Source organism: Poecile atricapillus, chromosome Z, assembly GCF_030490865.1.
Source record: "Poecile atricapillus isolate bPoeAtr1 chromosome Z, bPoeAtr1.hap1, whole genome shotgun sequence".
Taxonomy (NCBI): Eukaryota; Metazoa; Chordata; class Aves; order Passeriformes; family Paridae; genus Poecile; species Poecile atricapillus.
The window spans coordinates 34,957,735-35,029,823 of NC_081289.1; the positions used below are offsets into that span (position 1 = coordinate 34,957,735).

General features: G+C 36.7%; 1 protein-coding gene across 2 annotated transcripts; it reads left to right on the plus strand.

Annotated features, from left to right (window-relative positions):
• The first annotated feature begins 2,581 nt into the window (after positions 1-2,581).
• On the plus strand, positions 2,582-27,315 carry LOC131573467 (ras association domain-containing protein 9-like). 2 transcript variants are annotated; one of them, XM_058827451.1, is made up of 2 exons: positions 2,582-2,812; positions 25,437-27,315. In XM_058827451.1, the coding sequence occupies exons 1-2, from the start codon at positions 2,766-2,768 to the stop codon at positions 26,710-26,712; spliced, it is 1,323 nt and encodes a 440-aa protein (XP_058683434.1). In that variant the 5' UTR covers positions 2,582-2,765; the 3' UTR covers positions 26,713-27,315. The 2 variants fall into 2 exon arrangements, with proteins under 2 accessions (XP_058683434.1, XP_058683435.1); XM_058827452.1 differs by lacking the exon at positions 2,582-2,812 and adding an exon at positions 3,111-3,378.
• Positions 27,316-72,089: the final 44,774 nt, after the last annotated feature.

Below are 72,089 nucleotides of genomic sequence, written 5' to 3' on the forward strand. Positions count from 1 at the left end.
TTGGTCAGCTTGTGAGTGAAAAATGTGATGTTGGCAGCTAGTCACCTTCTAGATTTTTGAATGCAGAAAGTATGATTAGAAGGTGATCATACTCAAAACTTGAGTGGTTGTTGCTTTTAATGTCAGTGTGGCAAGCTGGGAAGTGCCAGGGCCCTGGTCTGGAATGTTAGCACAATATTCCTGGAAGATCAGAGCTGCAGTTTAAAGAAAACTACGGACGTGTACATACAAATACAGATAATTTGAGGCACTTTGGAAGTTTAAGGACAAGCTAACTGAACTGTTGTGTCAACACTGCCTGCAAAATTAACCTGTCTGTCTACAAAGTTTTGCTACTATCCCTACACTATCCACAAACTAGCTTTTGTGCTGGTGAATGGAAATTCAAGTCCCTTCTTTTAATAAGAGCAATATCCATGCATTTTTTGTGGTTTTGTATGGTTTTTTTAAAACTAAGTTGGTCTTTTTGCCCCCTATGTTTCTTTTCTTTGGGTTCTACAGATTAATTGAATATTGGAAGAATCTGCATGTAGTCACTCCTTTATGGTATACTAAAAATCCTTTGCTCTTGTTTTTAGGAAAGATATATGTTCCTCATTCTTAAGATTCTCTCCTTTATTACTCTGTAAGACTTTATCATACACTCACGTACTTTCTTCCTGGTTTTGGCTAGCCTAATTGTGAAAGTACATAGACTGAAAGGCCTCTCTTTTCCCTCAGTTGTGGGGAATATGTCTGCTTATTATGCTGGAGTCATTTCTACAACTCTTTGCATAGCTACATGAATGTAACAAACATTTTGATTTACTTGTGTAGAGGGACCCATATTACATATATTTGGTTGAAATTTATTTTGCATTTGCTAGGGGAAGAGGAACAATTTACATGATATTTTAATTTCTGAATAAATTAAAATTGTGAGATGACTATTCAGAAGTAATAAACCGAGCTACAAATATCTTTGAGTTCCCATTTATTTTCATAATTAAAAGTGAACATTATTTTGTAGATAAAGCCATTTCATTTTAACTTCCCAATATAAATAGTCATTTGAATATTAATTATTCTCTAGGAAGTTCTACACTGGTTTGATTTTTTATGCCAAATATGCCTTGAACATCTCTTAGAGACTGAAAAATTTTCCCACTCCTTTAGATATAAGAATATCCCCTCTTTGTGCTGTATATAACCTGATTAAAGCAAAAATAAAGACTTCTATGGACTTAATGTGTGCTTATATTCATAATGCTGAAACAAGACTATTTCAAACCTACCCTGGCAGTAGGATAAGAAATCTGAGTTATTTCATTTCAGGTTCCCTATTTTTTGTGTTATTTGAATGAATACACAAACAAAGCTTTTAAGAGGCTCCGGTCCCTCTCTTTGTAGTTACAGTTCAGAGAATTCAGAGGCGTGGGACTGAACTGAAAATATGTGGGGTATTCCTAGAGCTGCCAGTAATAGGTAAACCATGAAATGGGCCTTTGCTTTGTTTCCTTCAGGAAAATTGAATTCTTGAACAAGGGAGGAAAGCGGAAATTTAGAAAAAGACTTTTTTCAGATAAGCCCTTACTTTGCTCGGCTCCTATGTAATCATTGCAGCTAGTTGATAAAACAATTCCCTATTGTGCTGTACTTTTGGGCAGCCACATAAAGAATCGTCCCTGTGAGGGAAAAAAGAAAAAAAAAAAGTAATTACTTACATCTAATATGTACCTGTTAAATTACTGCAGAAAGGAGAGGGCTACGGTGTGGTAGGGCTGTGCACGGGACTTCCCACCTGCCCTGGCACCTTCACCCACTGGCATCAGCCTTTTGGGCACAATGGGTTCTCTTTCCCTTGCTCTGCTCTGAAATGGAGGAGGGAAAAAAAAAAAATAAAAATAGCTTTTTCCTTCTGAAGCTCTGCTCCAAATCTCTCATTCCCAGAGGGTTGCAGTGAACAGGAACCATGGTGTGTGTTCACTTCCCTTCTGGCAAAGCCAGTTTAAAATAATAACAAGAAAGGTCGTGGAACAGCTTAGTACGAATCCAGTCTTTCGTGTTGCTGCCTCACTTGTTCTCTGCTAGGCCACATTTTCGAAGGTGCATTTAGCCTGCCAAGGCTTCCATGCAAATAGCTCTTTTACTTAAAATCCAGGGAGAGCAGAGGGGCCACAGCGGTCTTTTTCCCTTCATCTTCCCCTTACTCGTTCAACACCTTGTAAAGCAGCACCGAGGTACTGAAAAGGCAGGTTACTATGCATTGAGAACTGGTGTGGCAGCTGTAGCTTGCCCTGCATTAATGCGTGTGTTTAACCTGAAGTGGCTGGAGCCTCCCGGGGCAAGTTTTCAATGCTTTTGTGTGTGTGTGTGTGTGTGTGTGTTTGTGTGTGTGTGAGTGTGTGTTCGCCTTTACAGAGTTCCACACGGGAGCAAAACCCCCGCTTTCCCATTTGCTGCCTGCTGCCCTGAGGGAGACAAGGCTGAAAGTTTAGCGAGTTCTGTGCATAACTTCACATCACAGGAGCAAGTGCGTATTCCCCCCTCCCCTTTCTTTTTCCTGCTTCTAAACACCTCCTTCAAGTTCGCAGTTGGGCAGGACTCCAAAGGTGCAGCAGCAGCAACAAGCTGGAGTTCAAAGTTAGCAGTAAATTGCACAACTTCCAGCTCATCGCTACGCTCGGTGACTATTAACAAGCTGGAAGGCGCTCAGGCAAAAAAATAGGGGAGAAGGGAACACCCTCGAATTGTTTGGGGATCGCTGATGTTATGCCGCTGGGATCATGGCTCCTTTTGGAAGGAATTTACTAAAAACCCGGCATAAAAACAGGTAAAGTGCGTGGGTATGTGGAGAAAAAGGCAGGGCGCTATGGGATGAATTATTTTTTATACTTTTTGTTCGGCTCTGGGGGCAGGATGTGTTATCCGGACCCTGCCGTTCCCGGCAGCCGAACTCCGGGGCTCACCTGCGAGCGGGAGCCGGGCCGGCGTGTGCCGAGGGAAGGGGCTTTTCCCTCGCTCCCTTCCCCCGGACCTGTCGTGCCCCTCTTCGCTCTGGCTCTTCTGAGTCCTGGGCAGTATTTTCCGTGAGCGGGAGGTACTCTTCCGGACTCGGAACCTTCCCCGGCTAAAGCCAGGCGTGCCCCGCGCTCGGAAGGTGAGGCTGGCCGGGGCCGGGACAGCCGGCTGAGCTCCGACGTTCGCGTCCCGTCGGCGGCCAGGGGGAAGCCGGAGCTCTTCCCCCGCCCCGGGACAAAAGTCCCCGAGTTTCTCACGGGACGGCCGGGCTCCGGGCCCCGCGCCTTAGCCTCGTTGCCCTGGGAGGTTGACCGGCAGCCTGCAAGCCCTTCGGATCAAACCCGTCCCTTATCTTGTCCGCTGCTGTCAGCCTGGGAGGTAGGACAGCATCGTGCTCCCACCGTGGGGGGGTGGGATGGTTTTCCTTGTTTAGCCTTTAGCGCGGGATGGACTTGTACTGTATATACTTTTTTTTTTTTTCGTATAAAATTCCTCAGAGGGACTGCTGTGGTCCTTGAGTCTGCTGCTGCGAAGTTTCTTTATGGGGACTTTGCCCCTTACTCTGCACATGCTTCCACATGCCCCACACACGGGCTGCAAAAAGGAGAAGGAGGGTTATGTAATCATGTTAGGTGCTAGGGTGGTACTAGGTTTTTTAAGAGTAAATTTTCTTGGACCCTATGGAATGTACAGTGGTTGAGCCCATCTAGCTAAAGCTGAACAGAAGCAGATCACTGAAATTTTGCCTCAGTAAGAAACTAAAATCACTTGTACTCTCATCCCCATTTTACCTAGTGCTCTTCACTGAAATTTAGTTTGTATTTAAAAGAATGGAAAGGATGATCTTTTCTATGGGGAATATAATTCAGCATACTCTAAGGAGTCTTGTAAAAATATCCAATTTCTTTTCCATGTTTGGCTTTTGGTTTTCACATTTGATTTACTGAAAATTATTTTGTATTTGTTGGGATTCTGTAAAAATATTAAGTTAGCATATTATGTGGAATATAAATTAGAAAGATTGTAACAGTTCATTATTTAAAAATTGGATACTATTTTAGAATTATTAATATTGTAGTTTACCAATTAAACAGCGTATTTTGCTAGTGTGTCTGAACACAGCAAAATTTCAATACAATTCTCATGTTCCCATTTTTTGTTTAGAAAATCTAAAAAGGTGGACATGAATTTTTCTATGAAATTGCTTTCACACAGAGCTGGAAATTTATTACTCTTAAAGTAGAAGTTTTGTTCCTGCTACCACTTACCTGAATAAGGATTAAATAACAAAGCACAGTTCCACTGTGTTCAACGGTGAAACTGTTTCTCTTTTGGGTATTTACAATATCTTCACAGTAATTGCGTCAATCTCACTATGTTTGCTGATGTGCCATTTTATTCCTCAGGAAAAGAAAGTCATAATCCAACGCTTTAAATAGGCAATAAAAATTAAAATACCAAAGGAACCATTACTGTGAACATCTAGGACTTTCTATTCATTTTATCCTCATATCCCCCAAAATAAATTAATGCCTCTAATGGCTGAGAGGGTTTGTGGCAATAAGAAGGGGCTGTGTGACCACAGAAATGTCGGGGGAGGGGGGTGAAGAACAAAGTAAACTACATACTTCTTAAGATGTGTTATTATCTATTCAGATATCTAAATTTCTGCATATTTAATGTTAGCTTTGATACTGAATTTTGAGAATTAAACTTTGCTTATGCAGTTAGTAAAATGGTTTTGCAGTATGACTGAAGAGCTACATAATAATTATTTCTCATTTTCTTTGTATCTTGGTGAACTTGTTTGAAACCTTGAGAAGTGAGTTTAAAATCCTTCACTATGTTTAGGCCAGTAGTTGGAGTCAGAACTTGTGGCTCACTATTTTGTGTAACTACCTGTAAAGAAGGCTCAAAAAGGGACATACAGAAATGTGTATCTTTAACCTGCTGCTGCTTTTTACAATAGGCCTAGTGCTCAGCCACATTTATGGGAAACACAGCTTTTTCCTTTTTCTCTGGAAGTTCTTAATGACCATTTGCTACATGCAAATATAACTCCTGAAAGTCATAAGATAAGCAAATGAGGAATAAAATCTATGTTTACATGAGGACATAAAGCTAAGTTGATGCAACAAAGGTAGGTGGAAGAAGAGCCAGAAGGAAAATGAAGGCGTTACAGTCATTTGCTCAGATAACAAGATGACACCACTGTAATTAGTGCTTGTCTTGCAGCATTGCCCAGAGGTTCCAGATCAGGGCCCTATTTAATAGTAGGCTCTTCACATCCAGATTGTAAATTGTCAGCCTCTGCCCCTTAGACCTCAGAGTTTAAACAAAGAGGTTACTCCAACTGAGTCTGTGCCTGAGCAAGAGGCGATGGATGTTGTCCATTATGCCACGAGTCTTTAGAGAAAGAAACTGAGATTAAACCTCAGGAAAACAAAACCTGTCCTGAACTACTGTTAGTATTTGAAAGACTCCAGTGAATATTACTCTCTTGGGCTCCTGAAGTGTCACTCCCACAGAGACAGCACAAAGCGCATGTAGCCAATGGATCACTTCAGCCCTGGTTTGATTTCAGGGGAGTGGCCTCTAGGATTGTGGCTCCAAAATAGGTTTCTTGGCAAGAAAGATGGTAGTGATATTTTGATATCTTTTTCAAGAGCTATAAGTAGTTTTTACACAATTCTTTGTCCTTCTGTGACAACCAGAAGTAATCACAGTCCCCAGAATGTGCATGTGCTTGTCGCTATGTCCCCAGGAGAACAATACTTCCAAGATGCCCCACCCACTTACAAACCCAAATGTGCACAGCAGGGACAGGTTGTACCCTCTAAGGCAACAAAGGAAAAATGAAAGTTTCCTGCAGGACTAAGGCTCTGCAACATGAATAAACCCAAAGGGATTTTCTTTTTTTTTTTTTTTTTTTAATGCAAATCTCTTGATGCTTACTTTGAGAGTGAGAGGAACGTTCAGCTCACATCACACTTCAGAAGTGTAGTGAGAGCAGGAAATGCTTAGCTGAAGGTGGAGGAAAAGAAAAGGCTCTGAGTTCTTTGCTCATAAGGTCTAGTATTGATCTAGCACATTGCTCTGCATGGAGTCAAAACATCTCCCTATCCAGATATGAGAAATACAGGACATATATACTTGCAGTGTTTAGGTACCAGGGATTCATATTGTATTCAGTTTCCTGGTTGCTAAGCAGAACAGGAATTTATACTACACTGATTTTCAGTAGGATTAAAACTTCTCTGCTCTTGGGCACTAGATTTGATCACTTTTGAAAATGGGTCTTTAGGTTTGTTTAAATACTACAAGGATATCTGGATCTGTGTCAGAGTGATAAAACTGACCTCACTGCTATTTATTTGAGACCATTTCCTTGGGTTTTGCACATAAGCCTTAGACAAAATTGTTGAATCTCTACTGTTTCATTTGTGTTGTCGCTGGGATACTGAAAGGGAGAGGGTACAGATAATCCATCTTGATGCTGTAGGGCTGTCCTGTTACACTCAGCACCTTGAAAAATACTTTTTGCCAATATACTTCATACTGGTCCTATGTTTACTACAAAAGTTTGTACATTCTGTTGGCATGTAACAATTCTGAACCCAGAGTAGTATTTCAGGATTAAACAATTGTGTTACAAATCTGTTAATATTTAAATGTGTTTATTGGTTTTGCTTTTCCTTCCCGTATTTTTTTCTACCTTTTACTGTTTACTATTTTCCACTGTTTTCCACTTTTACTCACTGCCACAAGAGTTAGTGTTTCTCTGTAGGAGGAAAAGACTTACTTTGCCTGCTCCTTAATTCTGCCTTTCTTTAATCAGCTCATCTCTGGTCCAGAGGTAGAAAGAAAGACCATGTATCTCCATTAAATGTTACGGATATAAGAGAGAGTTCTTCCTGTCCTGACAGTCAGAGATCCCTCCCCACTGAGAGACACACTCACGTATTCTTTCAGTTTATATATTACAGTGCAGGGTAGTGAATTAGAGACTTCATCTATCTGATACTGACCTAGCATTTCCATGATCCCTCCCTTTCTCCCTCCCTCCAGTAGTTTCTCATTGCATCTAGTTAGCACAGTGATTTGTGTATTACTCTGAACATCTCTCCTGTTCTACCTACGGTTGAGTACACCACTGCACATTTTAAACCTTGATGTAGTAAAACTGAAAATGCTCAGCATTGAGGTTTGGACTGGTAAAGCTCTTGGAGATCAGCTGCTTGTCTGAATGAACTGTGTATGACCCACACTGTAAGTCTCACGGGATCATGTGAGATGTCTAATACTTCTCTTGGATGAGCACACCCGGATAAAAGTCTGTATGAAGCTATAAAGGTGCTTTTTGATACAAGACTACGAGTTATTTGGTATGTATATTGGAGGGGGTAGGTAAAAGTTTTAGAATCAGTGGTGCTACCTGTGTTAAATTTTTAGGTTGAAAAGATGGTGCTTGTTTGGTAATGGTAGAACTCATTCTCTTTACATATTTTTTTTTAACTTTTCCCTGAGTTTGAGATGTATTAGTGAACTTTCAAAGAAGTTGTTCCTTTCTGAGCCAGACTTCATACATTACAATTTATTTTCTGGTCTGCCTTGGAAGCTTTGTCTCAGGGGTCAAAATGGTTGCATACATTTTTTAATAATCTTTGTACATATTTGTTCACTTCACTTTCAGGAAGAGCTTTTCGTCTAGCAAAACACTAACCTTATTTCTAAAGAGTTAATTATCTACTATTCCAGGAGGGCAGGCAGCAATTTCATCCTGAAGGAGTAAATAAAATGAGTAATAGAAGTGTAATACTACACCATCTAAGAGCATGACTTAGGTTAAACTGAAGTTAATCTGAAACACTAACATAGTGTAGAGTCAGGCTGAGAGATACATTTCAGACGTAACTCCCATTTGTTTAGTAAATATTAAAAAGAGGAAAAATCTTGCTAGTCAATGGTCATTTCCTATTTTACTGTTGAAAATCTAGTATTGTGCATGAAGAAAGACACATTGCTAAATATGTAATTAATTCAGTAGACAGAAGTAAGTTTTCAGAGCTGGGCATTTTTTAGAATTCTATTAACTTTTATAAAAGTCAGTGATAATCACAGAGTAATACCTCCTGATTTACCTATGCTCAGAAAAAAAGGTTTTTTGTTTGTTTTGTATGATTAATAATAACAATTTAAAACTCTGGTCTGAAAGACTATTATTTGAAAACATTAACATCTCATATGCTGTACAAGCCTTAATTAGTTCATCCAGCTTCTATATTTAGTATGTTGGTAAATCCTTATTAATAGTGACAGAAAGGATGATGCAATATAAAAATGTTAAGACCACGCATTAAGTGAAGCCTAGAACTGAATGTTGCACATGGTGGTACCCAGTCATGTGCACAGGTAACTGGCTATAATTGTCACTTCTGTTGTTTCCCTTGTGTGTTATGATACTCTCAAGATGATGACTCTCTCTCTTCTTCTGCAGAGTGTTTCTGTCCTGGCAGTCCCTCAGTTATCACACAGGACAAAACAGATAAGAGAGTTTCAGGAAGCTTTGTCCAAAAGAATGGGTTTTTTTGAGCACGTTTCTGGAACTTGATTCAAATGAGCTCCTGGATTCACCACATTGCCTTTCCCTGGTTTGACCTAGCCAGAAATACACTCAGGGTGCAGGTGTTGCAACAGTGATAACGATACCGATTTCTTTGTGACCTCAAACAACCGATAAGCTTACTTAGTTTTCCTTAGCTGTAATTTGGGTGTTAATATTTACATGCCTCAGGAAAATAAGTAGGACATGACTAGACGGTGTAGAATGTGTAGCAGTGCAGAATGTGAAAGCCAGTTTGTGAGAGAGGCATGAATTAAATCTGTGTGCTATTTTTTTCTAGTCCTCATACAGTCCACTAAACCTTGATGCTGTGCAAGAAAATGAGAATACACTGCAGTTTGTTTAGACTTGATTTTGTGTGATTTTTCTGAGGAATTTTTCAATAATGTTAAAATTTTCCATAATGTTATAAATGTCTTGTAAGAAGGGTTTTAATGTCCCAGAAAGAGAAATAAAGAAATGCCATGAGCATCTTAATCTATTTTGAGGTGGTTTTGTGAAGTGAGCAAAAGAAAAGAAAATTAATTGCAGAAACTAAAAAAAAACAGAAAGGAAGGTTCTCATTGATAATGATAAAAAAGCTGTCATGTAATTACATATTTAATGCTATGAAACCCAAGTCCTGATGCTATGTGGAAATGAGAAAAATATATCAAACTTGAAATAAAAAATTCTAGTGCATATTTGGCACATCTCTCATGCACTTTATTTATACCCTTTATGTAAAGATGTGCTTCTCTCACCAACTTTATTGTTTCATTCTCACTCCTGTCTGCCTGAGTGCATTTTTGCCTCTGTCAGTTTGAGAGGTTTAAATTGTAGTTTAGATGGTTCTAGACATGCATTTTTGAGCATCAGCATTATAAGATGCCAGAGTATCTTGTAATCTTGGAGGTGATGTAAACCTCTGTTTTTCTGGGTTGTGGTTGTTTTTTTATGATTTTTTTCCACATTAATTAGTAAGTTGCAGAATAATCATAGGAGAAAAACATGTTTATAGAGACAGTAAGTGTTTGCTGTGAATATAATATATTGTTTATATCAAGGGTCAAAATCATGAATCTGATTAAGTTTCTTTATTCTTCACTCCTATTTGCTCTCTTTCATTGATGTAAAGAGTTCTGAGTTACAAATTTCCCATCATAATGGTAAATATAATCATCTCTACTGAAAAACAGAAAATTTTATTTTTTCCTTATTTTAATAACACAAAAATATTGAAGCTTAAAATAAATATGCAAAAGCATAATATTCTCATGCTCATGGACATAATCAAATTTATGAAAATTTAATAATCTATTAGACCTTTGTTTTGGTCAGGTATAAATATGTTTACCTTACTTTAGCTTGTAAGGGTGTATGACCTCACTGGAATAATGCAGTTGAGTGAAGCCTACTAATTTTTAAGAGAGTCTGCCCTTGGGTCTTGAACATGCAATTTGCTTTGTGTTAATAGATTCCATCATCCATACAGAACATCTTACTTTGCTTTCCCCAACCTCCTTCAATTCAAAGGAATTGTTTCTACAGAGGTTATTTTCCACTGTGAAAGCACTTTTAACCTACAACATTTGTCAGAGCAACAAAGTTTTGATGACCTAAAGTATACCTCATTTGCCATAGGAAATGATCAGATTTTGCTCACTGATCAAAGAGTCATTTATAAATGTGAGATCTTGTGCTGATCTTGTTCAGCTGCTAGTGTTTTGGTTGGTAAACTGATGTTCTGAACCAGTTTTGTTTGGACATCAGCTGTTGACAGACTTCCTCTGGACTGATTGTTAAGGCACTGCGTATACTTTTTAAACTTGATTCTTGTCTGTATCTCTCTCAGGGCCGCTTCATTGTTAATATCCTGCTTTACTGAAAAGCCCTACACAAATTCAGTTTTCTAACAGCAATTTAGGATGGGTATTGACTTTACTGCACTTTCCCAAACTCCTGGTACTTTAAGGATTAGGTAGATAACTAATAATGTTTGTTTATCTATAGAGGTCCCCACAGGTGTCACAGATCTAAGTTATTTTTGGAACTGCAGTTGTGGATGGTCGCAGTACTTTTCCTGACACTCATATTGCTCCTGAGATTCAAGTATACAGTAAAACACAAATGTCAAGCTCCATCTCACTCTACTTGAGCCACTGAAATTTAGGTATCTAGTCATCTAGGTACTCTTTGTAGTTAATGGATACATCTAAACACTTCCAGAGGGCAATTCATTCAGTCTTAGACAGGCTGTCAGTATGGGATTAGTCACCCTTTTGGAGGTGCCTATTTTATGCCACTGATTACAAGGAAGGTCAGAAAATTATCTTTGACTGCACATCTACATTTTTAAATAGCTTAAGGTAGATGATATGAGCTCCACCCAATCACTTTTCATGGAGCATGCTCAGATTTGTTGGACAGGTTATTAACCATCTTTTGCACCACTCATTTTGGAAATTAAAAAGGGAAACATGAATGGAGGGGTGAATTACAGGTAGATAATGTATGATTAAGGGAGAACCATCCTAATAGCATGGATGTCTTCCATGACCCTGCCACAAAATTCCTACCTAGTTTTGGGCAAGACACATAAACCACAGTTTACAGAACTGGTTATTCACTCTGTATTCCTCATTTGCTAATTCAGTGTCCTGTAAACTCTTTTACATAAGGGCTCTCAGCAAAGGAAGTTTATGGATGTCTTACCTTGCACACGGATATCAATCCAGTTAGGCAGAGTGAGAATTTAAATGAGTGAATAGCTTTGGTTTATAAAAAGGAGTTCTTTCCCTACAAGAGTATGTGAAGATAAATTCAGTAATGTCAGCCTGAAAAGCAATTGAACATCTGATGGTAAAGGACATATATTTAAAGTTTAAATTTTGAAAAGTGTCCTCTAACAGGGTTGGTTGTACCATACCTAGGAGAAAAGATACAAATAAAAACACACACATATTGAACAAAAGTAAGTAATAAGAGCTAATTTTATGGAGGTGCCTAAGTGTAATTCTAGTCAACTAAGATAATTTTTAATAATTTTGGATATTTAAATTCTGACTGGTAGCACTCCCCAGCCACCTGTACTCCTATCATGTCTTACACTGGTCCTGAACACTGTGCAATTTGTACTTCCCTCATTATTCATTTTCCAGGAAAGTCTTGTGAAGTTATTCTAAACTGAAATTCTCTCAGTATTTCATGTTGAAGCTGCTTCATTTTGTGCTGGCCTAAGTTACAGTAAGGCAGACAAAGACAAAGGTTAGTGTTGAAAGCTTCAGTGAAAGAAGGGAATCAGGTTTTGGGCTGCTGTTCTAATTAAGATTTCTCTTTTTTTTAATGCAATGAACATTTGGACATGATCTAACAGCATCTAAGTCCTTCCCTTTTGTTCATGTTTCTGATTGCTTCAGGTCAGCTCCTGCTGAACTTGCTGGTGTCAGCAAACCCCATTGCTGGGAGTTCAGCTCTTCTGTAGTACTTTCTGTGGAAGTTGAGATTTCCAAGTGAGCATTATGAATTTCAGCAGGAAGGAAAATACTTGAAAGTTGTAACATTCAGTGTCTGCAATGCCTCAGTACCTTTTATGTTTCTGACAAAACTGAGTACCATCTCTTATATTCTTTTAAGTGAGGAAAGTGACCAGTGTAGCAGAGAATGAATCTTTCTATGGATACATTGAAAATTAATTAAAATTAATTTTTGTTGACCTAAGTAGCATGGAAATCTTTAACAATGTCTGAAATTTCTAAGTACTTTGCTGCATGTTAAACATATTTCTTTGTGCTAAAGCATTTGTGCCTGTTAGGCATATATTCATTATAAAAATGCATTTATGACAGCTTGTGTTGGATGTGATCACTGAATGCATATGTATAGCTCATAAGATATACTGTCACATATGTACAATAAAATATCTTACAACCCCCAAATCATTGTATATATAAACAATACATGCAGAAACAGCCACTTCCGTAGATTGCATATTTATGCATCTACATATTACAAACCTGAGTACACACCAGCCTGTCAGAAGTGACAAACAGAATGTGCACATATCACGGAAGAAAGCTAAATATGTGTATTTCTCCCACCGTGACAGAGCTGCTCACATGGCAGAGGGAAGCATGCCTTCACCCAGCTGTCACTGTGGTAACCACTCAGCTTATGAAGTACCTTGTTAAAAGGCCTTTTTATCCTTCCTGAGCTAGGAAGCCATCTGAATGGCTCATATGTTGAAAGGATCCCCACCTGCAAAGACATTTGGATATGTGAAATAAAGAAACACAGGATTAATTTGAATGTTGACTCAGTCTGACTTTCTGTGAGCTAAAGAAAACAAGTAGTTTGCAATGTCTTTCTGGTGTCACAGTCTGCTTGGGATAATCACTATCCTGCCATAGATGTGTCTCACAAAACTAGCACCATTATTTCACAGGCCTGCCTTGGTCTTGGTCACAGTCACGCAGCCATGCTTAGCTTCAGCTATGCCCATTGCAGAACTTTGGCCTATACCTGCTCTCCCTGTTCATCACAATTCTTTTGCCAGGAGTTACCACCTTTTCAGCTGCATTATATTTTTGAAGTTTCTTTCTAAACTGTTCAGTCACATTTGGATGGCTATCTTAGATGGTTTAACAAGGCTTTTATCTTTATGGCTTAATTCATCATGACTCATTAGAGATCAGACAAGAAGAACAGCTCCAGTGGGAGGGTTGTGATGGACAACTGATGCAGTTATGAGCCTTTTCATATGGACCCAGCTGGAAAACAGTATCTGAGCCATAATATCTGTTATAGAACAGGTTTGGGCTTAAGCCACAATTGTTCAAATATTTTAGTATTCACATGGCCTTTTTATCTGAGTCACATGGAATGTATTCCCTCTGCAGTTGGCTTTCCTCATCTTCTTACAGCTAAAAACGGGGGTGGAGGCAGGGGGGCTACTGGACACCATTCTCTGTATCTCTTGTCTTTCACCATTCTTCTTTGCATCAGTCTCATACATTTCCCATTACTCTTGGTAATCTTTATGATCCAGCTTTAAATTTGCTTCCAGACAGAAATTCATCCCTTTTTGCCTTTCCTATCTGTATTGTTCAGCTGACTAGAGCTAGTTTTGCAGTCTCCTATGCCCTCTTTAATATCCATTGCTTGGGAAGAGCACAGTTGGTGAGGTTAATAATTTATTTAATTTGTTCAGTAGCTTCTTCAGAGAAGATGTGGTTATGTTTCAGCGACCCTATCAGCCTGTGGCTCACTAACTACATATTGAAGCATTCATTGATAGGCAATTTTAGAAAACTACTTGAAAGCGTAAGCTGCACAAATCTCTCAGTCTGATAGTGGACAGTAAAAACGCTTCAGGTTTCTTTTAAAAAAAAATATGTCCACTCTTCTCGTTAGCATAATTATCTATCTAGTACTCAATTTAGCTCTTTAGAATGAACATTTATATAAGAGTCCACTTCATTATCTCTTTTTTTCCTTTCAGCTCTTCAAATACTATAAGCAATGGAACACATTTGTCACTGAATTGTCTTTCAGAAAGTTCGAGGGAGAAATACAAAAGAAAAAAAAGAAAAGAACGAATTTATTGTAAATTAAGTCTTGATAGAACATCCTTTGAGATGATATTTTTCAAAATGATTTAATGAAAGCAAATGAAATGGGAAAGATCCCAATGTAACTTCAGAGTGAGGTAGTTCACTCTGTAAAATTTATTGCCATACATACAGGAGAATATTAAAGCCTATCCTGTCTTTCTCACTCCTAGCCAATCGTAGAGAAATACTCAGACTGGAGTTTATAATACACAAAAAATCTGTGTTGACAAATCATTAGATTTTCAGAAGTTAGGAAAGGGTAGTGATTGATTAAGTTGTTGATGAAGTTGTTGAACTGCTCTAAAGGCTTGCTGTTGCACAAAGAACAGTCCTAAGCCCCCTTTCCAGGCTCCTGGGCATTCTCTATCATTTCCCTTGCACTGCTGCTGTTCTTGCCAGACACCATAGAACCCAAATGAGTATTTTTCTTATTTCGTTTCCTGAGCCTGAGTTTAACCTTAGGCTTGGCAAAAAGAAACCAACTCCTTCTGGACATTCCATTCATTATGAAGGGGAGAGAACCTGTCTTGCATGGTGCCACCAGGAGCAGAAAAGAGGTGTAAAACATACATAGCATATAAGGGTTCATAAGAAGGTAACCATCCCAGCCTCCTTCAGATCAGGGAGCATTGGAAAAGCAGCAAGAAGTCTTATTATTTCCTTGTCTGTATTTTATTCCATTATTTAACTTGCCTTATTATCATCTGTCTACATATAGTGTGCTTTGTTCATGTTTTGGCAGCTCAGACCCAACCTCAGAATACTTTGTGTTTGTTTCTTCACTGGGCAAAATGTCAACAAAGGCAGGGGAGGGAAACAGTACACTTTTACCTTTCAACAAAAGCTGAACTGAATTTCATAGAACCACAAAAAAAAGGGAAAGAAAACCCAAAAAAACAAAAACAAACCAAAAACCAAACCAAACAAAAAACTCTTCATACTCTCAGTGCTTGGAATTCCCCTCACCTCTTTGATCTCAAAAGCTCATAAACAACCAGGGTGCTTCTAAAAGGCAGTTGCAGAAATTCTAAGGGGAGAAGTTGGATAACACAGACTTCTGTAACAGCAACTCTATCATTTAGAAGCCTGTGTTCCAAAGGAGATATAAATTATTCTGCTTCCTCTATCCTACTGAAAGTGATGGAGATTTAAAGACATTCTGTACATTATTTATAGGAGCTCCAAAAAGCTTGTACAGTGTAACCAGTGTTCAAATATGCATAGGCACTTAAATTAGACACAGGAACAATTTAAAGAATTGTATTTTTGCAGTGTAGCAAAAATCTTGTGGTAGATGAAAGTTATCAGTGGCATTTTCATTTGTTCACTAGTGACAACTACCCACTGCTCAAAATCAAAATGTAGCATTTACTGTATTGATATTTCTAAACTTCTCATGTTGCTTATTAACACAGAGGAATTTGAAAATGCCTGTTCCTATCCCCCCCATCATGATCTAAAGAATTACTGTCACTGAATGTCAGTGTTTGTTTTGGCTCTGGAGTTTTTCCTGGATCTTCCATTCCTGTATAACAGCTGCTTCCTCAGTAGCAGTTGCAATATACACATCAAAGCATGTTTTCCCAGTAATGTAAATTGTTGATGTTACTGTTGCTCATCTTGGAAAATATTTTGGTGGAGAGCTATTTCTCCTCTTCTTTTCTCAAGCCTCCACCTCCACTATGTCAGACTACTGCAAATACAGGCCTGGTATGATAAACATGTTACCTGCCATGACATTTTGTGTACACACCATGCTTGCTGGAATTCCAAACATTTTTTTGACTAATATCCACTTACCAACCTTATGACTGACTATACAATGGAGAAATGATGATTAGTCTGACAGGAAGGCAGATTTAAAGCAGATGTAATTTATTGAGAATGCGTACCCTTAGGGGCAGAGGAAAATTTCAGAGGTAGGACAGGAGGAAAGGGCAGGGGTAAATTCAGTCTCCACTGTAGACTTTGCACTTGCCCAAAGTGTAAACATGGTATAGGACAGAGCTAATAAGTGAAGGGGAGGACCTGGTAAACTTTTGTTCAGCTTTGCTGAACATCTGCACTCAGCCCTTGAAAATTAGGTTGTGCAAAATAATATTGGCCATTGTAGCAAGGACACAGAGTTCTGTCATTATTAAATAGAGCAGCAGGGGAATGTTCAGGTTAATTCATCATAACTATCACTCTTATCTAGTGAACGAGGTGTATAAGTTCTCTTACAGTATCTCTTACTTCTGTCTTTCTGTTAGTACAATATCCTGAGCTAGTGAAATTTCCTGGCTTATTTTATTTGTAGTACAAAGTCTGCAATCCATCCAATTAACATATGATAGAATTATTATTGTCAGTCCTTGTTGGTCCTTCTTGTTGTCTGCTTTCGTTTCCTTTTTATCTGTTTTAAGTACTGTCAGGACTTTTTTCCTTTTTTTATTTTTCTTAGCAATTGGTCTCTGTTCAGACACCTGTTTTCAAGCAGTACAGTTATTAGAATGAAGCACATGATTTCCCATGGGACTTTTACCAAAGTCTGACACAAGTCAGCAGCAGTCTGGTGTGAATGAGTTATTTGCAGTAAAATAATTATCAGACCATACCTTGCATGTTTTTATTCTGTAAAAAAATACTATCCCATTGCAAGTCAAAGCTATTTCACTGAAATAACTGAAATAGAGCACCAACATCATATAAAGTGTTGAAGTAAGCAGAAATTTCAACCACAGATCATTGCTGAAATAAAATGTATGCAATTTTGTACAGTAGCTAGGATGATGGCATTTCTCTGAAGAAGAGATGAAGGACCTACTTACAGTTTTAAGTACATAAATTTTAATTCATATAGAACATAATTTGCAACAGCTGTTTCTAATTAAAATGCTTCATAGAGCCTTCCTGACAGTATGGGTATCTTGTTGAATTAAAAACTTTTGCCTGAAAAATGAACATTAAATTTATACAAGAAAAAAAAAAAAAAAAAAGATGTTCTAACTAGCTAGGTATAAAAATAGTCTTTCTTTAAATTGTTTTCTTTTTTCAAATATCGGAAATATTGCAATTAGAGCATCCAAACTACTGTGTATATGTGTATGTTTGAAATATATCACATGGCTCACAAGATGCCTAATTTTCATTTCTTTTTAGTAAATGCCTATGTACATTTCCTATGTAAAGGAGGTAGTTATATCATAGAGCAAGATTAAATGGATACAGAAACAGATGGTAGAGAGAAATTTGTTTCTCTTTATAAATAATAATTATTTTGTTTTCAGAAGTTCTGTGGTGTTCTTTCCAAGTCTTCCTGCAGTGTTGAGACTACACTGATAATCTGTATCAAGAGCTTTATTCTCACAGTTAAAATACTAATTCTGCCTTGCCATGATACCTTTCAGGTGACATTTTCCCTGACTTTCATATGATGCAAAAGGCAGGAGGAATCAAGTTTCTGACGTGTCATGTATGGATTTTCTGTGTCCTACATGACAGGAATATTAACTGTGCCTGCATTAATATTGTTTTTAGGGACTTGTGAAGGGGAATGGGAAGGCAGTTAGTTAATAGGTTCACTTGAATCCCTAAGGCTTTGGAGTAATTCCAGCTTCACTGGGTAGTGAGAGAGTAGCTACTTCCTCATTGCTGCCCTTAGGAAACTCAGAAGTGAGTAATGTACTTAGGCAGGAGGCATACCAAGTATAAGATTTGGCCTTTATTGCTTTTTGAATAACTTTACAGAAGGGGACAGAAAGTTAAGAGAAAAGGTGGTTTAAATGTGGATAGCCTGAATAAATGTAATAAGGACTTTCAACATGAGCCATTTATTCCTGAAAAGTTGAAATATTTCTGACCCTCACTTTCATATGTACTGTGTATTCTGTATACCTGTAATGTTCAAACTCACTTTCAAAAATCACTTTGGATCAAATTAAGTTAGTTTCTTCCACACAAGAGCTGCAATACATGGCCCCAATAGCTTTACCTTTTTGCAAATTTCACAGATAAAAATCACAAAAAGACAAAATATGTTTTGATCTTTTTTTTCATAATGACAATCTATTGTCCCATATATATTTATATTTATATATATATATATACATATACATACATATATATGTGGTCACATGCTGAAATTTTGAAAAAGAAACAGTAAAAACAATAATACAATAAAAACAATAAAAGTAGCGTTATCTAAATGGTATGTGATAATGCATGTATTTTCTGTGCTTTGACTTCATATTTGGTTTTTGACTTCATGTTAGGTCAGAGATCTGGTAGAAAAAGCATTCCTGCACCATTTCCACAAATCATCGGACATTAGGAAAAGGTTCTTCACTGGGGGAGGGGTTGGGTAGGAGAGCAGTCTCTCCAAGGAGTTGGTCATGGCACCAACCTGTCAGAGCTCAAGGATGATGCTCTTAGTTATATGGTTTAATCTTAGGTAGTTCTGGGTGTTGGAGTCGATGATTCCTATGTGACCCTTTCAGTTTGAGATATTCTGTGATTCTGTGACTGATATTAGTCCTTACATACCCTGACATGTAAGAGTCACTGGTATCAGAAGCTATCAAATTACATGTAGCATATGCCCTATGCTACAAATGTAAGCCATTTGTATCAAGTAGGCATCCCTGTAACATTGGCTTCTTATTGTTTCCATCAAGTAAATATAATTACAAACCATCACATTTTTGTTTGATAGTCAGTCTTATCTTTGATGATAGTTATAGCTTAGGTCTAAGAGGTAAAACAGAATAATAATCTTGGCACTAAAATAACAAGGTTTTTAGAAATTGCATGAAAGCAAGGCAAGTGCTCTCTGGGCCCTTGCACATGGATAAGCATCTGTGGGTGTTGAGAGAGAAGACCATAACACAAATGCATACTTCCCAACAGGCATTTTTATGTGCCCCAGCAGCACGCTCAAAGACCAGCCCCTTGAAAACACTGGACTATTAAATGTTTAGTGTCTCTTGTTTTCCCAGGATGATACATGCCATTATGACACAACATTTTCAAAGGAAAGCAAGTGGCTCAGCCACTGAGCAGGCCTGGCTGGGAGGTTGTTCCTGCCTGTGCAGTGGGGCAGGTGGGAGATGCGGCACTGAGCTTCTTGTTGAGAGCTGGGAGCGTACAGCCTAAGGAAAAATTTAGGGACTGCTGAGCGACACGGGGAGCACAGCCCTGCCTGGGTCTCCCTGAAAGCACTATGTTCCTTAGTGGAGTCTAGGAAAGCACGTAGATGGCAAACCCTGAATCTCTTGGCAAGGACTTCACTGCAAAGATGCTGTAGGCAGCAGCGAGATTGTCTCTTAGAGCCTTTTTTTTTGCTCCATTAAAGAAAGTGAATTGTTCTGGGTGGTATCTTGGCCTAATGTAGGGATTTCCTTAGAAGTTTAGGAGCATTTTGATCCTACTTTGGGGAGATCAGGGCAGTGGCATACCTACATACCTACATATTCTGGTCAGCTGAGGACCCCACCACAGCAAACTGTCAATTATAAAACACAATTATCATCTGATATTTTGCAGATTAGGCTGAATGTGCTATTGAGGGGGCTTAGGCTGTCATAGAATTAAACATGATTTGCCCAAAAAATTGGTGAAAAATGGCTAAGATGTTTTACAGAAATAGCACTCTAGCATGAGCTCTTTGGTGGAAAATTTATAAATTATTAAAAGTTCTATTAATTTTCAAGAAAAGGTTAATGTATTGCTTGGTGTGCGATCTATTTTTGCCAACTGACATTTATTCCATATAAATTATTTCAATGACTGGGAGGAGGCAACCAATAAAATTTTTGGTCATAAACATAGTCTCGGGTTTGAATACCTTTCCTAAGTATTTTTTAGTTTATCAGTTTGATTTATCTTTGCAGAGGGTATGTCAAGAAATATGGTAATATTGAAAAAAGAGCTATTTTTTTTGAGGGGGGAGAATTCTAGAAAGAATTTATTGCAGCAAAGGGAGATAAGGTTTTTATCTATGATTTTTTTCCTCAACAAAGGCAGTTGTTGGCAGCATTCTTTTAGTGTCCATTACATTTCAGAAACACTGCATTAAGTTGCTAACAACATGATATGGAAGTGATCTAGTCCCAGCAGAAAGTTTGCAGAAATTAGTCAAGAAATAGAAGTATCTTGTTCACGTGAAGGTGAAATTCTAAAAAGTAGGGGGATATCTTAATTTGATTAGCATGATTTGTTGTAAAACTGATACATTATATAATTAGGGAGATTGTTTCAGGAAGGCAAAGAATTATGTTTAATATATATATTATTGAGCCAGACATACCTTAAAATCAGTGAATATCAAAAGTTCCCCTTCCAGCATTTAAGCTATCTCATATTTTGACTTTGTGTGACATAAGTAAATGTTTTTGTTTTGTCTATATGTTGCTGGAATGTATTACCTTCCCCTAGGCCTGAAGAATATATTAACAAATTATATATCTGACACACAACAATCAGTTTGTGCTGATGTAATTAAGACTGTGTGAGGTCTAGAACATGACTGAGATGGGGTTTTGGGTCAACTTGAAGAGAAACAAGGAGCAGAAGGCATGAAAATAGCAGTCAAACCAAGCAAACAAAAAAATTGGAAATGTACTTTTGACCATTATTAAGTTTAATTTCCCATCTATTTCTAAGTAATTAGTGTCTTTGTAAAAAAAAGATAGACTTGCATATTGTTGTCATCATCAAGACTTTATAATCTTAGATGTGTAAGAACATTTCAGTGATCAATTCAAAGAAACAGAATTCAAGCCAGAACTGAAAGCTTCAAAGCCTGTTTACTGCAGCATTATATATTTTTTAAAAATATAAGTTGCCTAAAGCCTTCTGATAATGTTTTCATAGTTTAGTTACTTTCCTATGAAAGTTCTATAAACATAAGTTGTTTATCACATTCCTTCTAAGAAATGCCTTTTGATGGATGTTTCGCATGATCAGTGTGCTTGGGAAGGTGGTAACTTAATTATCCAATCCCTGCTCATTGTCGAGAATCTCTAAATACTGGAGTCAGAGAATAAAGGTGCTTCTTTCCTGAAAGGTGAAAGGTGGAAGGTGTTCGTGTGAATCATTTTGTGTCCTTTAGCAACAGCCTAGCTAGTTTTGAAGAAGTTGTTATTGTGGTCTTCAGGAAACACTTTGGCTGTTATACTGCTATTAAATGCTAGGTTATTAAAAATGTTAGTTCTTTTGTGTCCTTCACAAAACTGCAGGGTACAAAATTCAAAGAACCTGTATATATGAGAAGATTGTCTCTGTGTTAAAATGACTGTTTAAAAGCAGATCTTGCTCCTGAAGACCATGTAATTTCTAATAACCAAAATTTATACATGACCTCTTTCTTAATATTGAAATGAATTAATGGATTTCCTTATAAATTACTTGCTAAATTGAAGAGTCAAGGTCTAAACTAAGGTAAAGTTATGATATGTAGGTCCCACATTTAGTTGTCTGTACTAAATCAACTGCTGCTGTAACCATTCTTGTTATATTTCTCTCAGATAAACCAGAATCTGGATTTATCTCACCTGAATGAATCTCATTGGATTAATCTCACCTTTTTTTACTTTTTTGAAAGTGAGCTAATTGATTGAAGGTGGCCACATAGGTCTCTTGTAGTTAATGAAAGAGAAATAGCTTCCTCTGATGATAATTCCCAATGATCAAAGATGGGCTAGGCAGTAGGGATTCTTCTTGGAGATCTTCTCTCTTCTCTTTATGAGGAGGAATTTTTGATGGTAAATTTATACTGAAATCTTAATTTTCATATTAATTCTGCTTCATAAATGCAGAATCTGCTCTTCACTTTCTATGAGGAATGCACAGTTTAACAAAAGATAATTCCTAGTACTGGCATCTTCTTGCATCCTGAAAGCAAGGTTTTATTAATTGTTATTTTGTGACTGACACAATCATGTTTCAGTTTTGTTTGGAACTACCTGAATTAACTATGAAAAAAAAGAACTGTACAATAAATTTTACTTAAAAGGTCCATGGTGAGGTTCCAGTTTACCATTTTTAGTGGAAGATAATGAAGAGCTACTTTTGATATTTTAGGATGTATTAGAATTTCATGGCAGTGGAAGACTATAAACATTCTTTTTGCTTAGATGTAAGGATCAAAAATTGAGTGAAGTGACTGAATAAAAATTAAGATCATATATGTTGGGACAAACACATAGAAAAATTAAGGAATGGATTTGTACTTTACTATGCCACTTTGATCCGAGAATTACAGAGAAGTTCAGAATTTCTTTTAATTTCTTCTCTCCTTTTCCGTAAAATGTGGCAATATAATTAAAAGATGTAGGGTACATACATTATATGCATATATATATTTCTTTCATGTGTAAGCTACTTGATTTCTTTTCATACCTGGATGTGAATACATTATCCAGTTGTTCTACTAATAGTTATATATTATAGGCAAAATAAAGAATAATCCTTCCCCAGAAAAGCTGAATGTAGAGCAGATAGGTGCATCATAATTGAAAAAGTTACAGGGGGCTATAAACAGCTAGGAAAGGGTTGAAAACAGTAATTTAAAGATGTTATTTTTGTATCCATATTGTTTTCAGGGATCCCGTAGAGATTACTTTACAATATACAGTGTGTTTCCATCAGAAGTTTGCTTAACTCCTGCTGAACTCTGTGGGAATCCCGTATAAGACAGTACAGTAAAAGTATTTATCAATACAATAATGATGAGATGTCTAGGGGTCTGCAGATTTATCTGAAGATTTGCTGGTAGCACAGAGAGAAACTGACATCATAAGAAAACTTTAAAGGAGCCCGGAACAGAAGAGACAGTGGGCTTCTGCTTAATCCACATAATCAATTACATTCTGAAAATATTGACTAGGAGAAAATATGCCAATCAAAAAAAATTCAAGGGAAAAAATATAGGAAGAGTTTTGATTTGAAAACAAATTGCATAAGACACTCAGAAGAATGCTAGAGGAGATGCCATTCATTTCCTGAAATGTATTTCTTGATTGCAAAAGAAATCAGGAAAGATACAGTCTGAATTTACTGCCTCAGGGTCCCCAATATTGTATTCTTTACATTTTTATGCCTTTTTTTTCCCGGTACTTTTATAAATTTAAATTCAATGGCTGGTAATACATTTATATTTGTAAATCATTTATTAAGCTATTGGTAGTGAACGTGGTTTGAGACACTGTATTTTTCCTTATTCATTTCATGTAATTTTATGCATAATAAATTACTTGTTTTTTTTCTTTTCATATCTATAGTGTAAAGCAAATACTGAGTTATTTTAGTCACAGCTGACTTACGTTGCAGCTGACTATTTACCTGAATTTCACTTAACTCTCAATCTGTCAACAGAAAAAAAAAAATTAGCATTCTGCATATTGTAAATCTCAGAGGACTTAGAGATATTGATTTTTTAGCATGTGATATACTTCCCAATAATGCCATTTAATCTAATATCATTCTCCATTCTTCCCCCCACCTCTTAAACTTGAAAATCACTTTTTCTTTGTGCTTTGCCATTTTCTGTGTCTGTGATATGTGCTTTCTTATTTTGGGAAGTAGTCTATGAAAACATTATTAACTTTTTGAGCATCGGTTTCAAAGAATAATTACTGTAAAACTCTGGTCTATGAGGGGGAGCTATTGGAGAGGGAAAATGATGTTATTACTCAGTCATCTACCAAAACACACATTTTACAGAGAATGTTCCAAGACCTGAAGCAATGTAGTTGGACAGAGCTCTCCTGTGCAATAATACTAATAAACTTACACTTGTCAGTTTTATTAGTATTCATTTGCAGTTTCCTTTCTTTTAAGGATTTTTGCCTCCTGGTCAGAATGGCACCTAGAGCTGAGTCAGTCATAGTTCAATTCATTGGATTGCAGTGTGTCTGTCATGTTGTGTAATAATTAAGAAAAAAGAACAAGTTGGATTGCTTTACTAATCATAGGGTATAACTGTAATTAAGCCAAATAAACCTCCATGCTTACTATAACTCAGAAGACTAAAAAAGTTCTGCGAGCAAATAGTCCTAGATAGAAACATATGCTCTATTGCACCCTTTGAATATGGTCCAAATAGTTATTTTCTTTTTCAAGCTTTCTCTGTCAGACTAGGTTAAACCTCATTCATTCAAATTAACTGCAAGGGATACCAGAAAATCCAAAGACATTTTTCCTCAGGGAATTTGCTGTTTTATCATTTCAAGCAAGAGGTCAAATCATCAGGTCTGGGCAGGAAGTGGAGTCTTTAGGACAAGACTGTCCAGGCAACTCTGCCAACACAGGCCCACAGCAGTCCAGGGACAGATGGGGGCAAACTGAAGAATTAGCTGTAAAGTTAACTTCTACCTTTGGCCAACTGCATTGCTGTCTAGGCACTAGTGACTGTTCTGGTGCTACAGGAGCCATAATGGGATCTCAGACACCTGGAGTTAGGTATCTCAGTGCATAAGGAGGTACCAGGTTAATAGCAAATTCATTATAATTCCTAAACAAGCAAGCAAATAAACAACTAAATAAAATAACTTTTTTTCTTTTCTTGCATTTCATACTATTTCAAATAACAAAATAAAATGCAGATGCATGTATGCATTCTCTTGCAGCTGGTATCCTCTCACAACTCCCCGGAATTCAGGAAGAGCAACACATTTCTTGATAATTATTAGTGAAAAAAAGAAAAAAGGAAAACAATAAAACATAATTGCTTTTATGCTTTTGTGGGTGCAGGTGTGGCAGAAGAGCTGCAGATACAGTTTCATTGGTGTTGTTCAGTCATCTTCCCTCAGTCCATATATGCTCATTCTTCCCTTCAGAAGCCATTTCTAAGAGCTTAGAAATGTCTGTGCAGTCTTTGTAATGAGAACAGATATGAAGATCTGAAAGCTGTGCTGTCCTAGGGCAGTCTGAAAGTGTAATGCAGATTTCCAAACTTTATTATTTTTTATTAATACACTCTTACTATGTATACAAAGCCAAGATTTGATAAAAGACATTTTTAGTGAGATTGTCATTCAGCTGGACTAGTAATAATATTAAAACCACTAGTCAATTAAAGCAGTTACTTAATCCAAAGACATTTCTTCATACAATTTAAACAAGTATATTTTCTTGTACAATACAGGAGTTTTTCAATGTGTTAGTCACATCAAAATTATAGTAATTACTCATACTGTCTCTGCCGTTGATATATAATTGATACTTGGTCATGTGTTTTTCAGGTCTCCCAGCAAGGACATGGCTTCAAATGAAAGAGAGATTGTGGTTTGGGTTTGCCAGGAGGAAAAGATTGTGTGTGGCCTGACAAAGCGCACAACTTGCTCAGAAGTGATTCAAGCACTGCTTGAGGAACATCAGACAACATTTGGAGAGAAAAAGGTCCTTTTTGGAAAACCTAGTGATTACTGCATTGTAGAAAAATGGAGAGGCTCGGAGCGAGTACTGCCTCCCTTGACAAAGATTCTGAGACTCTGGAAGGCCTGGGGGGAAGAGCAGGCAAATTTGCATTTTGTATTGGTAAAGTCAGATGCTTTCCTCTCGTTTCCATTGTGGAAAACGGCTGAAGCCAAGGTAGTACAAAATGTAGAAAAGCAGTGGGACCTCAGTCCAGCAAACTACATGAAGATGTTGCCAATAGACAAGCAAAAGAAAATTGTGAGGAAGACTTTCCGGAAACTAGCCAAGCTTAAGCAGGACAGTGTTCAGCAAGAGAGAGATAATATGGAGACACTGATCCATCTGATCATTTCTCAAGATCATACCATTCATCAACAAGTCCTTAGAATGAAGGAACTAGATATGGAAATTGAAAAATGTGAAGCAAAATTCCATCTAGATCGTGTGGCAAATGATGGAGAAAATTATGTGCAGGACTCCTATTTAATGATCAATACAAGTGAGGCTGAGCAGCAAGGGAGTAGGCCAGATGATCAAAAAGAGATGCATGACTATTTGAGCAAAAGCGAGGGAATTTTACAGGTTGAAGAGAGACTGAAACATCACAAACAATTAATAGAGAACCTATGTGCTGAAATTGAAAGAGAAGTACACGGTATATGCATGGAAAAAAATGGAGAGGATGTTCGCACAGAAGGAGCAGCTAATGTTGAACTGGAAACCTCAGATTTGGAAAGTGTAAAATATGAGCTGGAAAAAAGTATGAAAGATGGTCTGAGAATCAACTCATACCTGAGCTGCATCCAGAAAGAACTTACATACAGGGACTCACTGCTTCAAAAGAAGGAAAAAGAATATGAACTTCTTACAGAAGAATTTAACTTACTACATGTTAAAGACAACATTGAAACTAGGCTTCAACCAAATGAAGAGCCATCCAAGGGCAGTGGCATCTCCAGTAACAGCATTGCTGCTCCTGACTTTGTTCATAGAGTGACTAATCTGGACATAAACGATACAGACTCTGACACTGGAATCAGCTCTACACACAGTCAGGACTCTGAAATAACTGCAGGGGACATGGTACTGCTGTCAACATAGTTTAAAACAGTTACGCATTTTTAAAATTTTTATTTTGGAGGATATTTATAAGAAGTAGTAAATCTGATGTCTTGAAAGTTAAGCTCTTCAAGGTATTAAAGCTGTGGCATTGCTTCAGCAAAGTAAAGAGTGTCTATTTATGACCTTAATAGTATACTTGTGCTCGAATGCTACATGCTAAAATGGATTAACTGGTAATAGGTGCAAAGCTGTTGGCTGTGCTGCATCAGGACAGACTGTTTAGACTTCATAATGTTGACACTCAGTGAAATGGGAGCATTCTGACTGGCTTGGACCAAATGTTTGGAGATTTCATATCCTTTGGTCTTTGGGTCCACTCCTGCATCTCCCTAACTTTTTAGGAACGAGAAGTAGAGACTAGAGAAAGCTAGACCAAGAGCTTGATTTTCTGCTCTGTTACATTAGCTTTATGCAGACAGAGTTTACTTGCTATGAAGCTGCTGTAAAAGATGATATAATTGAGCATTTAAGCTGTTAAAAAATAGTTTTTTATGATAATGTAGAACAGAAGAAATGTAATTGCATTTATGCTGTATTTTTAAATTTAGTTTATACATATCAAGATTATATTTTTAAAAACTCCTGAGTCCCACTTTAAAAATTACCTTCCACACATAGGTTTTTAATTTTGATGCTCTTTCAGCAGCTTTTGTCTGTGTTTAAGAGACTTAAACCCCCTACTTATCTGCTGTTACCCTGTAGTTGCCCCAGTGATGTTTCAGTCCACAGAGTTCGTGCCAGCAGGCATGTCAGAACTGCTTACGTCCTGCTGGTGCGAGACGCTCAAATCCCAGGCTCACACCCAGCCTGAGGGGCATTTTCAGCAAGACTTTCTCCTGCCTATCTCACTGGCTGCATCCAGTGTCTTAAGCCTCCTGAAATCATCACTACCAAAAAAAGCATAGCAGATGCAACAGGTAGGAGCCAGACATTTTAGTCTCTGGCTAGACACTGTTTCCCAACAGCCATATAGCAAATAGGTTTTCAAATCCCATCTCATACTGTTTTGGAGCAGGAACCTGTAAATCCTGCTTCCTCAGTGAGGACTTTGGGATACAGCTAAAAACTGATCCACTTTCTATAGCTAATAAAATATTGGGCTCTAGGTAAAACTAAAAAAAAAATTTAAAAAAATTAAAAAAAGGAATTCAAAACGTGAGTTTTACAACTATGTGGTTAAGTCAAATTTTTTCATTTTTTCATTTAGGATGTTTATCTCAAACCCTTCTCCAGTATATTTCTGTAAGTCAAAAACGAAGCTGTAGATTGAATTGTTTCAATTACCAAACAAGGCTTCAAACTGCACTAGAGGCTCTGCTAACAGAAAGCACGTACATAATTTCTGGGTTGCCATGTTCATATTTTGCAGATCAATATGTTTAGTACTTCTGATTAAAAGAATTGAATGGACAAATAATTAAAACATTTCTGAATAAAGTTTAGTTCTGCAAAATTCAAAGCAATCCTGGAATTAACAGCCTACAGAGTAAACAAATGGACAGTACCTAGAAGGTATAAATGTAAAATTCTTTCAGATACACTGCTTTGTTTTTCTATAATTTTCTTCTCCTAAGTGTCTGTCAACCATATGTTTTCTAAAATGACCAAAGTGCTAGGACTGCTGAGTAGCACATATTTAATGCAGAAAAACAAAACAAACAAAAAAAAAAAGAAAAAAAAAACTTTTTTAAAAATAATTTTTTGTGGTTTACTTGTAATGGGTTTTTCCCCTAATGCTGGATATTATAAATAGTTTCTGTTTCAGCAAAATGTGTTAGTTGCCTTAATATATTTTATGTTGTATTTTTTTTTCATACAATGTTATTTTAATGCTTCAACAATAATGTGTAATATTTAGACTCATCAGCTTCTGATGGAATCACATGTATGAAATATATTATCTTATCTTTGTAATAATTTATTAACGCAACTCTGCATCTTTTGACCTCTGTGGTATCACTCTTACAAGTAGTTAAACCCAGAGCTCTGAATGCTGAGAGTAGACTAATGTGTTCTATGAGTTTAGTTACCAATAGCTGCAATTTCTATTGAGTCATTTTTTTATATATGAATATTTAGAGGCTAGAGAATTGAAACAGAGTAATATACACAGCTGTGCAGGCTAGTACAAGAACTGTCGGGGGGAAAATTAATTTCCACTCATACGCTACCAGGTTTATTTTACTCATAGGAATTTGTGTGGGTTCTGTCAACTGATCTTTATCCACACTTGGTGGTTGTACCTCCCCTGTGACTGGTAGGTCTTAAGGGTATTACTGTGTTTTAAGAAAAAAATAGGAAAAATAGGTTGCGAGAGAGTATTTCTTTAAAAATAAAACAATATTAAAAATCCAGTGTTTTGAAGCATTTATTTGAAGTTTGTACTACAATATCTCAAATAAAATTCTTTTCTTTCAGAATTTAGAATGTACAAGGTGATTAAAGACTGTGTGTATTCTTTGCTGTTTATCTGCCTCTAGACTTCCCATATATTTGTTTGACCTGGTTTTAGGATGCTAAAAATATTCTTTATGAACCTTTATGCTCCTTAATTCCTCCTTTTTCACAGCTGTCTATATTTTATTTAAATTTAAAATGTCCATAATTTAAAATTCACAATGAAAGTCTTTGTATCGTTTCCTGTCATTCCATTAAGCCAGTTACATATCCATCTTCAAATCTGGGTTTTTTTAATAACATTTTCCTTGGACTATGGAACACTTACTGACAAAAGGCAGATCAAGTAAGTCCTGCATAAGAGAAGAGACAAATTCTACTCAGGAGTGGAAATGTGACATTTCAAAGTAAAGTGAAAATCAGAAGGGCAATTATTTCATATAATCATAAAATTATTTGGGTGTGAAGGGGCCTTAAATCTTGTTCAACCCCCAGCCAGTAGGGATGCCTTTCATTACACGAGGTAGCACAAAGGTTGCATGCAGCTTGGCCTTGACCATTTCCAGGGATGGGGTATCCACAGATTCTCTAGGAAACCTATTCCAGTGTCTCACCACTATCACAGTAAAGAATTTTTTCCTAATATCTAATGGAAGCCTACCTTCTTACAGTTTCAACACATGCCTCCTTATCCAGCCACTACATGCCTTTGTAAAAAGTCCCTCCACAGTGCTCTGTAGGCTCCCATTAGATCCTGGATGCTATAGAGTCTCCCCAGAACCTTCTCTTCCCCAGGATGAACAACTCCAACTCTTAGCCTGTCTTCAGCCCAGAGCTGGATGCAGCGCACCAAGTGGGGTCTCACAAGAGCAGAGGAGAAAGAGCCTCTCCCTTTACCTGCTGGTCACCTCTTTTTTGATGCAGCCCAGGATGTGGTTGGCTTTCTGGGCTATGATTGCTCATGGCCAGGTCAAGTTGAGCTTCTCATCCACCACCCTCACCAAGTCCTTCTTTCCATGGCTAGTCTTGATCCATTCTCTGCCTGGCCTGTATTTGTGCTTGGGATTGACCCAGCTTAGATGCAGGACCTTGCAGTCTTGGCTTTGTTCAACTTGATGAGATTTACATGGGCCCAGCTTTCCAGTCTGTCAAGGCCCCTCTGGATGTCATTCCTTCCCTCCAGCATGAGCACTGCACCACAGAGCTCGGTGTCTCTTGGTCAACTTCTCATCTGTCCCCAGGCAGTCAGAGCTCTGTGCACCCCAGCTGGTCACTGACAGAGCACAGCATCCCCTCCCCTGCCAGTCCTTCCTAAAGAGCCTGTATCATTCCATTCCAATGGTCCAGTCATAAAAGCCATCCCACCACATCTTTGTGATGCCAATAAGATCATCGCACACATCTCTAGTTCTTCTTATTTCTCACACTACATGCACTTGCATATAGGCCTTTAAACTGAGCTTTAGATGAAGACTATTTTCTGACTGAAGAGGCCGGAATTCCTTTGTGCTGCTCTCCTTCCTGACCTGTGATTGCTTTCCAGGCTCTGGGCATCTCTTGCTGGCACTGGCATCAAACTGGTAAGAGTGGGGTGAATGGAGGTTCCTCTCCCTCAGCAACTTTAAAATAAAGCCCTTTTCACCAGCTTGGCAAGCCTATGACCAAGGGTGATCTCCCACTTCTCTGGAAAATGTTCCCTGTCAGCCATCAGCAGTTTTCTCAAAGCTGGTCCCATGGTATAAGTTGCTGAGCCCTGGCTCACCACATTTGACCGTCTCTTTCAGATCCTTGCCCTCTGAGTGGGAGGACTCATGAGAAAAGTGCCTGTTCTCCAGATTCCCTTATCACCACTCCCAGAGCTCCGTAATGCTTCTTGACTGATACTCAGGCTGCTCCAGGCTGCATCACTGGTGAAACATTCCCCCACCTGAGCACAGCTTTTGCAGGCAGTTCTGTTGCCAGTCCTCAACCCAGCAGAAGGGTTGAGGCACTTAAAGTCTGAGGTCTGCAATGCAGCCTCTCCTTCCAGTAGCTCTGTCCCAGGGCAGGCGTTGGCCAGCACCAGGTAGGTGGTGCAGCCCTTCCAGCCAGGGCACAGCCTTTAGTGCCCTTGGCCTGTGCAGATGGTTACAGAAGGGTGCCATTGGCTGGGTTATGCAGACATCAAGTCTCTCTACGCAGCCAGTGGAATGCAACTCCTTCAAAGAAATGTCCTTCCACACACACCACCGTGCTAAGCACCCTGTTTGTCTGCCCTGGTCACAGTGTTTCTGCTTTTCTTCAGCATTAGAGAGGTAGTGAAAGGTGCCAGACTCAGCCAGACTCCGAGGGATAGGCTAGTCCCTCATATAAACCTAGGCAGAGACTTTCAATGACTGTCATCTGGGCTAACATTGCTGAAATTAATGAGTTCTCTGGATTCTACATACATCAATAGTCTCACATGTATATTTATAAACAACATAATTTAAGCAATTTCCAGGGAACAGTATACCCCAAATTACCCCAAATTCATGTTTCTGATAGACTTTATTATGTACCTTTACAAATTTGCTTCAGTTCCTTGATGACTATTTCAAATATAAAATAAAATTATCATTTGGTCATATAGTAATTTGCAGTATTTACTATCCTTTTATGTTCATAAAAATTACAATATAATTAGAAAACTTATATTTCTTTTCCTGCAAAAGTGAGCACTCCCTAAGAGTTGCTATCACTTCAAACTTATAGACTATATATTTGTCTTCAGACTGTGCATTCAGCAGTTGTTCTACTGGCTGGTTTGTGTTCTATACATACATACGTGCTTATGAATTACTGACACAGATTCAATTGTATGATACTGGCAGATTGAAATTCACAGTTTAGAGCTTCAAGTTACAACTTTAGACTGCTAAGATAGGCTCCTATCTTATATTCCTCTACATGGGCAGAATCATTATTTTACGACTATTTCCAATGGTGTAAAGATATAAGTAAATGCAATTTAACAAATCAGTATTTCAAAGTCATATAATTTCTATTTCTGATAATCTTTGCTTTGAAGAGAGGTTCAGATCCGTGCACCTAATCCAGCAAAGTGCTGCTGTATCTAGTGTTAAGCAAATAGTGATTTGAATGATTTTGTGTGATTTCATTAAATTTGTGTGCCAAAACTTTGGCTATGGTGGGACTACAAGGGTGGCTTCTGTGACAAGCTGGGAAAAGCTTCCCTCATGTTCAACAAAGCCTATTCCAGCTGTTCCCAAGACTGCTACAAGGCCATGGCTGGCCAAGAAAAACAGCTAGGCAGCAGTGACTGGAGAGAGGAATGAGAGCACATGAGAGAAACAGCTCTGCAGACACCAAGGTCTGGGTAGAAAGAGGGGAAGGGGGTGCTCCATGTGCTGGAGCACAGATTCACCTGCAGCCCATGGGAGGGTCCATAGTGGAGAAGATACTCCCCTGCAGCCCATGGAGGACCCTGCTAGAGAGTAAGTGGATGCATCCAAAGAAGTCAGTGTCTCCTTGGGATGCCTGGATCAGGCATCTGGCAGGACCTGTGGCCCTGTGGAGAGAGGAACCTATGCTTTTGGACTACGGACCCCCTGGGGGACCCATGCTGCAGCAGGCTGTTTCTGAATGACTGCAACCTATGGAAGATTGCAACCAAAATGGAGAAGTTTGTGGAGGAGTCTCCCATGGTGAAGCAGGGGAAGAGTGAAAGAAGGAAGGACAAGCAGAAACAATGTATGATAAACTGCCTGCAATCCCCCATTCCCTGACCCCTTGCACTTCATGGAGAAGAGGCAGAGCCAAATCAGGAGTGATGTTGGCCTGGGAAGAAAGGAGGGTGGAAGGAAGGTGTTTAAAGGTTTAGGTTTTACTTCTTATTAACTAACTAGGATTTGATTAATATACAAATATTATGCTTAATAAATTAAATTAATTTCCATGAGTTGAGTCTGTTTTGTCCACAACAGAAAGCTCTTCTTGTCCTTCACCCAACCCAAGAGCCTTTGGCTGTTTTCTCTCCCCAGCTCAGCTGAGAAGGGATAGAGGAACCTTGGGCAGATAGTGTCCAGCCAAGATCAACACAACACAGTGTGCCATATATTTTCTTTTACCTTGTCTGAGCATTTCTTGTTAAATTTCTAGCATTCTTGTGACTGTTCATTTTGCTAGAAAAAGGAAAACAAACAAACAAAGCAACCCCAGGGAAAAAACAAACAAACAAACAAACAAAAAACCCCAAACAACCAAACCAAAGTGTATTAATTTCAATTTTCATCCCATTAAACTCTGGTTTTGTAATAAAAGATCTTTGGTAATGATAAGCATTTTCATTTACACTGCAAGTGAAATATACATTTCAGAACAGAAGTCTCTAATCCAAAGGACTTTTTCTTTAAATTTACTTTAGACCATCTCTTTCTGTCTTACCAGTTTAATTACCTTGAACATAAATGACTACTTTTCAACAGTGGCATGCTCAAAATTATTACACACAGAGTATTTTTCTTTTCCTAGAGCTCTGGTGTTTATCCTTCTGGGTATTTTACTATGTCATTTAAAAGACATCTACACTATTTTGCCTTTTATAACTTCCAAAAAAAAATTGCTACTTGCTATCTTTCTCAGGGCTCTATCTGACAACATAAACACAGTTCAAAACAAACATTACTAAATTTTCAATGTCTGTAACAGAAGGTTTTTTCCATATATTAAACCCATTAATTTTTCCTGAAAGGATTTGAAATGAGTATAAGGGCGCGTATAATATTATACTGCCTTTGTGATATAGCATTTTGTAAAATGTAATAGTCTCATCCTGAAGGTTGCTGTTGTTGTTTGCTTCTTAAAAAAAAAAAAAAATTAATTAATAAGCAACACAGAATATATTATGCTATGTCAAAATCTCAAACAAAACTGTCTATGACTGAAATTATTGTCTTCCGAAGAGAGGACTGTCAGTGTTTAAAGTACAAGCACCAAAATATTCTTCCTAATACTTAACAGATTCTAATATACCTTACATCAAATATAGCATTTCAGACAGATGATTACAGACTGATTTTCTGAAATTAGATTTGTAGCTGCTTTGCATTGCTGGCAGATCAAGCCTGACTGGAATCCAGTCACTAATTTCAATGGGAGCTGTGCATATGTTTTACAGACCTCCAGGTTTTGTTCAAGAAAGCTTCACAAGAACTTCTAGCTACTTATGTCTGGGTAGTGTATTGCTTTTTTTGAATTATGAATTATATGCTTACATTTTTTACTACGTATATTTTTCAGGTTAAAAAAATCTGACTAGTATTCTAGCCAGTTTTCTATGATTCATCTGGAATTTCAGGGGATTTGCATTAATTATTTGTTTAAAAAGCATATGATCATTAAATCTTCAAAAATATTTACAGCAAGAATTTTGAATTTGCTGTTCTTGTCAGCTGAATGCCACATAAGGGTGGGAAAATATAATCTTTGTGCATGCAAATGGAGGTTGTTGCTTATGCAATGACTATATACATTTTGCTCTACTAGCTTGTTGGTTGAAATTTTAAAATATTTAAAAGTTGCCATGTTCAATCCACTCCTCAATATCCATTTTTCAGGAGATAATAATTCTGGGTAGAGAGGAATTATTTTGTTGAGAACAAAATAGTGATTATTTTGTTATGATACAGTTAAAATAAAAAAGTTTAGCTGGTACAAGAAGTTCAGTTCAATAACTGAATGTAATCCTAAGAAGTATTGAGGCTGGATAAATAACATAATATTAACTATGGAGAAAGTCACACAGTCACTTGCTATGATTATTCCACAGTGTGAAAATGTTCCACAATGCAAAAAATTAGAGTATATGAGATCCAAAAGTAATTGAGCCCTTTACCTGTGCATTCCTAGGAATAATACCTGCCTGCAACTCTGTTACAGATTATAGGGGAACAGAGTTATTTAGGAAGTTATTTACTATGAGGAAGTAACTGTTAATACCTTTCTATCTGTATTCAGAAGTTTTTCTAGGCACAGAGAGGGACCTTCTGATTTAGAGATCTTTTTTTATTCATGACCTAGAAGTAATGTGGACTCCTTTTGTATTAGACTATAGTGACAGAAAAATACACATGGTAATTTTAATTCTTTTGCAAATTGCCACTGATTGCATGAATGTAAACCTTATTTGCCCTTTTTTCCCCATTCTGATTCGACTTTTCTCCATAAATTACCTTAAATAACTGCCTATCTTAAGTATTTTCAGCTCCACACAACATTTCATTATGTTCCTGTCTGCAATTTTTTGAGTTATTCAGTGGTCAGATCAGATTTTATTAATAATGTCTTCCAATATCAAATATCATGCTCTTTTCTGTTATGTCCATTCTTATTTTGTTTCAGAACAGCTATGTTTCAAGTTCTTCCTTCTGAGATTATGCTTTTTCTTTAAACTGTAGATTAAACAATATTTTGCTCAAGTGGCAACAAAATAGATACATGTACTATCTTGGAGAAGGAGGTTACTACTTAAATCTCAGTTCACCAAGGTGAACTGACTTTTAATAGTTTGTATATAGTAAATTGCCTTAACTCTTGCTCATCTTTATGTATGAAAAAATAATGTGAATCAGAAGATGATTTTATGTAACATAGGAATGTCTTCATTAAAATATTTCCAACATTATCTATATTTATAAAATAATGAATTCTAAAAGCAGAGGAGTTACATGAAAAAAAAAAAAATGAACTGCTATTTCTTGTCTGGTATTTTCATGTCAAACAGGGCCAGGTCAATCATAAACACAGGACTGTATTGCAGTCACACATTTCTAGAATAATGGATTAGGAATACAGTTTGGCTAAAGTTCACTAAACTGTTTTGGTATCCTTACAGCTGAGAGCTTGTAAGAGTTGCTATGAAACTGTTACTGATGATGACCTCAAGAAACATAGCCCTCATCTTAACATTTACTATTTTCAGGGTGGGTTGTTTTTGCCATCTGGATGATTATTTTACTATGCAAAAAAAATTGGTTCCCCCTTTCTTTGGGAAGGACTTAGCATTAACAAGCAGATCTTGAGTTGCTTTTCATTTCTCTTTTTTTTTTGAAAAAGAAAAATTATATAAAAGATTTTTCGTTCAACTGTTCTTTAAAAATATTATTATTCCTTTCTGTACAGAATAGTCACTTATGCACTATTGCTGCTTTCAGTGTTTTTTCCCCAAGACATATTTCATGTATTTGGTTTTGATGTCTAAAATTACAGGCTGAGGGTGTTTGTAGTTAAATCAATATTTGAGCTATGCAACTTTGGCATTTAGAGAAAGGCCAAGTCCTGTTCTTGTGTAACTGTTTCATTGCTGTAAATTCCTCAGTAAGTGTTGCACCCCATATATTGAAACAGTGTTACAGCAATTCACATATGTGCTATAAGAAAATTTGGTGAACTAAAAGAGAGAAAGAATATTTTCATCTGTGTTCTAAGAGTAGATTAATATCCCGATATTTGTGCATAAAAGCACAATAGTTGGTTGTGATTCCCTGCTAATTTTCCACAATTTCATAGTATTAACTACCTCAAATCCATTTTCTTATTTTAAACATAATATGGGGTTTTATACACTACATATTAACTAATGTTTATGTTGCTAATAATCTTATCATTTGCTTCAATATGTACTTTATTAATTAACATTTGTTTTTTCTTCTGTTTAGACTAACTCTCCAAAAATAGCATTTTGACCCTTATCAGTGCACACTGATTTAGACACCTTGGTTTGTTAATGCAGCTACTACACTACTGAGATAGACTTTGTAGCAATACTTTAAAACATCTTTTTCTAAGGCAAATACATGATTTTGCCAATTACAGATAAATAATGAAAATGGAAAGTCACCAACTCATAAAGAGAATAAAGAAACCCTATCTGTAGGATTTCATTGGGAGAGAGTTTAGGGGATTTGTTCCTTTCTTTTTTAAGACAGAAAAGAATATGGAAATAGATTGGGAATGGATTTGTTATGACTGTTGCATTTGGATGTATCTTTTTCAATTTGAAGTTTCCCTGTTGCAACACTAATAATTCTGGAATCCACCGTGTTGAGACAGTGCTGCTCCGTGACCCCCTGTGTCTGATTCAGTCTGGCAGGCTCAGAAATCACCAGTTTTGGTAGTTGGAGTCCCAGCATGATTACGCAGAAGTCAGAAAATTTATGTCTGGCAGATGCTTGGCTCACAAGGCAGATAGCTGCCTTGTGCTACCATAGTTTTTCTCCTAACACATAATCTTCTATGAGTAAAAAGTACCATCATCACACAGTGCACTGCCTGTTACATCCCATGACATACCTACCAGATAATTCCTGCCTTCTCTTTCCTGTGATCTGGGACCACTTTTGTGAGGCCTGAGAAAGGAATGAGTTTAAGTTTGGTTTAGCATTAAACAGGATAAAAGTAAAGTAAGGGTTGAACTGGAGCCAACCATAGCATAAACCCCTTAAAACATAGTTATAAAAGGCCAGCAGACAAAGGACATTTGCAGAGATAGAAAGCAGAATATTTTGTTCCTTTTTGTGGGTGTGACAAACTCTCAGGCCATATTCACCAGTATCATATGGAAGCCTTGTATTTGGTTTTGGTTCAAGACAATAATTAGAAACAACTGGTTTGCAGTGACAGTAATCATCCCTTGCCAAGGAAGAAGGAAATCCATCATCTCCAGGATTCCTTAAATTGAGACAGGATGTTTTTATGTTCTAGTAAACCACAAGTTATTGGGCTTGACAGTATTCACTTACAATCTAAGTGAAGATGATATGTTCCACTACAGGAATTATTGGTGAAATTTTATGGCCTGTGTTAGGCAAAGATCAAACCAGATGATCCTTATGTCTTATAATCTGTCCTTAAAATTTACAGCTGCTCAAAAAACCCCTTGTAAGCAAAATGATGAAGGGAAAGAGGAGGACTGAAATACCAATCTGAAATGTTTTCCTTATAATAAAGCACCATTGTTTCCAATAACATAGGGCATTTCTGTCTGTTTGGAACTATTACGTCCCCAGACTTGTTCACAGACAGGGCCTAACTGAAAATTTCATAAACACAAAAAAGCAAACTGTGAGTTCTCTGCTACTTTCTCTTCTGGCAGTTGAAAGAAATATTGCCTACACCTCCGCAGTGTGCATCACTCATGTCAAGCCATGTAGAGATTTACCTGCCTGTGCAATGACTATCTATGCAGACAAAGAAATAGTGTCTGCTTACATATAAGAAACTAAGTTCAGGATGACTGAGTCACTCAAAGTTGTGAAGTTTCTGGCAGAGCCAGGGGATAAATAAAAATAGGCATGACTCTATCATGCTACTAGTGTTAAGGCATTCCCTCTCATCCAGTCCTTGCCATTCTGTCTCATGTCTTGGAGCATTCTAAGAGAGGAAGAGAAGAAAAAGGGTCCTAGGGTACTGGACTATCGAAGTCCTGGCACACAGTAAATCTTTTCTGCTTCCTCTTGCTGAAACTGTGGTGCTACACAGTCATCAGAGAGTGGGAGTATGCTGTGTGCAACACTAAGACTGCTGGAAAGAAGATGAGGACAATGGATGAATGCAAAGGGAATTTACAGGGAACATGAAACAAGAGAAGGGATGCAATTCCTGCCTCTTTTCTGAACCAGTGAAAAAGATAGAGAAGGCAAATACCAAAGCCAAAGGCCATTAATTCTATCTTCTGCTTTAGCTTCTAGCTGTACTCCTCATCCTTTTTAGAATTCATTTTAAATTTTCAAACTGGTGCACCTTTAATTCTCCATTCACTATTTCTGTTTAGGTGTGGGACAATTCTGATGCATGAAAATGTAGTACATAAAATTCTAAAAGTAAATCTTAGTTTTATTTTATTAGGGTTAAAATCTGAACTGATTCAGTCTATTTAAACTTTCTTTCATGTAATCATGGTCAAGTTGCTTTAACTTATTCCTATAAAACTGTAGCTGCAAAAATGGCTTTGCATTTTTTCCTTTATACATTCACTTTAAGTCATGAAGCACACAAACAGAAATACTGCAATTATGTTTTGGCTTGCACTTCTGGTTAGCATAGCTTAGTAAATTCTCAGAAGTCGTTTGTAAGATTATGGAGTAAGAGGTACATTACATGTACTTGGAGCAAATGTCAAAAACATGAGGACACACTGTCACAGTATTGACATATACCCTTTTATACCCTTTTATATCACAAAGTATTGATCTGCTCTCTCGAGTTTGCACAGAAAAAAAACCCCTTGTGTAGGTAAGGGAAAATGAGTTTTGAATCTTTTTCAAAATGTTTCCAGAAGTGTATACACAATGGATCCTCCAGATGACTGCACCCCAGAAAACTCTAGGAGGAACATCCTTCTGTCCCTTCTTTCTTTCAACTCTCTCTACATCACACACTGGTCATGACTGGAAAAGGATCTAAGGTATTTCTCAGAAGAACAGTGTGTGAAAACTTCTCCCTAAATAAGAAAAGTGGCAGATCAGAGCACGTAAAAGATAGTATATCTGACCTAATACGTGGCTATGGCAAAAAAACTTGAAAAACTAAAACAGGATGAGAAATCTGGGGTGTTTGATAATCTCTAGTCACCAAAGCATGAAGTTTTAACAACCCTAAAATCAAACTTCAAGATGCTTGATGGGACTGTGGACAATGCACATTAGCCAATGAAAAGATTGAGAAGAATTGATCTCTCATAATTTATTTAAACAGAAATACTCCCTCCTACATGACATTCCTCACTCATAGTTTGCCTAGCATTTTGTGAAAATTATTTCATCTGTAGTTACTGAACTGAAACTCATTTAGCATCAGTACCAGATCTCACTTTCTTTGTCTTATCTGCTGATATTTCTTATATCTGTCATGGAAGGAAAGAACATTTAGTTAAAAGATTCAAACTGAAGCAAAAGAAAGCAAAAGCTTTTCCACAAAAGCATCACTTTTTTGAGCTCAAAAAACAGGTGTTACCAGAGCCTATCCATCTTTAAATTATCCACAGAACTTCACTGGGACAGCAGGTTCAGGTTCACTGAGTTGCAATTCATCATGAATTGTTCAGGTTATAACACATGAAGGTCTCGATACAATGACAGTTCAGTCTCAGAAAGTTGAGTATAATTGTGTTTACTCTGATTGACAAAAGTAAGATGAAGGATTTCATTTAAGGTGTAAGATCACAATAAGTAGGAATGCTCCTGTGAATTTTTCTGCTTTAGTTTCAACAAAGACATCAGCTAATAAAATTCATATCATCCCATATGAGACATCCTCTAATTGCTGCACTCCATCAGTTGTGGTGGAAATTGGATAATTTACTATACAACTAAATTTTTAGATTATTGGTGGAAACTTGCTCTTTTGATAGCACCCTCTGGAAAGTAATTTTTCAAATAGCCTTTTATTGAATAAACTTATTTGAAAACAGCCTGCTTTCCTGCAGAACTGTGGATCTCTGAATACACACACCCATGCTGAGAAGCAAATGACATGTGATGGCAGAAGAACATCTGTAATTTAAGCTCAATTTATTACTTAGAGAATAGTTATTTCATACAGAGTTGCATGACTTTTCTCACTATTTAAACACACTTTTCCTTACCTAACTTGGAAAATGATACAATATTCTTGGGAAAAGAGAATTAAAGACCAAATGAAGAAACAGGATTGTTGCTTTGGTAGTCTCTCGAAGCCTAGATGTACTTAGAAACTGTACCATGAAGCCTGAAAAAACCATGAGACATTGAAAAAAAACCAAATTGTTTGCTCAGGGGCTGTCAGTGTGGAAACATGATTTAACTTCATGTAACTGGCAGCGAACTTGTTACACTTAATTTTCAAATAGGCAGGACTGAAATTTCGGCAAAAATTATGTTGAATCTCCAAGCAATTTCAAGGTTGATACAGCAAATATGGTGATGATGAAATGCTATATGATGCTACAAGCACCAAAAAGCAATTTCTCTGCTATTCTGTGTGAAAGTATCGTGTGTTTAATACAGGATGCAACATAATGCTCCAGTTTAGGATGCAAGTAATCCACAGCAAGTAATTTATGAAATTGTGTAATTTTCAGGCCTATGCTATGGACCTTTTGCTAAAAATGGAAAATTATGGTAGCTTCCCCCTCCTCCTCTTTTCTCCTTTTTTTTTTTTTTTCCTTTTAATAATGAGCTCCTTCTCTTTGCATAGGCTGTTTGGGTTTTTTTAATAAATCTCAGAAAATTTGCATGTGACTTAGAAGTGTAAAATTTTGCAGGAACATTGACAGTGAAGTAATTTGTAGCAAACTATTTCTGTCAGGGGAAAGAATTAAGCAGCATAAGGTATTTTATAAATACATCAAAGGAAGAAAGTGCTAGAGAGAAAACTGATCTGGGAATAACTATTCAAAACTAGTTATGGCAATGCAGATTTCTAAGAATCAACATTTCACAAGGGTGAGAAGGAAAAATGGTAAGATACTGAAAAAATACTCAATCTTAAAGTCTGCCTAATCTCAGTTGCTGCTCACTTTAGATATACTGATCTCAATCCACAGAAGGAAATTTTTTAAAAAGAAGGTACTGTACAAACTTTTTACATTACAAAATCTGGCTCAGTTGCAATCCAGACATCCAACAGAGCAGGTCTCCTTTGGACTCCTTGGGAATGGATTTTTACCACAGAGAAGAAATGAGCAGAGGTAAAGGAAGTTGCATCAGTACTGAAATTCTGTACTCTCTTGCTAGCACTAGGATGTGGGAGAGGAAGGGGGAAAAGGGCTCTCTCAGCTCACAAAAGGGTGAATGTGGATGGGAGTGCCAATGCCCAGGACAAAGAATCACTCTCAGGTCTGGTTTCCTTCTAGAGCTCAAGCTGGCTTTTCTCCATCTGTGGAGACTTGTACTTGCTCCATGGCTGCTGATGCACCCCAGGTAAGCTGAACATTGAGTATTGATTGCATATGGAATAAAATAATCCTCAGATTTACAGCCAGTTGTTGCTTCCTCATGAGGAAATCTCTATTGCACAGAAATTCTCAGTGTTTACCAACTATCATTTTCCAAACACAATAGCAGAGGTTTTGCCAAGAGCACAGGGGTTATGCAACAGCCTCTCTACTATATTTGTAGTACTGTTTAGTTCTATCCTGTAAAGTAGCTATGGGTATTGAGGTAGATGAGCATGTAGGATTGACTTTAAATTTTCTGCCTTATGATGCATCATCTGGGCCATGGTCAGGAGTTTCCTGCTGTGGCAACAAATGACATAGAATCTGCCACTGCTTCCAAATATAACAGGTTCTCATGGCATTTGTTACCAACACAGGATCATGTCTTGAAACATTTTCAAACCAAAAGCAAGAGAGAAAGGCACTAATGTCAGAGTCATTGACACTTGTGACCCATACTGGGGTCTATTAGGCAGTGACTAGTCATATGTTCTGAAAACTTCCCTTCTTACATGCTAGCTGAATAGACATCCCACATTCAAATGCCTGCTGAGAGGACTGAGATCTCTTGCAGGTACATACTGGAGAGGCCAATGGACCCACAGGTGTGTGGGATAGATTCTAAAACCAAGCATGGTTTTAGACACACAAAACCATGTGTGGGTATGTACTGGGGAAGATGAATAAGGAAAAACAAGGCAAAAATGAGAATGCCTGAATTTCATAACATGCAGCAGCATTTTAATGACATCTGACCATTTCAGTGACAGCTTTTAGGAAAGCATGGCTCTTCTACTCGTCTTCATCCTGAGACCTTACAACACTGTATGGAACATGTTAGTATTACTATTTCCTAGGTAAAGCTAGGCAGAAGAAGGAAATGGAGTTGGCCAGGATCACTTAGTCATTCAATCAGCAGGAGAATTGGGATTTTTAATGGGGACATTTAGTTCTAGAAGAGTCTTCTGCTCATTATTCTCTACCCATTCTCATTTAGGTGAATGAAAAGATTCTCAGTAATAGTTATTGCTGGGACCAGAGGTTTTTAACTCTGCCTTCTTTCAGGATGATTTTCTTCCATCTAATCCAGAGAACACAGTAAAAGGCAAATAGAATGGCTTTTTGGAGGTTTCTGTGATTGTATAAAATAGTAAAGTTATTTGTCAAGGAGCCCAGCATTTCAAAGATATAACTTTCTTTTTTAAATAGTAAAAATATTTTATCCATTTTTAGCCACAAACCTGTTAAATGATCATTTATAACATTTATATGGAAAAATATCAGTGCTGTCCTTTCACTTCGTCAATGTGCAGGTACTGTATATGAAACAAGATTTGCGAATTTTCAAGTTAGGTAATAAAAATAGTTCTTCAATCATTAACATTTGGTAGATTTAAATAGTTTCTTACTTTTTTATATTTGTGTTATATCTGCATGGAGATTACGGAGGCATATTTTTTATTTTAAAATACACTTTTCAAGAAAAGCACTTTAAACCATGTAATTTTAATGAAAAATTAATCATGCCAGGGTTAGTTTATTTTCACAAAATGAATTCACTTCCTTTGACTTCTTCAGTTCTACTATGCAGGCATCAATCACATTAACATACTATTTTTCAGCAGGACCTTCCTTTATGCAGTGCAGTTTACATTCTTACCATATAATGTGCCCCTGTTTCAGATATTATTCTCTATTCTTCCCTGTGTAGCTGCCTGCTCTGCACATTGCACACTATGCAGACAATTAGAAAACTTATTCATTCCCTTTCCTTCCATTGTGGGAAGCATCCATGAAATCAACAACACATAAGATTCCCAAAAACTTACGAATTTCTTCTTAAAAGCAGGTCTTGGAAGAGGGGAAGCTGAAGCAAAAGGAGCTTAAGGTCAAATATTTACATTAATATGGCATGTTAAACATGAGCTCAGCTCTTTGACTCACAGCACTAATGTACAGCCCTCAATGACACAAGGTCAATGCAAGGTACAAGCTCAAAATCCTGCCCTCCAGTGATTTGATTTACATTTCGCTGATTCTCAGGCATTAGGTTGTCAGGAGCAAACATGGTCTAGCTGGAGGGGGAGGGAAGCAATGCAGCTTCAGCACTGCAGCCACACGTGATGCACAGCACAGGGACAACACGGGATGGTACTGTTAGTCAGAAAGACAGAAGACACGTCAAACTTCCTCCTGTGGAACCTCTGTCTGTTTAGGAGTCAAGGAAAGCAAGATCACTAACTGCCCTTGAAACATCTATCTCATCATCACGTCAGAACCCCAGATATTCTTATCTTTCAGCCGATGGCTTAGATAATTTGCTTATGGTGAGCAACCCAAGGTTTTTACAGTAAAAAAATAGAAAAATAAAAAAAATCCAACTAAATCAAATCTGTCAAAACAACCCTATCAAATCTGCATCTAATTTTGGATTAGAAATTAGAATGCAGTCAAAAAGAATTAGAAAAAGAATAGCAAAATGACAAAAGAAGTCACACTTGCCTGTCCACTGTGTCCCTAAAGACAGGTCCTTGCTGTCTGCCAGTCAGTCATGCAGTAAATGACACAGTCCCCGCTGGTCCTTAGGTATTTTCTCTTTCCATTATCTCAGTGACATCCATTCTCTGATCTTTAATAGTGGTTTGTGCTCCTAACTCCTTGTTGTTGTTTCTGTTTTTTATTCTGCTTTTCTCTGCAGTCACCCTCACCCTCTATGACAGGAAAGAAGGTATTCAAGTTGGAAGCAAATAAATAATACACTCTTTTCTTCAAAGTCTTGTCAGAACTTCTAAGAATAATCTGGTCTGTTATTAAAAATTTCAGTTCTCTGTATTTTTCCTAAGTTTTCCTGCTTGGTTTGCAAGAAGTCTCTTCTATTTTTTTTTTTATTGTTGGTCTCTCATACAATTCCTACTGCTCATAATCAGAAAAAGTTATAGGTGGCAGCAGGAATCTCATGGTCAAAAGGGAACAGCTTCCAAGATCTGCCACTAAACCTGATATTTCACAGGCAAAATAACTTACTTTTTATCAAGGGAGTCAGAAGGGCAGTGAAAATTTTTTGAAGAAGAAATTGGGGGAAATGAGTTCTGTGATGTGGTTTCCTATTTATATCCCTTATTTAAACCAATGGAATAAGAAACAGGTTTTAAGCTTACCAAAGCTAATGAAACCTCTTCATGGGCAAATCATAGAGGAGAATGAGAAATTTTGCCAGTGGCTTTTATGGCCATTTGCCCACAAGAGGAATGAACAATGAGTTTATGGAGCTCAGGGCGCCGCTCCAAGCTCCAGAGGAGGTGGTGCTGTGACAGTGCAGGCTGTTACAGCATTATAGTCCATCCTCATGTCCCAGCTTCTCTCTTTCCCAGATCTGCATCTTTTCCACTCATGGTTTCTTGTACCAGTCATATTGTCCTATCCATAATAATTTTATCCAGTCATACTGTCCTATCCATAATAATTTTATCTCCAGCTAATCAGGCTTGTCCTTTTTTAAGGACATTAATTTCTTGAGTCTCTCTCTCACCCTTTCCTTATAGTCCAAGATTGCTTTGGCCACTGCCAGTCTTTTCTCATCCAGACATTCCCAGCCCCTGGGAATGTGTAAACTCACATTCCCTGGTTTACCTGTCCCAGTCTTCTTTCCAAGTTAGTCCTCACCCTTGAAAAGAACTAAATAGTTTTGTTTGGATTTTTCCAGAAGAATTCAGCCTGAGGCAGCTATGAAGCATATGGAATTTCAGCCTAAATGGTTAAAATCTGGCAAAGTTTTACACAACATGAAAGAAGGTTTTTAATAACAAGCAGCACCACTAGCCAAACCTGTATAAATCCTAATCTGGTTCCCTTTGAAGTCAATGCTAAAAATCCCAATGGGACCATTAACTTTAAAACTTTAATACAGTAATCAAGTGAGCACATGCTTAAAGTGCTTTTGTGGATTGAACGGCAATTAAAAATGAGCATGTACCCTGAGTTACTATGAACATGAATACATTATTTGCATTTACTACTTTCACTTCCGTTTTATGAATGTATCCAATGAAATCTGTAAACTTTCTCCTTGAAATTATTTGTTGAATAATGTGATCACAAGGGCTGGGCTTCCAAGCTTGTGGAAAATGAAGAAAATTGATAAAGTGATGTTTCTGCATAATTTCTGTAAATGTTCCACTACAGCTCTTTGTTGTGGCTGCTTTGGGTAGCAGTATTTCAGTCTCTAAGCATTTGGAGCATGTGTTCAAAGTAACATGGGAGAGGGGAACATGATCTTTTCCTTTGTTTTCATTTATTACTCCAAAGAACATGAATGACTCTTTCATGTTCTCCTATGGAGTGCAATGCTTTTGAAATTCTTATGCAGGGCATGTTGCAGTCTAGTAGCCTTTGGCAATATGGCCAGGATACAAGACCTCACAGAAGAAAACAAATGTGAAGAAAATAACTGATGAGGCTGGGAAAAAAAAAAAAAAGACATTGGCAACATGACATAAAGTTGTGACATCCAGACTTTTTCAGAGTTCAAAACAATAAAGAGCTGTGTGTGTCTCATATATTATGAAGATGCAGTCTTCTTTTGATGATAAATTGCTCTAAACCCTACAATCACCTCTACAAATCATATTTCCCAAACTAACTCACAGGCCATGCATAATAACAGTCAAAATTTCCCTGTTTATTTTAATAGAATTGTGAGATCTTGAGCTGTGCTATCTATGAAGTTTGGCTGTATTACCTAGAAAATCATCCTCAGCCACATCACTGCAGGCTGTTCTGGAACTTTTGAATAAAAGCAAAACAAAACAAAACAAAACAAGCAAAATAAACACCATCTTAATTTTGATTCAATCATATTTAACTCAGATATAATTATTTTATTTATGAAAGTTAACATGTCCTAATCAAGGTAATCATGAGAAATATATTATGTGAAGATGGAAACAGTGTAAGTAGTATCTAATCTTTTTTATTATTTTTCCTTGCTAGGAAATTCAGTTTCTCTGCTGTTCTTAGGAAATAATGAACTGTTTTTATTCCTTATTCTAAATTCCATAGTGATAATTCTAAGTAGCATAATTTGTAAGTGTAAGTAATTTTCTTTACTATTCACTTCTGACTTCTTTCAGGTAAATCTTGAAGGCTGAATGACTTGTTTGTGATGTGACTTTCTCACTGGAAAATGCATTAGAAAGATTAGTCTTATTCATATTGGTGTAATTAAAATCATAAACTAGGTCCAAAACCTCTGCTGCTTGTAAAGTGTCTCAGTTTGTCATTAATCAGAACCCAATCCTCTCCAGAGCTTTCAATAAAATATTGGTTCATTCTTTTCTGCCAAAAGAAATTGTTTCCAGGTTAACTTGACCTAATTATAATTATAATGGAAAAGTTGTTAATTCATTTTCTCATTCCAGTTTCTCAAATGTCAGGGTACAAATTGGATTACTACCTACCTTCTCTAAACTGACCAGCTGATTTCTGATATTTGCACATATTTTTCTAATACATGTAAATTTTCTTCTTGCTTTTTAAAAGGATTGTCTTCTCCATTCTGTTTTGAGGTTTTTTTTCTTATTGCCAGTACTTTCATATTCCCACAAAAAATTGCTCTCTCATTCTGTAATAGGCTTCAAATTATTTTCCTAGCCATCTAATAGCTCTCCTCAGAAGGTAACCAGCCCAAAGTTGAACAATGTTGTTTTCTTCTTTGGAAAGGCCCTATTGGGATTCAAAAGTGTTCACTTTCTGCATTGTTCCCAACAGTATTTAGACAGCAGTAGATTTCCAGCAAGAGTTTTCAGTCATCATTTGCCCCTGTGGTAGAACTAAATGAAGTAGTTAAAATAAACCCCAAATTAAAACCCTAGAGCCATCCCAGTTCATTTCTTTTCTCCCTCCTCTCTCCACCCTTTTTATTTTTGCCCTGAAGCTTTTTCCCAGGCATTATGATCTTCTCATATTGCTGTGATTCTGCATGTATCTTATCCTGAATAGGAAGAGGCCTGCCTTCCTTACCCTTTTATCTTGCAGGGATAATGCTGCCTTCTGAAGTGATTCATCCTGGAAACAGCATATGGGGAAAACATAAATTCTTACACCTTTAAAGGAAAGTTTGTCCAAGCAACAGATAAAGACAATAAATTAATTCTCATGACAATTTTAAATGAAAATCTTTAATCATATATTATACAAAATTATACAATAACTCAATAAGGAAACATCAGCAATATCAGAATGTAGTAACACAAATGCAGGCAAATATATAGAAATTTATTTCATATTTACTGTCCCATTAATTTGCAGGACATTTATTGCAATGCCAAGGATAATTGGCAGAGAATGCATGCTCTGGGATAGATATTGTGGAGGCACCTTCCCTTTGGCCTGCTGTGCTCACATATTATTGCAGAACAGTTCTAGCATCTAATGAAGCCAACCAGGGTTAATAAATTCATTTCTCTAGAAGCAAAGGAAGGCCCAACATTGCACATATAGGTCCCTCAAAGACTGTATTTAATATTAGAATTTTAGAAAGGTAGAAAATAATGTGAATCCTCTAGTAAGTTACTCTATTAAAAATATTTACTCCTTGGAAGGACAGGAAACTTGATCTCACAGTAGTATGCAATTGAGATTTTTAAGAGAGTAAGGAAACAAAACAAATTTGAAGTCTTCAAAGCCCGGGTCCTGAAAGATATTTAGAGAGTTACATTGATGGAAGCTAGGCCCTGAAATACTGTTTAGGCTAACTTCTAGCTGTTTACATACCCAGCTGCCTCCGGTTTCAACACATGCACCTCTAAGAAGCAAGGACTGTAGGTTTGTAAGACACATATCCTACAGTGTAAGACACTATCCAAACAGTTTCCAGCCATCTATACCTAATAAGGTACATGTAGACTCACTAGACAGGCAGAGCTAGGAAACACAGTCCAAGAGAGAGCATGTCCTTTGGAAGCTCTCAGTTTTAGCAGAATAACACTGCAAAGATGAGTGCTGAAAGCATCAAAGTAATGTCATTCTGGTGAAAACAGAAACACCTGCATAATTTTGCTTTTTGTCTCAATGGGAAGTTGAAATACATTCAGATTTTAAAATGTGTTTGAGCATGTTCCTCATTAGAGATATTTTCCGGTGAGGAAAAATACCTCAGGAAAAACAAACGAGGAAAGAAACAAAAAAATAACCCCACATTGTTTCTGTTAGTGATCTGAGCTTTAAATTTTTGTTTTTCTCTTTAAATCTGTAAATTAGGAAGACACTTTAATGATATAATGAAAATTTAATATATAGAGAGGACACAAAATTGGGTCTGGACCTTGTTTGGTCTTGGTTATGTCCCAGGAATAAAAAAAAAATATATATAACTGATCTAGAAAGAGTGCATGAGTTGAAAAGGTACCATGAGCAGAAAACCAAGGCAAAAAAGAAAGAAGAAAGTTTAAAATTCTTCAGTGAGAAAAGGTGATGGGTTTATGTGTGTATTCCATCCTCAGAGACTGAACTCTCTTCTACTTGTAGAGGCCCCCTACATCTGTATATTGCAGCCTTTATTCAGCTTATTTATGTGGCAAGTCTGGGTTTTTTTAAATGTTCTATAAGCCAGTCATTGGAATGTTGTAAACAAAAAATTACATATATATATATATATATATATATATATATATATATATATATATATATACATGCTTCTTAGTATTTTGTTAAATTTAAAAAAAATTAAAAAAAATTAAAAAAAAATGAAAAAATATGTTGTCAATAAAGCTCTTTATTGTATGTCAATAAACACAGCATATTACCCACCCTTGGCGTTATATTCTGCTGTTATACTGCACTGTCTGAAGTTGAAGCAGTTGAAAGGGAGAATATACTAAATGAAAGTGTCATGAATGTGAATATACTAAGAGAGGAGAGAAAACTGCAAAAAAAGAAAAAAAAGATGAAGGAATAAGAAATCTATATCTCAAGAATAGTGGGCTCCCAAATGAAATTAATTTTAGCAAGTTAAAACATAATTAGCAATATGCATTTAAATGATTCAATAACTATTTCAGTTATTGGCCAAGTTAATCCATAGTCTAACAGTTATTTTTCATGATATATACCTAAAAATCACTCTTATAGTTCTTATTTCACAGTAAAGTGATGTTAAACATCATCCCAACTTTACAGTTTGATATGAATATTTATACTATTTCTATACAGTATTTCTTATATACGAAAGTAAGAGTTTTGTGGTACCCTAAAGTATTCTGTCTCAACTTAAAAACTGTCATGTGATTCTATTTTTCTTGAACTATCATTATTGTTATTATATATGTTACAGAGGAAGAATTCCTGGAAAGTCAGTAGATTAAATTCTGACCACTTTGGCAGTGTTTTGCCCCTCCTGTGACATTCATGTATAAAAGAGTGAGAAGTAGCATATGCAGTTTCCTAATGCTGGGTTACAAGATGCTTATTGTCTGTACAAATATGGAGCTAAACAGTCAATACTTCCTCTTCTAGAAAAGTTAGTGTAATTATATATATTAACACATCATATAATATACAACATGTATAATATATATTATATATGTACATTTTTTAATGTAAAATATATTACTGTTGTTATTATTATCAATTATTACTGTTGATGAGGTGTCTGTATATGTGGCCTTTTCCATGGGACAAAGCAGCCCGGGTGCAGCCCCCTTGGTGCTTTCTGGCTTTCCCATGTAGGCTGTAAGCTGATGGGCTCAGGGGAGCTGCAGGGAGCCAGGGAACTGCGGCACTCTGAGTGAGCTGTGAGCTCTCCAGCCTCTGTAAACTCTCCTCCTTGAAGATTAATATTTTCAGGAGCCCTTGAGGAAACCTGCCAAAAATGACTGTCGTTAAAACTCTGTCCAACCTTAGCAACTCTCTGGAATATTTTGATCAGATCTGAATCCAGATATCAGGGAGAGGAGCTTCCTTTGACTAACAATGGTAGGACTTTACATAATCTACAGCAGGAAACTCCATCCTTTATTTCAATGCACAAGTAAACAGAGCAGCAGTTGCTGTTATCAGCAGCTCATAGGGCTAACTTTTAAGCAGTCTTTTAATCCAAAATTTTCCAAACAAGTCTTCATTCACACAGCAATAATAAGGAAAACAGTACTATGAGACAAAGTTTAATGTTAGGAAAAAGAAAATCAATACAATTACTGGTTTCTGCTCTGTTTTAGAATTTTTTCAACCCCTACAACATGGATGGTTAGAAATTACACTCTGTGGACTTGCTTGTGTTTATTAATTTAATTTTGAGAAGTAGGTGTGTTTTAAGTTATTTTCCTATTACAAATTCTAGCTTTTCTAAACAGCTTAATTCTTGGATAGGGCTCTTCAAACCATAGAGCTCTAACATCCTGCAATGTGGTTGCATTTCACCAATAAGTTTTATTGTCCTTACAAGTTCTTTTTCAAGTTTCAACTGTTTTTTCAAGAGATAATTTATTAGCAATGTGCTGTATCAAAATTATCTCCAAGTGAAATAACCGGGTCAAAGGATGAGAATACTTAGTGTGTTTGTACATTTTACTATTGCAAAGTCCATTTAGTTTTAGGTCTAACATGCAGTATTTATTTTTAATAGTTAATATTATTAATACTGAAGCACTTCTAAATTCCACACTAGTGTGAAATGGTACTCAGGAGCTGACAACAAAGTCAAAGAGAAAATCCGTAGGAACTAAGTATGCTAAAGCCAATTGAAGCAGAATACTAGTCAAAATGTGTGGTAGGGAGAAGCTGTTTGGGGTCACTTGACAAGAAAACCTGTATGTAACACTGTGAAATAGCTCTTAGGTAAAGAGCACTGGACAGTGTAATTTAACATTTTCTACACCTAGTAAGCAAAATGTACAAGTTTTATTGTGCAATTGTTTGATTACCAAAAAAGCAAAGAGAAAAAAAGAAGTAGCATGGCTATCCACCTCTAAATTCAAAGTTTAGATACAGGCTGGATATAGATGGAAAGATCCAAATCACAGAGCACTGGAGAACAACCACAGGAAAAATGCCAGCCATTAGCAAAAAGGTTTCAGTTTGGGCTCCAGCTGCAAACTGTTTTCATGGAAAAATGTCCACATACATTTGAAGAAGCAGCCATGCAGAAACTGAAAATCCTTTGTCGGTCCTACTAATTATTTTAAAGGGAAAGGCCTAACTAACTCCCTAACAGAAACATAGAAAAGCTACCTTACTGTTAAAGAATAGAGGAATTCTTCAGTTAGTGCTGAGGAGAATGGGATTAATGAGACTAATGGTCCCTGCTCAGAGCTAATTTCTTGCTGCCAGAAGCCAAACTGATTTCAGCTATAGCATTCCTTCACTGGGTGATCCTGGCCCAAAGCCCAGCAAGCAGCCAGGGACCAGCTCCACTGGCCTCTCATGCCAAGAGCCTTCAGATCAAATCCTCTCTGCTATGGCCTGGGGGTGTGCTAGAGAAAGCCAGGAGTTGTTAATATTCTCCAGCTTGGCTTTAGTGAGTTCTGGAAGGTAAATGGATTATGGACAGTCAGTCAGTTTGACTTCAGGCCTGACACAGTGACTTCATGCTACTCCCAGTGGTTCCTGAAGAGCTTTCAGGTGTCCTTATTCACAGTGCAGGTGCAGAAATGAAACACCACAAGAGCCCTGAGGCTACTCTGAAAATTTTCCAGGGGTGAATTTGTTCTGGTATCTCAGAATTTGTTCCTGTCACAGAGGAGAGGCTGATTTAGGATTTAAATGAAGCCTGCAAGATGTCAGCAGCGGCTTTGCCTTTTGGCTTCTCTGGTCAAGAAAAAATTCACATGCAGCTCAAAGTCTGGCACAATGCTGAAATTTTTATGCCTGTAGTTACTTTCCATTCCATTTTCCTTTTCTAAAAATAGCATCTTATACAGAAAGAAAAAAAAAAAGCAAAAATAATATTTGAAATCTCATTCATAATTCTGTGTTAAAAAGAATACAATAGATGTTGCATCACATAAATTGGCAATGATTGCTCTTTTTACAATGGATTATGAACAAAATTAATCTTAATATTCTATATTTTCACTTTTTTCTCTATTTATCATGGTTCAGAGATAGCAGGCATTATTTTATCAAGGCATAATATTCTAACTTACCTACAAATTAATGACTGATTTTATTCTAGCAAATCTGCTGGGTTTATGGTTTTGGGGCATTTTGTGACCCTACCTGTCTAGTCCCCTTTGGATGATAAGTTGCTCACCTGTCAGTTTTGCTGAAGACAGGACATGCTCAACCTGCTATTATACAGCACTAATGATCTGTCTGTCCATTCCAGGCAGAATGGAAAGTAACACTGCTTTTTTGAGATGGCAATCTACCTTCAGAGTGACAGCAAAATAGTAATGGAAGAACAGGAAAAAGACCACAATCCTCTTGGAAGCCCTTTGGGATTAACTAGGAAAATGCAGAGGGTTTTTTAAAAAAAAATCACCAATTTTATTGGATCTCCCAGGAGTTGTAACACTATTCATCTTTGAGGCTAATGAAGCTCCCTTGTGAATCATGCTGTTTGAACTATGTGGGGCATATCTTGATTACCATATGTTTCTTCTAAAAATACATTTTGAAACCCCTGGAACTCGCCATTTGTTTGAAAGTTGTACTACACTTTCAACCTTGCATCACTGATTATAGGACAAAAACTTTACTTTTAATCTTTATGGAAGAACATCTGACTTTGTCTGCAATTCCACTCCCCAGTGAAAATTTAGCCCAATAACTCCCTTCAGAACACAGTAAAAAAACCCAAGCTTTCTCAGTGTGAAAGTGAAATAGAAAACTTTGAGCTAATACTTACTTTAATATAGTCTAATCCAGGAACTCCCAGGGAGCTGAAATTTTAACCAGAATTCTCAGTTTATGTTTTTGGTTTTATTTTTTATATTCAAGTCTCTTTCTTGGGGTGTCTATGGTCCTGGCTTTAAGGACATAGGGGTTGTAATGTCAGCCCTGGCCTAAAAAGGGTATCATCAGGGAGCACTGCTAGATCTTGTTCTCACAGATTTACTGTGTGTGCTGTCTATATCCCATCTCTATTTGAACACCAGACGCAAATGGACAGTGAGGAACATGTTGTGCCTAATGCTACATTCTCACTTTTGGGATTTCAAGGTATAAAGCACAGTCCTGAATTGTGAGCTCCATCCCCAATTATCATGAAATCTGTAGAGTCAGTAAAAGTGTGGCTACCTCCAGGAAGATCTTCAGTGTGATTTCCACTGGTTCAGAACAACCATGTTCTTGTCACTGGTCATGCTTTAACAACCTGCCCTGCCCTTGCTCATAAGCCAAGTCACTGTGAGGCAAGAATGTAAACACAGAAGATATTGTCTCTAGACATGGCTCGTCTTCCTTTTGTCCTAATCTAAATACCTTTTCACCCTACCTGATACATCTTTTTCATGCCCTGAAAACTGAAAAATGAAAGATTTTCTTTTCTTACACTGCATGAAGATTAGCACTTTGGGAGGTGACTTGACTAAAATGATACTGCAACGATGTCTAATAATATTTGCAGATGTTTTTGTTGCAACTGTATCTTTGACAGGTTTTTTTTAATATATATCTATATAAATAAAATATGTTATGAAACATACTTCTCTTTGACCTGTATATACTAACAAATTTTAATGTAAAATGATACATAAGAGAGTATTATATAAGATAATCGATATATTAAACCATGGCCTTAATCTTGTAATAAAACAAGAGATTAGTCTTTTTTTTTCCTTTACAAGATATAAAGCATATGCTGCAGTTTCATCACCTCTGTCTTTCAAGGAGGTGAACTGTAATGGAAGATGAAAGTCTACCTTGTAAATACTGTTTCTAAGCACTATATAATGATCAGCCTTCAGTGATTTGGTTAATGTATGAAGCTTCTCATATGTTCTATTGCCTCTTTAATCAAAAGTTCTCCCATTTTTTTAAAATTAAATCACCTTCTAAGGTAATCATAGACATAGAAAATCACTCTTCTCTCCACAATGTCTGATTTTATTCCAACATTTTCTGATTATATGGACTAGGGTTGCAGTCAGCAGTTTCTTGATACCAGTCATTGTGAAATGGCCATATGTAGCTGTCTAGGGCATGTTAAGCAATGTTTATACACCTCACCTTCCTTCAAAGTATCTAGTTTTCCTTCACATGTGTAAAGCACATCAGCACTCTCTTTTGATTGTTCATACAACTGGAGCCTGACAGATGCTTAAAGATCATGGCTTAGTTTCCTCTGCTGAGGCATGAGGGAAATTGCTTATGTCTTAAAACTGCATTTATAATTATAATTATGTTATTTTCTTGCTGAACAGTTACAAAAAGATAATTTTTGTCAGACCAATTTTATTCAATCCTCTGTAGCAAGTTTTGCAAATTTTCAAAATAGGTCTTTCATGTAAAGCATTTGCAAAAATTAAAAACTGAAATAAGCATAGAATTATGTGGGCAAACAGAGGATCACTTCTAGCTGTTGTGCTGCTTTTGTGCTTCCAACCCTCCTTCAGGCTGGAAAACCTCTTCTCCATGAGCTGACTTCTGTTTCAAAAGTAGTTATTCCTCTCTTCTGCTGGTAAATTCCATTTGGTACTGCTGAATAAATCTCCAGTTCAAAGTGACATTTCTGTGTTTTCTGCCTGTCGGTGTTCCTTCAGCTCTTAGTTTTCATGGAGATTAACCTTTAATCAATTAACACACAAATTCCATATACAAATCAGACTCAAAGAGCTATTTCCCAGAGGATGCAAGCTTTTTATCTACATATTCAGAGCTGGGAGAGCCTGAGATATAAGCAGCAATGATCCAAATCCATTTATTAGTCTGGGAAGAACAGACCTGCTATCACTCAATGCCCTTGTGCACCAGCTCATGAATGCTTTGTCTAGTGAGGCATTACAATTTCTGAGATATTCTCCCAGAAGACTTAGAGTCAAATCCAAGAAGCCTTGCACACCACAGTGGACTTGTATGTCTGTGCTAAGGGATAAATACAATGCTGCAATATTGCAAATGGAAGTGACTAGATGACCTAAGACTCCAATATCCTGCACAAGACAAGTGCAGTAGTAAGTGTGCACCCTGGAAACCCCTATGGTTTCCTTCTTCAAGGAAGAGAATGGAAACTTTCAGCAGGCTGAAATAATTTTCTACCATCACACAAAGAAAATCGCAAGGCATAGTGAAAAAAGATTTGGTAGTGTTTCTAAGCAACCATCCCTCTAACTCTCATTAGGAATCCTTTCTTCTTCTATGTCATGAATATAATGTATAAGTGTAAATACATGTGTTTCAAAAAATGCTTCCAGAAATGAAAATAATGATACAAAGAACGTTAACTGATGCCAGTATGCCACATAAAAAAGTCATAAAAATAATGGTGGCATCATTGCATGTTTATGATTTTTGCTGGAACTTTGCACCTTGTTTAGTTGTAGCATATGGACATAGTAGATAGAGATTTTACTGTTTGTGGAAAACTTTAACTAGAAAAAATGCTGTGTTCCAAGGCAGTGGAAGATCCATGTTCTGAGTTTGTCTCTCTTGCTGAGCCCTTTTTTTTCTGGATAAAACTGGGTAAAGTTAAAAGAAATATGATCTAAAGTTTTATTGGTCTGTGTGTGCAATATTAATGAAATGGATTATTTTAAAAATCAGTCTTGTGACCATTTCCTAGTTAGGTTTAGGGTTTCATCTGAGAAATGTTGCATTCTAAACTTGCAGTTAAAATTGCACAAGGTATCAGGCATTAGCAAAGAAAATCCAGCAGAAAGCAAGATATCTTTAAAAACTTTTGAAAGATTTTATGTTTCTTGAATAGTTAAGTTCCCTTTTCTTTTGTAAGCAAACAGAACCCTTTTCATTATCAGTACATTATTCCTAAAACAAAGGTGATACAATAGTCTTAAAGAATTCTTAAATGTTTTTGTTAGTCTCAGTGAAAACAAAGGTGACTTATCTAAACGTCTGATTTTCAGGCTTAGTCAATTAGTTTAATAAGAGTTAAATTGTGACTCTAGGATGTGATAAAAAGAATTAAAAATTTGTATTTAAATTACAAAAAGTAGAAGATCATTGAAGCACTTCGGATACAAAACTTTACTTTGATGATGTGATAGAACTTCCTGGAACTGTTTATATGCATGATGAATTATAAGTGAGGAATATTAAAAAGAGGACTTTAACTAAGTACCAATTATTATGAGAAATTAATGTATTTGAAATTAATATTCAAAATACTGAAAAATATGATGATATGTACTTTTGCTTCATATTATTCTAAAACTCCTGAGAGTTTAAACTGCGTTTATGCAAATGCAACCATTCCTCTAGTCGAGAGGATTCCTGTGACATTATATACAAGAGAAAAAAATAATGAATTATTATATTGCAGTTGATGAAGCGAAACATACAATATGAAAAATGTTTTTCAAAATTAATTGCTCAGCTTTATCCAATGCTATGTAGTTCATCAACATAGATGACACAAACTACATCCACAAAGGTGTGGAAATGATCAGTCTGGAATCTTGTGAGGAGTAATATACAATCATCTGGCGTATGAAAATGAATTTTATTCCACATATAGCAACAATTAAAACATTTTAATCTTTGCAGTGGTCCTGAAGGTGATGTGGATGAATACTGCAATTGGTGTTTCTCTTCCTACCTTGCTTAAGGAAGTCATCTTAACATCTTGTACCCAACCAAGCCCCAGAATAGCCTCACCCTTTACTGGAACTGCTATAAAGCCCCCAGTCTCACATTTTCTGAAGTATTTCTTTCTAATTACTCTTAGTTTACCTTCTATTATGAAGAGAAAGAAATTATAAATACAGATAGATGACCTTGAGAGCAGGAGATTCCATATTTCCAAACAGGCTACACTAGGAGAGAAAACAGTGTTTTACTACTTGAAGAGTTTCACACCACTGGTGTGAAACACCAGAGTCAGAACTTTGGTGAGCAGACTGCCACTACCAGATAAAATGGGACCTGAGGAAATCTGAGTTTGAAATAAAGGCAATCTGTATGAAGGCTACAAACCCGTCGGTTTACTCAGTATGTTGACATGACGTTTAGATGAATCAGTGTTTCTGACAGAATGCCATAATCTAGATATTCTGTTAATATTATGTACCTGTTAAATCATGTAAACGTGTGCTTATATTCTAACATGGGAATCCCAGCAGGAAAAGATGAAAATTATGACTCTTCTTTCAACATTGTTTTCTGAAGCTCAGATTGATAAAATACTTGTCAGACCATCCTCCAATGCTTCTTCCTGGCCACAGCTTCCAATAAATCCTGTTGTGTGTCACCCACTGGAAGCTCTGGTGGATGTCTTGCAGTGATGTCTCCTTCACCACCAAAGGACAGATTTTCAGGGTGGGACAAGGGCTGTACTTTAAGAATAAGTGTCTGTGAGTCAGCACCTTTTGGCACCCCCTGCTCTGGCAGATGTCCAGCCCTGCTTCTCCCTGGCAGTGCTATCTGCAGTCAGCATGAGGAAAAGGCTTTTTAACTGGCAGGTCTCCAAGCTTTATTCCCTGAAAGCTCAGCTCCAGCCAGGCAACTCTCCCACACAGCCACAACTATGTCACTGCTTGACTTCCAACCAAGGCCAGTAGTCACAGTCATGGTGCACTTTTGCTGCAGCCATTGCTGCCAAGGAAAACTGGGCCTGGCAAAACCCTGCCATTACTCCTGCAGGAAAATATTACATGGAAAAGCAGGGCTGTAAATGCTCAACCCAAAGTGTCTTCCTTATCCAGAACAGCTGCAATTTGAAGGAATGTTATTTGTCTGCCATTATATTGGTTAAAAACAAATAAATCCCCTAACTCCTCCTCTGCGTTTCTCACACATCAAAGCATTTATATTTACATGCTAGACCAATAGGTTCCTCACCAAGTCAGGAGGAACAGTAGAATAAAGAACAGCAGCTCTCATACATCTCATTTACAAAAGCACTACAAGCACAGTAACATCCTTAATTACCTTTTCAAGGTGGTTACAAAGACCAAGAAAAGATGACTCTGTCTGTCTTTTACCTCTTTATCTCTACTTGCCAAACAGCTTCTGCTGAATCTCAGGTGCCAACTCTTGTAAAGTTACAGGTAAGATCTCTTTCTTCTTTTCTTGAAGGTTTAGAGAGACTTCCAGGTTACAGATGGGACAATTTACCCAAGATAGTTTTACTAGAAATCCTACTTTGACACCATCCACAAAGGGGTTCTTCTAGCCTAGAGATGCTGTTTTGCAGTGGAAAATGCAGGTCCACATCATCTAAGGTGCGCAGGCAGGAGGAGTAATGAGGAAAGAGGAAAAGACACAAGTTTTGCTCCATTAGATGCTTCTAGTCCAATACTATCAATCCAAACCAAGTTGAACAGTTTCAAGGGGTGGGTTATGAAAAAAACGATAGTTATATACTGAAGTTTTACTGCTAAATATATATATACTGATAGTTATACTGAAGTTTTTACTTCATATGTTTTTATTACGTAGATTTTATATATTTGTTACAGTAGTATGTAATGTAGTCTTTTCACTATCATGTGGAGGTTGTACTGCAAAATTAATTTCCGCTCTATTCCTTTTCTGTCGCACTCATTTTTTCATACTATTTTTTTTCTTGGATGTGTGTGATGAGGGTGCTTCCTAACACATCTCTTAGTCTATAAAAATTTCAAGGGAGCTACTGTATTCCTCTGATTTGCAAAATTATTTGGCCATTTTCTGAGCTAAATCAGTAATTTGTGATAATGCTCTAACAAGGAGATCCACAACTCATTTTCCATTTGTCTACCTGTCAGTATTACATGTTTTATCTAGCTGGTGAGTTTGCTGCTGACTCATTAATGTACGCAGTTCATATCATGTTAAACTAGATCCCTGCCAAGCTTTTCCCACCCTGATGCTATCTTCGTGGTCTTTCAGATTAACTGGAATTTAGGATTAAGTGAAAGCCTGAGGCATTTGACTAAGAAAATGAGATTAACATAGATTATGTTACCAAGGACTGCTAAACTAAAACCTCAGGTGTGTAGATTGCTCATTATTTTTTTAGCATATAGATTTGCTGACTATTTAAAAATAATTTACTCTTCCTACTACCATATCTGGCAAAAGTTCTTCACTCCCTGATCCCTTTTGCTGCTGGATATCTCATTTGTACAGGCTGCTTCCTCATAGGTTCTCTCTCTTTTCCATAAATTATATGTTTGTTCCACTAATTATGTGTTCTCTTTTCCGTCTCATCCAATCAAAAAACAGTTTCAAAGCATTCCTCTTGGACTAAAACTTGCATTCAAAGCAGACACAGACTAAACATCTTTCTTGGTTCATTTCCAAATATTTACAATACTCAGTCTAGGAGTGGAACCCCCATCCAGAAGTCCATATTGCTTAATTTATACAATCTCTTCAGCAATGTTTAGTGGGCATAACTCCATTTCTTACCTGTATTTAAAACTCTGATATAAATATTTAATTATTTGGAGCACCAGATTAAAAATAAATAAAATAAAAAAAAATGTTGCACCATGATCATAGATGTTGCACAATAATTAAAGCTTGCTCTTTGATTGTGGAAAGTAAAAGCAGAATAATTATTTTATAAACATTGCTAGTAGATGCAAATATATTTTCACATAGATTTTTCTGGTTTAGATTAGTAAATATAATGACAGCTGCAGAATTTTGAAGAAGAAGTTTAAATTCTGTTCCAGCTCTGTCATCCATGTCTTCCCTTTAAAACTGATTTTTTTTTTTTTTTTTGTGAGGAGGGAGGGGTGTCTATATGTCTTTTTGTTACACTAAAGAAAAGATGCCCAGCGTGCTGATAAATTGTGTAGACAAGAAAGATTAATATAAAGAATGACTGATATAAAATCAGTATCTTGAGACAAATAAAATGGAATATACTGCTTGCTATCATAATCTTATTTCACCCTGAAGTTGCAGTTGACATTTATCATAAATTCTCTCAAAAGATCACTGCATGCAGAATGAGTTTGGGATTCACTCATGTACACTCTACATTAGAGCAGTATACTGGCTAGGTATCTGATTATTTCAAATATGGATTTTAGACCAAACAAAAGGCGCAATTCAATATTTAGATTACCAGATTACATTACTGAATTATGGTGAAAATCCACATTCAGAGCATTGTCACCAATCTGCTTTATGTGTGATTTTCCCATCAGAATATAATACCAAAATAGGTGTACTTGTTGCTTTTTTTTTTAATTTATTTTTTTTCCTTGAAACATTGCTAATTGCTAGGAAATATGTTATAGATAAAATGAGAGGAAGGCACCAGCTGTTAGAGTTTAATAGTGCAGCATTCCATTATCCAAAGGCTTTCATGTTCTTATTACCTATGTATACACCTAACTCCAATTTTGCAGAGATGTGTAGTTAGGAGTGGCAAACTTCGGAAAGGGACCTGGGGGGTTTTTCATCTGCAAATGCCCTGTATTATCCTTTTGGCACTGTAACAGCCTTAAAACCCCAAGTTCTTACTTCAACAATGCTCTTATGTCAGTTTGCCTTCCCTTCACAGTATCTCAGGATCTGGATATTTATTATCGGAATCCTTTATATGTCTGGCAAACTTTTAGATGTAGTGGAACCCAGTATCAGTGTCCACACAGCTATGGGCATAAACCCAGGTCTTTATCTGAGCCTGAATATATTACTGAAAGGAGCAGGGATGAAGAAGCATACTTGAAAATAATACTGATGTTGTTCCTCAGCCTTTCCAAAAAGTAATGTGATAGATAGAAGTCTGAATTTCAGGACCCTATAAGCATGTCCCAAGGCAAATCATATGGAAGAGTACAATTTTGCTTTCATAATTTTCATTTGCAAGTATGTTTTACTTTGTAGCTGTTGATGATATGTATCAATGCTCTACACATTTTTTTCTTTTTTTTTTTTTGTGGGCATGTCATATTTCTGAGGAAATTAAAAAGATGAAGACTAGGGCAAGCACCATATAAAAGGCTCAAGCCCTGCTCCAGATGTCTTGTAAGCACACATTACATTTTTCAGATCTGCCTGTGCTGAACTGTGTTTGAAACAGTTTTCCTTTGAGCTAAACCATGTTATCATCTCCAGAATAAAACTTTCTCGTCAGTGTCTAGATCATGCATCTTTTACTAGCTACAGTAGTAAAATAGTGCTATAGTAATATAATAGCTACTCATATTTGTACTACTACTGATGGCTAAAATAATTTTAACCAAACTTTGCAAACAAACTGTAGAACTTTATTAAAACATCTTTTGTACTGTCTTGGTTTCTCATAAACAAACCAAAATAATTAAACATTTGGAAAGAAAAATACAGTGAAGCAGGAATTATAAGTTTTTCCTTTCTTCCCCAGGGAAAAATATTTTTTCAGCCTCATCCTACTATGAATTTAAAATTTGTAAATTCTTACTGTAACAATAAAAATCTAAAAGCTGTCTTTTCTGGCCTAGCTGGAGTAATAATTAAAATAAGCTTAATTCAGATTTCCTCCAGTAATATTTTGGTTATTCTTGCTAAAACTATGCACTCATATTGATAAGAAGCTGTAAGAAATCCACTTTTCCTATAGATTTTAGCCTTAACACTCATGACTAAATATTGTCATAAGAGCTTTAGTTAAGCCTGTAGATTTTAGTACTTTAGATAGAAATGTTTATGCTAGTTTTTTCTTAAGTAGTTTTCTATTCAAAATATTAAAACCACAAATTTCAGAATAGGAACAATAATTCATCATATAAATGAGTGATTCTGCAGAATCACATCCTAAGTTTTTGAAGAGTAAAGATTATAAAAACTATTTGAGAAATTTTATCTTACAATTCCACTAATAAATTTCATTATAATTAATTACCAAATGACTAAAGAGAAGAAACAGTTGTAATAACTGTGATTCATAATAAATTATTGGCCTTTTTTGGTCAATACTCAGATTCCTCTTTCTTGGAACAAAACCAAATCTGTAAATTCTATAGACTTTTTAAAAGGGAAGCTGGGGGAAGGGAAAAGAAAAAGCAGGAATTTTTCAGAATGCTGTGAAGAAAAGTATTTCTCAAGGCTGCTGGACAATTTTAAATAGCTCATAAGCCCAAACTTAGGTCAGGTTTAGTCTTTAGGTTATGGTAAATAATGCAGAAGAGCACTGCACTCTGTCTTCTGCCACTTCTCAGATATCTAAAGTATCCTCAGACAATTTTGAGACATTACAAATTTTCAGGCAAGTGTACATGTTCATATGCTGACACGAATTCAACAGCCCATGCTCTAACTTTAAGAACTGACAGGTCCCTCATATCTCAGAACCTTTCATTTCTAGACTGTTTTATGGAGCTGGTTATAAGAAATGGGTAACTCTATAGAATGAGAAACAGGTGAATATTAGCATTTCTGTATTCTCACTAAGGTCTTAATTTTCAAACTTGGGCCACAATCACAGACTAATTTCTTTGGATTTTTTTCTTCATGTGTTCAATTTTAATACTTCCACCCTAGCCCTCATCAAAGACAAGAGATATTAATCTCAGGATGTATCTAAACCACAATTCTTATAAAATTTATTTCTTTGATTTTGAAGCCTTCTCAGTATTCAGTTGAATATTTTCTCTATTTTAATAATATCCATTTTTTCTACATGCATTTCTATGATTATGTGCATTTGTGGGTGGTGTTTGCAAGTCCTTCAAATGTGGCTGAGTATCTGCGGCACTGCAATCCCTTGCAGACTCAGCTTGTAATGTTTCTGCATCTGGGTACATGTTCCTAATGCTTGCTATTCCCTGCTTTAAAGAAGACAGCATATCAAGTAAGTATTTTGAACTCCTGCAGATATTGGGACATGCAATAATTATTCTTAGGCTGTAGCTGAAGGGCTTGTCAGGCAGAATTCTGACATTCAGTTCTTGGTATAGCTTCTTCTGTACAGAAAATAGGTCAAAACTTTTCAGTTGTGTCTGCCTGACGAGTGAAAGCCAAAGGTTTGACCTTGCCTTGCTATGTTCTGCACAGGGCTGTTCTCAGCCGTGTTCATTACAATCTCACTACACCTGGGTGGAGCTACGGCTGCATTTGCACTTCAGAGAGGAGACCTACTGAGGAGGCAGGAGAGGTCTCACATTCTCAGAACACAGCACTGCAGCTGCCCCTTGCTGCAGAGATTTACACCTGACAAGGTGCCCAATGCTGGTATAAGAATATGTATATGTTAAAATGCAGAGTTGCATGCTTTCACCAGAAACTTAAGGGACAAGACAGCATTTGTTTAGCGCAAGAGATAAAATGATCGTTTGATCTAAGCCAGCAAACATATGTACTATGAAAATATTTATTAAAGATATACAAGCTAGGGGCGATAAGAGAAATATTGCTCATTGGGGAAAGACTTAATGTGGTCATCTTATAAATAATTATACATAAAGATTCTTGAATTTTATTTTGAAAATTCTGTATATTTTGGCCATGTATATGGCAGTCAGTACTAGTATTCTTCAATGCCCTTCCAGTTGCATTGAGAATTCTCTGATGCTCTTTTGATTTTGTTTGATTTACTCCTATTCCTATTTGTGTTCCAGAACTATCCTTTCACATTAATTTAAATTCTTTTAACTCTACTTACTCAAATTAAAATGTAATTCTTTAAGTGTTATCTTACATTAAAACATGATATGTAACTTCTCTGCCTAAATATGCAGCCGTCTTTTATAACATCAAATTTTTCTAGGGATTAAAAGTATAGATGAAGTTAAAACATAGAATTATAGAATTGTGGAGCTTGAAAAAGACCTCTAAGATCACTGAGGTGTTCAGTCATTAACTCAGCACCACTATGTTCACTGCTAAACCAAATTCCCAAGCAGCACATCCACATGCCTTCTGAACACTTATGGGGTGATGATTCCACTACTTCCCAGGGCAGCCTATTTCAATGTCTGACCACTGTTTCAGTGAAAAAATGCTTCCTAATATGTGATCTGATCTTTCCCTCACACACCTTGAGACAGTTTCTTCTTGTCCTGTCACTGGTTACCTGGGAGAAGAGACTGACCCCACTCGGCTGCAGCCTCCTTTCAGGCAGCTGTAGAGAGCAATAAGGTCTCCCCTCAGCCTCCTTTTCTCCAGGCTGAAGAACCCCACCCCTTCAGCTGCTCTTGTGCTCCAGACAGTTCACCATCGTTATTGCCCTTCTTTGGACATGCCACATGAAACTTTTGCAAGAATATGTGGGGTTAAAATATAAAAAGTACTGTCAAAAAAGAAGTTAAAGGTGACACACAGTTTTAACCTATTGCTTTAGTGAGTGAAATATTTCAGTTGACCAAACTTTTTTGACAGTATATGCATATGCAAGAAGCAATGCCACACCTAGGTTTAGGGTTTTTTTGGTACACTTATCATTAGACCTTAAACTGTGGCAGAAGGAAGAGTTTCAAGTTAAAATGCTACTGACCTCAAGCTAAGACCAAACTGAGGATACAAAAGAAATGGAAGCCATTATCATGTTCCAGACTACTGCAATTCTGTGTATCATTGCATTGGAAGTTCCTTTTTATGTGGCATTTTTGAAAGCAGAAATTTTCCTTAAGGTGTCCATGATCTTCTTTGTCCTTATTTTCAGCTATCCTACTGTTTGTACAGATGCTCCTGAAACCAATTTTATTCTTGTCTATAAGTCTTTACCTTGTGTTAAACTGAAATGTGTCGAGTCCTATTCCTTTTGGACTTCCATTGCAATCCTCCAGTCTTTTCAATTTTTTTTGCAAGATCACATTTAATGGTAACTCACAAGTGAAGAATTCTATTCATAGAGATAACGTACATCCTGTCCTAGAGGAAAAAATTTCTTGAGTAAAAAAACAATCCAGAAGCAAAGTCAGTTTGATCCTCTCTGTTCAAAATCATATATGTGATGTGGAAAAATGTTGACTTGGAACAAGTGGACTGAGAAAATCAAATTTATTTCAATTTTAGTATTGCAATAATTTTTTCCTTGTGATTTGAAACAGAGAACTGGAGGTGAAAAGTCTGCTAAAATTACCTGATATAGTAATCACTTTTACTTTAAGATTTCCTTTTAAATGCTGTTTTGAGACAGAAAACTCAATACATTTTAATTTCTAACAGTGAACAAACAATTTTGGTTTAATATTTGTGTTTTAATTAACAGTGTTTTAATTAAACTTTAATTAAGTTTAAATTATCATTAAGTGTCACAGGGCTCTACCCCTTCCATAACATAAAAAATGGATTTTTTTGTTATGCTCTAAATTTCCTTATCTTTTTCTTGTTTACACTAATCCTCTTCTGAAATAATATTTTAAGTTTCTACTTCATTTGTTTCCTTAGCTGATGCCTTTACAGAGATATTCTTCTGACATTTATCTTTTTCTTCATTGTTACCACTGTTTCACTTCATCTTCAAGCACTGTGGAAAATACCTCCTCCAAAATCTCTGAAGTATTTAATTCATTGTATAGTTAATATATAATTAAGGACTGGTCTCTGGTCTTTCTACTGAAGCTTTTCAATTTGTGAAGCTTTTCAATTTATTCTTTAGTTTATTTTCTTTTTGTCAAAGAAAAATGATGAGAAGTGACTTTGCTGTAGAGAGAGTGAGATTATGATTGATGAAAAATGTAAAATGTAAAATGTATTCTTATTTCCTTTTAGAATTCTCACTAAATAAATTAGTAACCCATTGATGGTTTATTCCGTTGCAGACTCACTGTGCCATGCAGACTGCTCACAGGGGTACAGGTGCTTACAGACAGCATTGCACAAGTGTGGGTACAGCAGCATTTTGAGGACTGCTTGGGCTCCAAAGAAGTACAGATGCTCCCCTGCCATGTGGTTCTCCAAATTACGAGGCTGTAGGAGCCAGTTCAGGCCTTTTCACATAGTGCTTCAGTTACCGTGGCTCCTGGAAGCACAGTGCAGAGACAGCTGAATTCCTCTCCATGTAACCATCTCTGCTGTGACATGGCTGGATAGGAGCCCCAGCTAGCCAGCCCAGAAGACCCAGGCTGACTCTCCTCAGTCATGCCCTGTTGCAGCTTCAGTGGCAAAGGAGTTCTCTCAATAGAAGATACTTCAGGCACTGAGAATATATCCTACCATATTCTGTTAAATTTTCCACTGGGTTCACTGCAAACCCTGCAGGGATTTTTAGTCTGAAATACACCACTTTGTATCCAATAATTACATTTTATCAAAATGGTGCACACTGTGTTTAGTACAGGTGTGTGATTGTAAGCCATTCTTGAGTGAGATGGATTTTTTATGACTTAATACATCATGTGCCGCAATACTAAAATTTGTCAAGAATTCTCAGTAGCATACAGGCAGACATTCTGAACTAACATTTTACAGCTGGCACAAAACAAACATATGTTCTGTGATCTTCCAGGAGATTTTGCTTTCATCTCTCCCTTGTCTAAAACTATCGTTTTAGATTGAGAGGATGTGGATTCACAGAAAAACAACTTTTTATAAAAAAATTTTCTTTTCATTTATTTGAGATACGAAGGGAAAATATTATAATTTTTATTTGTTTACCAAGGTCCAGGATCTATCCTGGAAAAAATCCAGGATATATTGGAAAAAAATAGCCAAGCACAAAAATTTAATAATTGTACCATTCTGAGAATGTCTTTGTCAAGATAATTTCTGATGGCAGAAGGAGTGACAACATCTGTACTCTGACTAAAATAAAACTGAACAATTAGAAAGTGAATTCTGATGTGGTAAATGAGGCTTCAGCTACTGCAGGCACACATTCCCTTATTTTCTTTATCAGCAGATGCTGATGTTACAAAACCATAACTAGCAATTGAGCACAGATGGTTATCTCTGTTCGTCACAAAAGCTCAGAAGGGAATAGGCACTTAAACAGAGACCTCAGTCACCCTTCTCAGTAAGTTTCCTGTTCTGACTTTCAAACAATACGTCTCCTAGCAGTTTTCCAATCACATGCAATCTGTGCATCCAGCGGGGTAACCTCAGTTACGCCCAGCACAGACCAGGCAGTAAATGAAAGCTGACCTCACCTGGCTGAAGCACAGATTTATGTTCTCCCACAAGTGGATCTGCCTTGGGCTTGAGTTTTAATGGCCCCCAGCACTCTGGGCACAGCTTGCTCCCTCCTGTCTCAAAATCAGACCACAGACAGACAACTACAGTAGATATTCGATTGCTGCAATATATTATATACATATATTTTCTCTTTTCACACTGTTGTCACCAATTTCCCAGATATTTACTGCAGTTCAGGCTGGCTGAAATAAAGAAATCTTTCTAATGAAGTTTAAAATTCCTCAGCTTGAGATAAATTAAAAATATTTTGTTGTTCTGTGGTTGAATTTGCTGAACATGAAGCAAGGAACACACTGGCAGTGTGGTGGCTAGGTAAAGTTATCTCTCTGGTATTCCAGAAAGACAATGAGATGAAGAGTAAACATTGCACAAATTAAACATGGATTAACTCCATATACACTTAATTATACCACTGAACAGGTTTCCTCTGATCTTCTCCTTTAATGATGAAATAAAAGTAGTTGGAGCTAAAGAAGAAAGTTCAAAGAAATTGTAAGATTCCCAGAAAACTTTTGTGACCCTATGGCTTCTCTTTGCAGAGATATTCGCTTCAACTTTAGCGATCATGAGCAGCTGGAATCAGAGCATGACCAGTCCCTTGTCCTGCTGTGCAGAGCAACTCATTTGTCATTGAATCTCTTCAAGTCATAGCACAACTCCTGCTCCAAAGAAGGGTGTCTATAACTGGTAAATGCAATTTCTCTGTCATGGTGCTTAATTACAGAGAATGTGTTCTGATGAGCTTCATGAAGGTTGAGTGCTTATTCAGTTTATAAAAAAAATAAATATATATATATATATCCAAATATATTACACAAATTTATTTATATAATCTACATAACATATGAGATGCTATGCATTATGTGACATATTAGTAAATTTACGTGGAAAATTTCCACTTTATCCTAAATATAGATAGAATGGAATAGTACATAAGTTGAGGACTCTTAAAATTGCTACAGTCAGCAACTGCACAATGGTGTGAACGTGAAAAGTGTCTATACCTTTTTTGAATAAATGTTTGACTAGCTCTGAACAGAAGTAATTTGGACTCAGTACATTTGCTTAATGGCATTTTTTCCAGCTTGTTTGGTCTTTTTTACTGCCAGTCGTTCTCCCTACATTATCTCTTTAAAATTCTTGGTTACAATGACTTAAGAAAATGTGAACAGATTGGTGAGTGTAAAGTACATATTATGCAAAAAGATTGTGGGTGTGTTGTTGGTGTGGCTGTCTCTCCCTCTCTGCTTGCTTGAGAGCATTAGTCATGCAGAAAAACTGGTACAGCTTTACATGACTGCTATGCATGCAGTCAAACTAATACCAGAAACTAGAATAGGCTGATATGCTGTGGAAGATATTCAAATTGAGAACCAAAGGGGAATTTTCTCCAAAATAATGGTTTCTAGTGTCCATGAGACTTTTGGCAGAATTACCTAAGTGTGAAAGAAGACCATATGCTAACGTTGCTTGATTGACATTTAAATCAGGAAGAGTTGCTTGTTTCTGGAACAAGATGCTTGTAAACTAGTCATGAGGTAGGTAGTTCTGGGTGGTGGCATATATTAATGAAAGGCCTTTGTAGTATCTTTTATGATTAGCATATTAAATATACTATTGCCCTAATGTTTTCCCCTTATTTAAATAGGTCACTGTTTGGTGGAAACTAGAACAGAGAAATATGCAAATCGAAAGGAGCTTTGTGATCCACATCTGAGTGTCCAATTACTGGTCTCAAGCTGCTTGCATCTTACCTACTCATGGATTCTGTTAGGCCTTATTCAGTGTGGTTTTAGACTGCATAAGGGGAAAAAAATGGCCTAGTTAGATTACCCACATTAGCTAGAGGATATTATGTTATATGTAATAACATTGTAATATCTGTAGAGGACTGGAAGATAAAGACTAGTGCTTGAAGGTATCCACCAGCTAAACTCAACATCTTCCTCAGGCTGAGGTATTTTAAATATCTCTACCTTTTTCAAGAAGTTCAACCATCAAGCTGTATGTTTTTTCTGCTAGGGATATTCTTTTAAGAAGTCTGTGATCATCCTATGTAGCATAATATTTCTGTCACAAGCTTATAAAAGACAAATACCTGCTGAATCTGTACATCCCACTACCTCAGCACACCATGCCGTGAAACAGTGTGCTGAGGTGCCTTGAAAAAAAGAAGGAAAAATCAATGTAATTTTTCAAAGAGAGTAATAAAGGACTATGTTTTGAAAGACAAATTTTCAGCCTGAGATATCTGAGAAGAGAGATATCTCAAATATCTTGAACACAGTGCTGGATTTAAGGCACTTTTAATGATTTAATGATCCCAGTTGAAATGTGCTAACCTGTATTACCATGCTTTGTGTTCTTATTTCTTCAAAATTTATTCTAAATCACTTGATTTTCCACTTACTGTATGAAAATTTGAAAACTTGTGCTTTTTCTTCAGCTTTAGAAAGCTTAGGGTATAAGTAGTGAAGAGCTCAGCTCTGCTGGTATTCCAAGAAAATTCTTTAAACAGAGTCTAAGTGTCTAAGAGTACTTATAGGAGTTTTCAGACCCATCTAGTGAAATTTTGCTTTTAATTCAGTAGAAATAATGAGCAAGTTATCACATGTCATCTGAGCCACAGCATCTGACTGTGTGCATCTTTTCAGTCCATGGCAAACAAAGGATAATGCAATTTGGTTGAAATTTCCCTTTTTTACATCTTAAGAACATGTATGCAGACAGGTAGAACATGTCAGCCCAAACTTGATTAGAAATCTGAGTCCATGGAAGTTTGTAAACTGCAGCTCTGACCAGCATAAACTTAAGAGAAAGGCAACCATAATAGTTCCAAAAGATAAGAAATGTGAAGTCTCATTTTGTAGAAAAAAAAAAAAAGGTAAAAAAAAAAAATTTATCCTGTGTGAAAGAAATTAAATGACAAGAAAAAACCCTAAACTTTAATTTACAATCTAGTAGCTGACACTGGTTTTTTTATGTCTTAGTGTATTTTTTTAGCTTTTTGTTTTTTATATCCCCTCCTTATATGTAGGATTTATCTTGTTAGTAGATACTTTTCTGTTTTGTTGTCTCCAGGTCTTACCACATTGCATTTTCAACAGCATTTGGAGCTGATTTTATCCTACCATGCAGTTGCTACTGATTTAGTTTTGACTTTTCTTTCAGAATTTGTTTAAGGGGGATAATCACTTAGAATATTTGGTGGGAATACCTGAAACACTTGATTCAAGTAATTCAGAAGAATTTTCAATTCAAAAATCTTCAATTTTGAAGAATTTTTTTCAAAAAAGGAACTAATTTTAAGTGACTTCATTGGTCAAAATATAAAATTACTAGTACACTAAAATATCCCTTTGCTGGATGTAGCTAGAGAAGGTTTTCATTATTTGCAGATAAACAGAAACAGATGTCTGCAATAAATTGTGGCCAATTTTAAAACTTCTCAAATGGGAAAAAAATATTATATTAAGCGCTGACAAAATGATGTTAAACATTTTCACTAGTGTTGATTTTATTGATCACCATATATAGCAATGCAGCTATACAACTTTAAGGAATACTGCTGACCTCAGCTCCTCAGACATGTAATGAAAGGTTTCAATAGTGTCTAAAGGATATTAAATGAACTTTAAACTAAAAGGTGAGCTGAAATATGCTAGAGAAGCCTAACACTGTTTCACTGTCTCAGGGAGCTACATTCCCTACTCTGAAAAGATTTATTCATGTATAGCAAGAAGAACCAAGCAAAGAATGTTTAGTTTTCACTGGATGAAATGGCTGAGACAGTATCTCAGTGTAGATAAGGGCTGTAACATGTATGCTTCACCTCTCT

Bases quoted from the DNA above. Each gene is read 5' to 3' on its own strand.
- LOC131573467 (XM_058827451.1), top strand. From the start codon at position 2,766: ATGGCTCCTTTTGGAAGGAATTTACTAAAAACCCGGCATAAAAACAG. The intron at 2,813-25,436 runs GTAAAGTGCGTG...TGTGTTTTTCAG, and splicing joins AAAACCCGGCATAAAAACAG to GTCTCCCAGCAAGGACATGG.